Source organism: Zootoca vivipara, chromosome 6 (assembly GCF_963506605.1).
Source record: "Zootoca vivipara chromosome 6, rZooViv1.1, whole genome shotgun sequence".
Classification (NCBI taxonomy): Eukaryota; Metazoa; Chordata; class Lepidosauria; order Squamata; family Lacertidae; genus Zootoca; species Zootoca vivipara.
This window is the reverse complement of record NC_083281.1, coordinates 27,188,552-27,242,000: the sequence shown is the minus strand read 5'-3', so window position 1 is coordinate 27,242,000 and position 53,449 is coordinate 27,188,552. Positions and strand designations below refer to the sequence as shown.

Sequence of the window (53,449 nt, the reverse complement as noted above, 5' to 3'; positions counted from 1 at the left end):
ACATATTTAATTTCATGGTGGTGATGGATAGTTTCTCATGCTATGTTTTACGGGGGGGGGGGTTGACCCACGGGCAACATCTCAGTGCCTTAAGCACACCTTCATTATCTGAACTGATGCAGCTGTCTTATGTGAAGTCGGACTACTGGTCTTTCTAGCTGATAGGATTGCTTTGGGGTAAGAGTCTTTCCCAACCCTGCGACTTGAAATTCATTGAATTATGGTATAGAGCAGGAATTGAACCTGGGACTCCTCCAGAAAAGGTATATATAAACGACAGCTGCAGATAATTGAATTGGAGCATTTATTTTGTGGGTAACCAAAGAGAATTACCATAATTTAATAATATACAAGGAACATCAATTAATAAATGAGTTTAAAATTAATAAAATGTGTCATTAGACCTACTGTGAAGGTTCCTTTTCTGCAGGGAATGGAGGGGATCCTTGCATGGGTTGTCCCTCTCACTCACTCTACTAAACAGGAATATGCAAATTAGAGCTGTTCTTACCTTGCAGCAGGAAAGCGACCTCTCCAGTTGAAGGTATCCAAGCTCAAGCCTACGGAGATCAAATGTCAAAAAACAACTGATCCAGAGAACAGAATTGAGAAAACTAAAAAAAATTGCTGATTAGAGAGAAAACAAACAAGAAAAAAGCAATAAGCTTGCAGTGGAGATCAAACTCAAATCTCTTAGGGTGGGCAAGTGCCCCTTCATTCACTGCAGAAAATGAACCTTCTTGGTAGGTCCAATGTCACATTTTCCTGCAGTGAGGAGGGGAGCCTTGAATGGGATTTCCCAAAGCTTAACTGACATGGGGGATCAAGATGTGGGGCTGCTACTTTACTGATAAACTACCTGTTCTAATACCCTCCTACTGAAGGATTCCTTGGCAGAAGCATACACATCCAGCTTGTAATGTTTACCAAAGGTTGAAGCTGCCCTGCAATGTCTTCTAGCTGCAGCTAGTGCACAATGCTGCAGTACAATTGGTGACAAGAGGCCTAGTCAGCATATAACATCCATGTTCAGAGATCTACACTGGTTGCCGATTTGCTACTGGGCCAAGTTCAGAATGTTGCTACTGTATTAGCATATAAAGCCCTTAACAATTTTGGACCAGTTTACCTACAAGATCACCTTATCCCACATGCCCACTTGAACACTTTGATTGGTGGAATTGGCACTGCTGTGGGTGCCACATAATACCCATCCCACAATTGTAAGAATCATTTAGTGTGGCAGCACCTGCACTTTGAAACTCCCTGCCTATTGAGATCAAGCAAGTGCCTTCACTGTCCAGTTTTGGGCCTGCAAAAAAAAATCCTGTGTAGACAAGCCTACCTAGATGCTTAGAAAGCTGAGATAATTTTAATGTTTTAGTATTTTAACTTTCGTATGTTTTAAAGCATGGTTGCGATTTTTTCTCGATTTTACTGTTTTGCCTTTTTGCAAACCCCTTTTGAGGGTTGTTGCTTTTTTTTTAAGAACCAAGCGGTGTATAAATTTTGGGAAATAAATGAATGAAAGTACTGCAGAGGCCTTCAAGCTGCTGGGGTTGTGAGAGTGTTGAGATGGGAGGACACGCTTCCCTGACAGCTTGCCTACCACAACTGACTTCCTGTACAACACCAGCTACGTTGGAACGTCGTGGTGGGTGGGGCTGAGAATTACAGATGAGCGTCATTTCCGGGGGAAGAGGGAAAGACCGTTTAAACGGAAGTGCCGCTCTACCCGCCGAATCTCCATGATGCCCTTCCCGTCTTTCTTTGTCTGTTTCACTGAACGCTCCCATGCGAAGCTCCAACAACCACCCAGTTGTGGGTTCTGGAGCTTTCCCCGCCCCTCCTGGTCACGTCATGGATCACGTCACGCTTTTTAAAAAATGGCCAACGGCTTTCTAAGCCTGTTGTTTTCACCAGTCCAAGTAAACCCTGAATGTTCTTCACAGATGTATAGCTCTATGGCCCTTTCTCGCGTTCGGCTTCTTCGCGTAGAAAGCGTCAGTCGCAATTGGCTCTTTCTTGCTTTCTCTCTCCCGGAAGTACCTGGGGAACTTCCGGAGGCGGGGCCAGAGTGTTGGAAAGAGGCCTCGGCTGGGTGAAGGTACGCGCAGTTGCCCAGATCAAAACAAAAGGGATGCGGGGGGAGGGGGCAGTTGGCACCGGCTTCTTCCTTTCATTCCCTTTGCACATTTCCTCTTCTGGTTGCTAAAGGAACAGGGGTGGGTAAATCCGAATTAGGCTGTTCTCACTGAGGCGGAGTGAATCCGAATCGAGCAGTCCTCACCGGAGCGACGCTTCAATAAGTTTGGGCACCTGCCGCCCGTCGTGCAAAACCTACGTGGGTTCCCCATCGAGAAAGGGAATGAAAACCGCGTCGGTTTTATTTACTTTTATTTTCCCCGATTTTTTCATGCGCGAGGACGGAATCGGTTTCCTGCCTAGGTTTGGAGCGCTTCAGAATGCCGCTATTCTGAACAAGCGCCTGCTTTTGTGTGTGTTGCTTTAATGCTGCAACCCTAAGCTCCGTGGCTCATTGACCTCAGTGGAATATCTGGCTTCAGTTGTGCGTAAAAGACGCAGGGAGAAAAAGCGCAGGCAGTTCTTTGTAAGCCCCGTGAGGAAAGAAAAGGCAGGCAATGGCGCTCGTTCTCTATTTATATGCAGGACCTTAAGTCACATTAAAGGCTGAAATCGGAGTGCATTTACTTGGGAATAAGCCCCACTGGAAGACTATTAAGATTTATTTCTGAGGAAACTTACCTAGGCTGTAATGTTTTGTGCAAATGGCTTCTGAAGATGGGGTATTTTATCCATTCTATTGAGTTTGTAAGAATTATCCATCTTCCCATACGATGGTTAGAATAAATTAGGGGGAATCCAGGATCTTACTGTTGGACTGATTTTGCTGTATAATGGGATCTCACACACACTGATTAGGTCACATTATTGAAAAGGGGCGGAAATGCTTTCCCCATTTGAGGGCATGCTGGAGCAGCATTCTAGCCTATAGCACAGAACTGTTTGCCCTTCAGAGGCTTGAGCAGAGATCTTTCCATCACCTGCTACCTAATCCTTTCCATCTATAGGGGTGCTTGAAGTTGAACTTGGGAGCATCTACATGTGCACTGAGTTCTGGTACTTCCCCCATCTCCCCAATTTAACCATTTCAGGGAAGCCCTCCCTTTCCACTCATGTGTGAGTAATCAAATCTTACTTTGTTTTATTTTCTCACATGAATCAAACTGGCCAGAACTGGCCATGTGTTGAAACAGGCAAAATTACCATACAAGGAACCTCAGGACCAGGGCCTTATGCAGCCCTCCAGGAATCTCAGCCTTCCCCTCCTGGCCACACGTTCCACTGGCCTTCACACTCTCCTTGAAAGTTTTTGTCTGCATGGAAAGTGTCTTTGAATTCTGAAAACGACTCTTGCTTGCTTGGATGGAGGACAGAAAAGGATATGTGTAGAAACTAGCCTACTGTAGAAAGGTGGCATTTACACTGGTTGCTTGGCCCACTTTTGCCTCTGGTGCCCACTCACCACTGATATGGGACATGTGGCCTTCAAGCTGAAAAAGGTTCTTCATCCCTGCATTAAGTCATACTCTTAAGTAATGCCATTGGAATCAATGAATTTGACTAACTTTAAGTCCTTTGATTTCAGAATATGTCTTAGTCAGATGCTGAAGCACAGCCTGAATATCAATTGTCTGTATTGCTCTCTTTCTCTCTCTTCCTCCACCCCTTGCCCTTTGCAGAGTTTTCTTGAAGCAAAGAAAAAGCAGCACCTACCGGGTACTTTGTTCACCAAACATCCTAGCATAGCTACAGGGTTAGCAAACAGCCTTGTTGTGGAAAATGGCCACCAAGGTGAATGAGCAGAGCCTAGATGCATCCTGCAGTGATCCTGCAAAGGAGAGGGATCCAGGTAGCACCAACATGGCTGAGCACCAGGACTTGGATAGAGGCGAGGTCAAAGCAGCTGGTGAGTGTTCAGGAGGAGGAGCCGAACATTCGGAGATGACGCAGCAGCCTACTGATCAGCGTCAAGCCCCAAGATTGCAGGTAAAACAAGAAGAGAAACCAAAGACTGAAAAATCCTTGGTGCCCCCTGCTGCAGAGGCTTCTGTGTCAGTTCCAGTGCTGCCCTTGGGAGAAGGGAAAGGGGCGAAGCGGATGATGGAGGATGATGATGATGATGCTGACATCTTTAAAGAAATGCCAGATGTCTGCCAGGAGGCCAGAGAGCCAGGAAGGGCCATGCTCCTGCCAGATCTCTTTGGGGAGGCGCAGCAGGCTCATAGCAGTCTGGCTGCCGGCCGGGCTGGAGGATGTGCCAAGGTGGAGCATGCTATCCCATGCCTGCTGAACGTTGGCTCCGAGAACCAGCGCAAACGCTTCCGGGGTTTTACCTACAAAGAGACTGAAGGGCCCCAAGTGGCCTTTGAGCGACTCCAGGAACTGCTGTTCCAGTGGTTAAAACCAGAGGCCCGCAGCAAGGAGGAGATTGTGGAGCAGTTGGTGCTCGAGCAATTCCTGAACCTCCTCCCAGAGGATGCCCAGCGCTGGGTTCGGGAACGTCACCCTGAAAATGGGGATGAGGCTGTAGCCCTGGCAGAAGACTACCAGTTTCTGCACCCTGAGCCTGGGAGACGACCCTACCCTGAAAGGGCAAGGCAACGGTCTTCAGCAAGGAGTTGGCTCCGCTGAAGTCACTGAATCAGACAAGCAGGACGGGTTATTGGTAGGTAGCAGGAAGTGACCATTATCAATTCAGTACATTGCTTAAATTTTCTTCGGGTTCTGTTAGTAGTAACATTGCAGTGCACCTGCATTGGATGGGTTCTAGGCAACCCCTTTGACCTGCATGTGTGCTGAATTCTCCCCAGCACTTCACAAGATGGTAAAGAGCCAAGCTGTTAGAGCTCCTCCTATGAATGCTTGGTTGCCAGTATGAGTTCTCTATTTACTGCTTCTGCCAGTGATGAGCTGATGAAACATTAAAAACTAGATTTTTTTGCATGTGACTTTGAGATGCACAGGAATTTTGACTGACAAAGCGGGAAGTAGATACATAGGGACTACCAGGTTATTACACAGTGAAAGTAGCCAAGGAAACAGGCATCTTTTGAAGTTTCCGCTACATGCTGCTGAGGCAACCCACTTTTTAAGATGGAATATGTGAACAACTCTGTGTGCACAGGTTTGACTGACTTGTGAGTGTATAACTTCACTGACTTTCAGCCACAAGAGTAGCCATTGGATCTTTAACTGGGCATCCCATGTATGGTGGTCATAGGCTAAGAAAATATGGTTGACTGTGAAGAACAAACCAAGACAGCTATCCTCCAAGGCTGGAGGGAGGGAATTGGCAGCTGGAGAACAGATTTTGGAAGCTATCATCAGAGCCTGTTGTTGGCTGGTCTTGTATATATACGTTTTAGAATTGGGGGGGGGGGGGCAAAATTACCTGATGACAGTGTGTCACAATGGATGGAGCAGCCATCTTCCCAGATAGTGCCCTTCAGATGTTTCTGGACTACCACTCCCATCACCCGAGGCCATTGGCCATCCTGCTTGGGGCTAAGGGGACCTGGAGTCTCTTCAACATCTGGAGGGCTAAAGGTTGGGGACGGCCAGGTTTAGAGTGTTAGATTAGGGCCAGGGAGGCCCGGGTTCAATTCAGCGATGATGCTCCCTAGGTAACTTGTGCCAGGCACTATCATCATAACCTATCTTATAGGGTTGTTAGGATAAATCAGGCAGGGTGGAGTGGAGAAACACATAGATGTTACCCTGACTTAATTGAAGAAAAGGCAATAAATAAATAAATTTTGGTCCAAAGAGGCATTAGTTTGGTTTGCACATCACATCACACCAGCTCATTCACATTAAACCACAGTTTTTGCCTGTGGTTTAGTGTGACGTGAACCAGGGCATTGTAAAAAAAAGTCAAGTTTGTTGCTTTGTACCTAAGGTGCTATTCTTAGGCTAGTGTTCATTCATGTAAGTAATAGATAGATGATACCTATAATTAAGGATTAAGCTGTCCATCTCAGGTGCCAGGATTAGGAATATCATTAAAGGACAGCATGTGGTCAGCTACAGAGTATCATGGTTTTCTGTGCACACCATTTCACCTGGCTGCTTTGAACATCTGAATGTATTTGGCCAGCTCTACATTTCTGGAATTGTTTACCATTTCTGACGAGTCCTTGATTTTCCTTACAGACTGAGAGAATCAAAGACCTAGTTATCTACCAAGCCGAGCGGGAAAAACCTAAATGGGCCAGAGGAATCCGGAACTCAGACATCACAGTGCAGTTGCCGAGCATGAAAAGACCTTTACACAGCCTTTCCCTGCACGGAAACCATTAACTGGAGCAGAACCTTTCACATCATCTGACTTTTTTTGTGTGTATATACATAACGGGGAGAAGAAGGGGAAATTCAAAATCTTGCTTGGTCCTTGCTGCAGCTTAAAGAATGCCCTCTGTGCATTAATGCCATAGGGGTAAGTTGGAGAAAGGACAAAGCATGAAGGGAACTTGAGAGCTTTTCAAAAGGGATGGGGGGTGGGCATGACTTTGGAATGTATGTACATATGAGCATTCTGATAGGATGCAGAAGGGAAGGGTCTTGTGATGAAAATGATACCTGCCAGTCTGCCTCAGGTTGGTCTGAGGCATCTGAGTCACACCTCTTCCCCCACTCCTCAAACAGTCTCCCATGCCCTCCTCCCATCAGTTTATGATTGCCAAGATAATGTTTTCCCCCTGATTCCCTTCCTTGCTTTATGTTTGGAGGGGTGCCTCTTAATTTGGAGAGATGGCCTGCCCTGCTCATCCTGGGAGAATTTGTGTGGAAAATATTGAAAAGTCACTTTGTAACACTCCCCAGACATTTTGTGTGGCAGGGCAGACTTTGAACACCTTTGGGGAATTCAGGGTTCTGCCACAGGCTTACCTCCTCACTACATCCAACAGCCCTATAAACTGAAGCAAACTCTATATGTTGCAGGTGCAAGGCAGTTGCAAACACTTCCACATCATGCAAGCCCCACTGTTGTCAATGTAGTTTGCCTTGATCTTGCGGTGTGTCCCCGTGTCATTGCTCTATCTCCCTCAGAGCTGCTGGCATGGAGGTTTGCCATGCAGTCTGGCAGACCTACATGGTATTCTCATGCTGTGGTATCTCTGAAGAGTCTAGCCACTCAAAAGCTTTTTGAACAAGCCACCATGCAGCAACCTTAAATTAAGCTTGCTTAAGAGAGAGCTTGTGTTACTGGCCAAAAAAGACATGGGCTCCAAGGTCCACCATAATGACTGGCCTCATAACCCACAGAATTCTCCCTCCTCGCTTGTAACCAGCCAAAGTAGTCACGGTTTGATGAACCAGCTGTTTGCTGGATATCAAGCATTCTTCAGTGCTTCAAGCTGGGCTTTACTTCTGCAACATATTTGAGAAATGGAGTGGGAAGGGAAGGGTCTTTTCTGAAGCTCCCCCCCAGGTTTGTATTAGTGTGTTGAAATGGGAGCAAAGTGTTTTCTTGCTTGTAGAAACTAGGTTTTTGATACTCGTCCTGATGTGATGTAGCTTCCGCTTTCACCTTGTATCAGGTGAACTTTAGCCCTGCTTTCATTTGTGTAAATTTCTGGTGTGTGTGTTATGTCTGTGGATGAGCACATGTAATAAAGGAGTTACCATCCCTTCTGCTGCAGAGTTCCTATTTCGAGCTCTTCCCAGCCGCTTCACCATGTTCAGAGAATAGGGGATTTTAGTAGTCTTGAATGCTAGAGGCTACTTGATCCTGTCCAACATCGAATACCCTCTAAATAACAACTTATGCTCAAGATGCTGGTGTGTGCAGCCATAGAGGAAATTATAGCACTTGATAAACCTGGATTTACCCAGTACTTAGAAAACCTGTTTCAACTAGTTGCTGCTACTACGGTTCACAAAAGCAAATTCCATCAGTTAATTACAGATTTTATGAGAAGGTACAACTTTTGGCTGTCCTAAATTGCTTTTGAACAAGATCTGGGCAAGCAAATGACTTTTTGTTGTTGTTTAGTCGTTTAGTCGTGTCCGACTCTTCGTGACCCCATGGACCAGAGCACGCCAGGCACTCCTGTCTTCCACTGCCTCCCACAGTTTGGTCAAATTCATGTTGGTGGCTTCGAGAACACTGTCCAACCATCTCATCCTTTGTCGTCCCTTTCTCCTTGTGCCCTCCATCTTTCCCAACATCAGGGTCTTTTCCAGGGAGTCTTCTCTTCTCATGAGGTGGCCAAAGTATTGGAGCCTCAGCTTCAGGATCTGTCCTTCCAGTGAGCACTCAGGGCTGATTTCCTTAAGAATGGATAGGTTTGATCTTCTTGCAGTCCATGGGACTCTCAAGTGTCTCCTCCAGCACCATAATTCAAAAGCATCAATTCTTCAGCCTTCTTTATGGTCCAGCTCTCATTTCCATACATCACTACTGGGAAAACCATAGCTTTAACTATATGGACCTTTGTCGGCAAGGTGATGTCTCGGCTTTTTAAGATGCTGTCTAGGTTTGTCATTGCTTTTCTCCCAAGAAGCAGGCGTCTTAATTTCGTGACTGCTGTCACCATCTGCAGTGATCATGGAACCTAAGAAAGTAAAATCTCTCACTGCCTCCATTTCTTCCCCTTCTATTTGCCAGGAGGTGATGGGACCGGTGGCCATGATCTTAGTTTTTTTTATGTTGAGCTTCAGACCATATTTTGTGCTCCCCTCTTTCACCCTCATTAAAAAATTCTTTAATTCCTCATCACTTTCTGCTGTCAAGGTTGTGTCATAAGCATATCTGAGGTTGTTGATATTTCTTCCAGCAATCTTAATTCCGGCTTGGGATTCATCCAGTCCAGCCTTTCGCGTGATGAATTCTGCATATAAGTTAAATAGGCAGGGAGACACTTTTAAGTCCCATTAATTTCCATTGGAATGTTATCTGTCAGCACATTACATTCTGTGGAACTAGAAGTGCTTAATATTGGCTTGATCTTGCACAATGTGATTCATATAACCATTCCTTTAAATCTCATATAAAAATCTGCTAAATAATTTGGAAATTTGTCCGATCTCTGCATTTGGACCCCTCTGAAGATACCGTAACCACCTTTTTCGTGATGGTTCCTGAGATCAAGAAGCAGGTTTTCATCTATGGATAGAGTTGGATGCCATTTTGAATCAAGATAGTGGACTGAAAGTGCAGATTTTTCCAAACCAAATTCCACGTTATCAGCTTTCCAACTGCACACACACACACACGAAAACCCACATTTTGTGTCCAGCCACACGTTAAAAAGGTTGCAGGTTCAATCCCTGTATGGGATAGCTGCATATGCATTGCAGTGAGTTGGACTAGAATAGGTGATCCTTGGGGTCCCTTCCAAAACGCTGCACCTTCCTGCACAGACTGAAATTAGGCTTGAAAGAAGCACTGTTGTAGCCAACCTAATAGGTTGTGGGGGCAAACAGATCACAGCAGTTTCTCTGGTATGCAAGAGTGCCCATGGACCCAAAACAAGTTGGCCGCCTCTGATTTACACAAAATGATAAAACACATTCCAATTGAGGCAACGTTTCCAAACCATGAAAACTTTAAAAAGCCTTGCCATAAGTTGAGATCCCCAAAGATTTTTCAAAAGAATTAGAGCAGGACTAATTGATACATGTGTTTTGCTCCTGCCAGCTGCAGCTCACTCCCTTGCCACTGCAGCTATATCACCAACCAGCTATTTCCTCACTCTGTTTCTCTTCCTGTCCCACCCCATGGAATTTGCTCGTGATTACTTACCGGTATTTCTCCTTTTGGCTGCTGCCACCTGAGAGATCATTTCATCCCCCCCCCCCCCCCGGTTTCTAATTGTAGGCCAAAGAGGTGTGTTTTTTCATTGCCATCCTGGGATTTAAAGGCTCCCAGAGATGCTTCAGATAGAAGAGGAACAGGAAGAGTGCAGCTTAATTAGCCACCCCTTAGAGAGCTTATAGCAGGCACAAATAATTCCAATTTTTAAAGGTCTTTGTTTTTATGGCACTAGGAAGTTAAATTTGTCTAATCGGTTTTTGCTGGCATTAAGCAGAGTAACAAAACTCTGCAGGACATTGTTAACTGACCTTAATATGGCAGTCCTTGAGCGACAGGACTTCATAGGGAAGCTGCAGTGTGATTCTATTAAATTGCAATATGCCAAAAAGCTATATTGAGGATTGAATCAAAGCAATGGGTTTTTTAATCACACTACATGTGTTAACTGAGAAGAAATACCATGCTAAAACATGTTAGGCTAAGGGTGCTGAACCTTTTTTTCAGACTTGTGGGCCACGCTCCCACCTAAGCAACCTTCCAGGGGCCATAGGCTAGTAATGGGTGGGGCGCCAAGGCAAAAGTGGGCATGAATTCTATTTCCTTATAGTAGCCTGGTTTCTACACACACACTTTCTATTTTCCATGGAGGCAGGCAAGAATCATTAAAGGCAGCCATATTCCAGTCAGGCAAGGAGGATACGAAGTTGGGGCTGCTGAGGGGCGTGGCCTGGGAAGAGTCCCAGGAGCCAGACAGAGGGCTAGAGGGCCACATTTGATTTAGGCCAATGCAGGCTAAATAGTGCCTTAATTAACAAAAATCACACACGCACACAAAATCCCTAGGAGTTAAGGTCAAGTCCGTCCAGTACCAGCCAAAGACATTTTGCTGCCTGAGGCAGTCTGACACAAAGCAGCAACTTGACCAACCACCAGCAAGTCACAGTACCCATAAGAACCCAAGGCCAGTCAAGTTAATTTCATACTATATCTGAGTCAAAACAAAACAAAAAAAATCCCACAAGGACCACTTGCCCCTCCTGGGACCTGGGGGCCAGAGGATGGATTCTCTGTGGGGCCAGCCACCCGGAGCTGTGGGGCCTGGGGAAAGAGGGGCCCATGAAGGCACCTGAACAGGTGTGGCCACTGAGAAAGGGTTTGACTAGCTCCCAAACCAGGGAACCAGGTTGGCTCAGTCTATCTGTACTCTAATTGTACTGAACAAAATAAAAAGAAAATCCTTCCAGTAGCACCTTAGAGACCAACTATGTCATTGGTATGAGCTTTTGTGTGCATGCACACTTCTTCAGATAACAGTACTGAGTTAATATCTAAAGCCTGGAGGAAGGCTAGACCAAGACATTCTACTGCCGGAGAGAGAGCAGCAAATGGTCTTGCCCAAGTCAAGGTGCATATTGCCCAACGCTTGTCTGGATATTTTAGCACTGAAGGCGGAAAATCGCATGTGTGCCTCTCTCCTTCCCTGTCAGGTAATGTACAATAATAATAATAACACTGTAGCTTAAATAACAATGGGCTGCTCTTTCACAACAATCAGCTGCCTGAGGCAACTGCCTAGTGACAGACTAAGCCTACAGCCCCGTGCAAAAGTAGGAGGGTAAGTTCCACTGAACAAAGTGGCACTTACTTCTAAGTATACAGTACATGCACGGAATGGAGCTATGTATGAGTTAAGTCAGTGAGAGCTAGCATGGTGTCTTAGAAAAGTTTTGGACTACAATCCCTATCAGCTCCAGCTAGTATAGTGAATGGTCTGGGATGATGGGAGTTGTAGTCAAAAATGTCTGGAGGGCACCACATTGGGTACCGTGAGTTTAGTCCTCCCTTCATGACAACTAGCTCTTCAAGGCTTAAGAACAATTAATTGGTTCATGCTGGTTCTTTGTTCTGATACATCAAAGATGACTAATCAGACATTCTTCCTTATCAAGTTTCTGCTCTTGAGGATAAGATTAAGCCTCATGGGGATTAAGCCTCATGGGGAAGGCGCTATTTTACATCTCCTTGTCAGGGCTGTCTGTCAACCGCACTGGATCAGAAAACGAGACAGACACTTAAATTCTGCTGATTACTTTATTTTTCAGGTGTTAGCTTTCAGAGCAAGAAGATTGCATGGAAACTATGGTTGCTATGTAATCAGAAGATTCAATATTTTAGCATTGAGGGAGGTAATAATTCATGCATCACAGCAATAGGACCACCAAGCTATGCTCATTCTCCTGGGAACAGGTGTCATTCGGTTTAGTGTGACTTACTGTTAAGTAAATGTGTACCAGATCAGGATTTCAAGGTGGGGCATGGTGTTGCACAGCACCATCCTCTCCATGTTTACTTCAAAGTAAGTACCACCGTGTTCGATGAGTCTTACTCCCAGGATAAAATATGCCTAGGTCTGCAGACTTAAGACATGGCGGAAAGAAGGCAGTTGCAACTAAGTTATTCCCCCTCATGTTGCTTAAGAGCAGGCATTCCCAAACTGCGGCCCTCCAGATGTTTTGGCCTACAACTCCCATGATCCCTAGCTAAGAGGACCAGTGGTCAAGGATGATGGGAATTGTAGTCCAAAACATCTGGAGGGCTGAAGTTTGGGGATGCCTGCTTAAGAGGTTTCTACTGGTATATTCCATCCTCACAGGCACCAGACTTAAATGTATTCTCCTCTATAGTAGTACGGATCCAGTCAAGAAATTTGCAGATCTTGATGTAGATGCCAGGGTCACCAGGCTGAGCGCAAGGGAAGCCCCCCAAAGAGACCACGCCTTGGAGGCCTCCGCCAACACAGAGAAGGGGTCCCCCAGAATCGCCCTGTTGAGAGAACAAATGATGAACTATCACAAGAAATGTAAGAAGAGCACTGCAGGATCAGTTCAAAGGCCTGTCTAGCCCATCATCCCGTTTCCCACAGTGGCAGGGCCAGCCCATCCACAAGGCAAGGTGAAGCAACTACCTCAGGCAGCAGGATCCACAGGCGCAGCAGATCTTGATGTAGATCTTTATTCCCCCCACCTCTGGTTCCTGATGTAGAGCTTCACTCACCCCTTCTTCCCTGGCAGGGAGGGAGGCGCCATTTTGTGGTTCACCTCAGGTGGCAAAATGTCCTGTGCCAGCCCTGCACAGTGGAAAACCAGGTGCTTCTGGGAAGTCCACAGGTAGGGCAAGGATGCATTAGCCCTCTCCTACGCATGTTCCCGAGCAACTGGTCTTCAGAGACAAAGCTCACTTTTAGATGGCCTACTTACTGAGCACCCATCTTGATTTTTTGTTGCGCCAAACAAGGATCATCATGCACTTTCCAGTGTATTTTCCTTTCACTTTCCTTATTGCAAAAAGTCCGGTCTTCTGGGAAAGCAGCTGTGTTTTGCAAGAGTGCCAAAACAGCTTTAATTGTACGGCGGCCTGAATTTGTTGGTATGTGATTGAATCTCATGCCAAAAAAAGTGGCAGTCTGGATGCAACCATAGTGCCATTGCTAGTTGTACCCTCCGTAAACCAGCTCCACCCAGTTTGCTCTACAGTGGTACCTCGGTTTACAAACAAAATTGCTTCTGGAAGTCTGTACTTAACCTGAAGCGTACTTAACCTGAAGCGAACTTTCTCACTGAAAGTAATGGAAAGTGGATTAATCTGTTCCAGATGGGTCCGCGGAGTACTCAACCTGAAGTGTACTTAACCCGAGGTATGAGTGTAATTGGTTCTGGAAGTCCATACTTAACCTGAAGTGTACTTAACCTGAAGCGGACTTTCCCATTGAAAGTAATGGAAAGTGGATTAATCCGTTCCAGACAGGTCCGTGGAGTACTTAAACTGAAAATACTCAAACTGAGGCGTACTTAAACCGAGGTATGACTGTATTGCCCATTCACATTCCCACTTGTTTCTCCTGCTAAAAGGCTTCCAGACAACTCCACAGATGTGTGTGACAAAAGGACCTTATGGCCAGGGCTTTTATTCAGGGGGAACTCACAGGAACTCAGTTCCAGCACCTCTCAGGTGGGTGCCATTGCCATTCTAAGAGAAAAAAGGAGGTGTTCATGAGTTCTTGGACCTCTTTTTCTAGAAAAACGGCACTGCCTATGGCCACACTCAACGTGGCCATGAGGTTCACCCTAAGGAAGACTGGTTCCATAGCATGAGAAGCAACATCTCCATGTAATAATACCATACATGGAGAACGCAAGCACAGAAATGCACATTGAGGGTGAGGAAACAGATTTTAAGCCTCAGGCTCCCCCATTCCCACCCCATCGACCAGATCTGATCCTTACTTAGCAATCCTGCCCACAATTGGCATATCCTTACCCGGCATGAATCTTTGCCTCCATCAAAGTATCCTGCACAAAACATGTTGTCGTTCACTTCCCATGGGTAAGCAGCCTGACACACACGGTTGTCGAATATCGTAATGTTAACACAATAAGGGACGTTGGGATACGTCTCTGAAAACAAAATGGAAGCCAGGAAGGTCTAGTTAGATGCTTGTGAGAGATCACATTTGCAGGGGACAAGGATAGTTGCGTTTTTACAAATCTGGCTATGCGCAGTGCTACCTCGAGGATTTTGGAGACTTGGGGGCATACGAGCTCAGTGGGCCCACTTAAATGGCAAGGACAAAGAATCCAAACCAAGAATCCTTTCAGGCTGCCATCAACCTTCTCAGGTGCTCTGTGTAAAGTGAGGATAGCGTCTTGTTGAAGAAGCCGTTCCTTTGCCAGTTTTGATGCCTTGACAAATGCCTGACCTTGCTGCTCAAATCCAGGAAGTTTGTTTGGATGCTGGGAACTACACCACTGTGAGTGGTAAAACTACAGTTTCCAGGATTCTTGGGGGAACCCATGCACTTTGAATGTATGGTGTGGAGGTGCTGATCATAGCAGCATGTATGCTCCAGAAGAGGCATGAGCATCTGCACACCTCCAAAGAATTTTGTTTTTTTAATTAAGCCAAAAATGGCAGGGCCAGAGAAAGGGACTGTGTAGTCCTGATGTCTGCACGCTCGCACACGCTCGCACACGCACACACACACACACACATATATATTAGCTGTACCCAGACACGCGTTGCTGTGGCTCATCCCTGTGACTCACCCCGTCCCGTCCCGACCCATGACCCGTCCCGAACCCGTCCTGTCCCCACCCCCAACCCAGACGAGCCCCCACCTCCATTCAGCCCAGTCTGCTGTTTCGTTCTTCCCTGCAAACCCGAGCTGAGCTGTTTTGGAGAGGGAAGCTTTTCAAGCTGCAGTACCAGTGGAATCGCCGCTAGAGGGCAAAGTTTTGAAACCTCTCATGTTCCTGTTTGTATAATCTTATACAAACACTCGCCTATTTGCATATGACGTTCTGTCCAAATTTCAACGCAATTGGTCAACCGGTTTTGGAGAAAAGTGGAATATAACAAACATGGGCAGCTTATATCAGAAATTGGTTCTGCAAGAGAAATTGACCCCCCAAAACCAGCTCACAGACAGTGGCGGAGCTTCATGCTCCAGCACCAGGGGCGGAGAGGGGATGTGGTTGGCATGCGTCCCGGGGGTGTGACGTGCCGCCTATGCGGGTGTGGCGCCCAGCACGGGAGGAGGAAGCTGCAATGGCACCCCACCAGGATCGTGGTGCCAGGGACTGTGCACTCCCCCCACCCCCCTCTTCCTCCATGGTGGGGACATGTTTCCTTCCCTGCCTGTGAAAGGTAGGTCAGTGGGCGAGGCTTCTTAGCCCACCTGTGAGGTATTGATCCAAGTTGTTCACTTGTGGCACTTGATGGACCATAAGCCTGGTCCAGATTCAGGCCAAAGCTGGATTTTGCAGAGAGCAGGTATACACTGTGGCTCTTGTTAAGAACCATAGCTGCCAAGTCTCCCGTATTCCCCGGGAAATCCCTGTTTTTCCAGCTGTTCCTAGCTGAAAAAACGGATTTTTTCGTTTCCCCCCGGTTTATTCTGGCGCGGCGGCCATTTTGGAACTGGGCAGAGCATGCTCAGAAGTGACTTTTGATGCTGCTCTGCCCAGTTCCAAAATGGCTGCAGTGTGACTTCTGGCGTGGTGGCCATTTAGGAACTGGGCAAAGCAGCATCAAAAGTCACTTCTGAGCATGCTCCGCCCAGTTCCAAAATGGCGGCAGCGCTACTTCCGGTCTGCTACTTCCGCCCGGTCCCTTATTTCTCTGACAGCAACTTGGCAGGTATGTTAAGAACAGTGATTTAATTTACTGGAATTGTGAATGCTTAAGTGCATGACTGTGTGTTTGATTCCGGAACGTTCCCCAGTAACTTTCATGAGATTGGTTAACTCTGGGAAAGTATCTTATTGCATTCTCCATTTTGTTTTTGTGTGTGAGTGGACTTGATTGTCATGGCTGCATCCCCATGAATGCTGAAAAGACAGTGTTAGAACAGAGGAGAGGAGTGCTAATGTTTCTGTGTGAATACATGTGACCGAAAGAAGCACAGCAGTTGATGTTCTCCAAAGAAGCAGTCAGAAGAAGTCTGCTGGAAGAAGAAAGTGGAAACTTCTCAGAAGGAACTTTATGGCCTACCTGGGCAACGTGCAGAAGGCTGAGTGCAAAAACCAAAAAAGAAAATACATAGCTTGCTTGAACGTTTAAGGAAGAAGCTGCAATCTTCAGCTAAGAAAAAATAAGCCCATGCTTGGATAAGCATGTGAATGCAAATACTTTGCATATATTCTTCTTTAGCTATATATTCAGCAAGTAAAACCTTTTGAATATTTTAACAAGTGTTTGGACATTCTTCTAATTTCAAAAAGAGTCAGCTTCCTAACTGCAATGTTGCTACTCTGCCAACAGCACTTACCTTCAGGAGTGGTGGTTGTGCCCCAGCCCATCACAGTGCAATCTGTTCCCACCGGGGAGCAGCTGGAGGGCAAGTCAATGATAGACACACGCTCAGTCATGTCAGCAGAGCTGTTCAGTTTGATCAGCATGATGTCGTCGGTAAAGCACAAGCAATTCTCGACACCAGGGCATTTCTTCAACGTGCTGACTCTTAACTGCTCATAGTCATCTTTGTTGTGTGCTCCGAGCCTTACCTGGATGTTTCCGCTAGAAGAAAAAAAGCAAAGACCACAGGAGTTTCTCAAAACAAGGCCTGAATGGACAGGTCGGTCTCACTGTTGTTTGGAGTCGATATCTGTCATGGTCACTGGCCTGAAGCTGGTGAGATCTTCAAATAGAGGGCTGCCCACTGTAAAGCAGGGCACACGGCTACCCTAGTTCTCTACCTCTCTAGGGTTTTGTGTGCTTCTAGCCTATCACTATCTCCCTCTTGTGCATGGGTGTTTCTGAGCAATGATGCTGTCCCTACACCTAAAGAGTGGCACTGGGCAGTGGTGGCTGATGCCCATTGAGACTGGTAGGGCGGAACTCAGGGAGGCCACCACCAGGTGAAGCCAGAGTCCATGGCAGTCAGAGCCAACTAATTCTTCTTCTTTTTTTAATCAGATCTGTCTGCACCACTCACACATGTTTCTTTGAATGTGGGGTAAAACAGTAGGACTTAAATATTTTCTAAGTGAACAACAAATAAATAAACGAGTTATGGAATGGATTTATATACTGAATATTCAGAATTGTTCTGCCCGTAGCTAATCATTTGTCTGTATACTTTCTGTGTTGATTTTGTACAGTCAATAAGAAAATAGATGATAGATACAGTGGTATCTCGGTTTATGAACACAATTGGTTCCGGAAGTCTGTTCATTAACTGAAGCGTTCATAAACTGAAACGAACTTTCCCATTGAAAGTAATGGAAAGTGCATTAATCTGTTCCAGACGGTCCGCGGAGTACTCAACCTGAAGCGTACTTAACCCGAAGCATGGGTGTAATTGGATCCAGAAGTCTGTTCATAAACTGAAGCGTTCATAAACTGAAGCGAACTTTCCCATTGAAAGTAATGGAAAGTGAATTAATCCGTTCCAGGTGGGTCCGCGGCGTTCGTAAACCGAGGTGTTCATAAACCGAGGTTCCACTGTAGAAAGATAGATAGATAGATAGATAGATAGATAGATAGATAGATAGACATACAGATAGATCGGTGATAGATAGAGTAAACAAAGTAAACAAATTCTAGTTCTGTCTCACGGGAGGCTAGTGTGAGATCTGTGGGAGCTTGCACAGCACTGCAAGATCTTGCAAGAGCCCTCCAGGACCAGCATGCGGAGCATGCCTTACCCGTCAGCAAGGCAGAGACAGAGCTTCAGAGCTCTTCCCATGCTGGATAACTGCAAGCTGGCCTAGCGCAAAAATAACTTTTAAGCTCTCTCACCGACCCGCCTTCAGCCATGTATGGTTGAAACTGCACAAGCTGAATGCCCGTAAGATGTGACCATAATGCACATGGTGAATTGTTATGGTTGTCAGGAACTGGACTGAAGAGGAATGGTGGAGACCACCCCCCTTCTTCCTGCACTTCCCAGAGAAGAGGGACACAGTGTGGATTTAAAACAGTGGTCTGCAGAAGGTCATAATGGTTCGGAGGCTTCAGTGGGGAGAAGCTGGGAAATGGGAAATACTGGGAGAGCAGGAGGAGGAGGAGGAGGAGGAGGAAGAAGAAGCACTAGAGGAGAGAAAACTGACAGACTCAGTGTCTTTGGAAAGCATGCCAGACCGCCCCCCCCCCCCGCCGCCCCAGGTCCTGGCTTGCACTGAAAGTAGAACAGAAAGCTCAGAGGCAGAAAGCTCAGATCAGCTGGCTAGGCATGATGTATAATAGGAGAGATGGAGGGGGTGGGACTTTACTAGGAGCAACGCCATTATCCAAGAGGCGGCATCATGCATCTCTCTCTGTGAATACTGAATAAATTACCTTTGGTAAGAACTTATTGTTTTCCCATTTCTTGCTGCCAGCCATGAGGGAGGGGGATCGGATTCTCTGAAACCTGATAATGGTGCTATGCAAAGCTCTGCCCTTATGAGATCCCTTCAAAATGCACACTTCTGCTTGGAGCACTGTAGAAGATGGCTGAAAATACCATCTCTCCAGTTCCCACAGGGTAATTTACGAGGCTGTAAATTGGAATACGCAGCCTCCTGAAGTCTTCCCGGGGGGTACGGAAAGACGCAGTCTCATCCGCAGATGCCCACCACCAGCTTTGACTCCGGAAGGAAGGAGGGGCTGGGGGCACTAGATGGAAAGCCCCTGTGGGAGTCTGGATCTCCTGGACGCTGATTCTACGAGCGAAAACAGGCTCCATGATTTAAGAGAAAGATTGGATATAAGTCATGGACATGCTTCAGGCAAGGAAAGAAGATTTATTCTGCCAAGCTCAGCCACTGAGAAAAGAAAAGATAACAGAGGAATGTACACAAGAGCAAGAAATGGTATGTGATAGAGCGGAAGGGGGGAGCAAGAACTTTATAACTCTGCTTTACTGTGCTTTACAATTTACTTAACAAAACTGCCTCCTGAAGAGCCATAAACAACATTTACAAAGCAAGTGAGATCGGAAAGTTGGAAATTTATTGAATTAATATGGTTTCTTAAATATATAAACTGTGTGAATTGAAAACATAAATAATCAAAGTATGTGTTATTGGATTTGCCTGGAATGTGGTTAAAGATTCCCTAAAACATGGACATCAAAGAGAAGCAATCTCAATAGCAGCTGGAAACTTGTCAAGAAACTTCTGAGATATGACGCAGTTACAATTTAGATTCCGCCATATTGGAGATAAAGCTGGCTACGATATTAGTCAAAGGGGAGAGAGCCATAAATAAGACATTAGATGTGTGTTTATAGTTCTGACCTGGCAAAATCTCCCTGAAAAGGCTATATTGAGTAGCGATTTGGAGAAATCATCACAGAGGCTTAAAGATTTGATTTATTGGGACTGCTTGAAGATGGCGGCTGCTGGCAATGAGAAGGATTTCTGGATTTCTGGACGGACTTGGCAAGATACCAGCATGCGAAGAGACAGTGCCAATATACAGAGGAATCACAGGCATAATTTCACACAGAAACATATACGGTTTGGTCAAACTTGCTTGCTCGAATAACTTAGTGGCTTGAAAGCAGATAGAAGGATTTTAATAGATTATTGATAAGATCTGGACTATATTGATTAGAAATGCAGTGACTATAAGAGGACTAGGCATGGGAAGTCAAATTTAAATTTGTATAATTTTGCAGAAGATTTGGGTTAATTGTTTAATTGATATTTGCATAATTTGTATAATTATGTATAATTGTATAAAAATGTTTATTTAAACAAAAACACACACAGCTTGATCACTAAAGATCCTAAGAAGCACCTTGAAGCATAGCCAGAGACCTGACATTGGATTTTTACCATACATTTTCCTCACCGTATGTAGCAGTGAGCAGCCGTGAGCACCCAGTCGGGGTTGATCAACATTCCAGAGCACAGAAGCTGGTCAGAGTCATAGAGCAGAGTGAGCCAAGAATGATTATTGTCAGGGCACTCCTCGCCTCCAATGATCCGGTTACGGTGCGCTGACACTGCAACACAGACCAAGAAAGCTCACTGGGATGGTGACCAACATTCTTCATTAGAATACCCATCAATCAATATAGGTTGTTCTAGCCATAAGCCAGGACAAACCCACAGCAACAGTACCAATAAAACCATACAGATACATACATCCACAATATGAGCCAACATCCATGATGTGATAGAGAGGTTACCGGAGACATCAACAAACTTAAATCCAGCATGTTTTCAAATTAAACCTCCGAATCATTGCAACAATATATAGAGATTTTATCTAACTCCTCTCTCCTGATTTATTTATTTTGCAGCCAGTGGACAGAGAGCATTGTGTTAGAAAGCTATTATTGTCATTCAAAAGAAACCAGACCATTTATGCCAGGGTGTACCTGTTTGCATGTGTGAACAAAGGTTTTCAGAAAGCAATCTCTTAGGTCTCTATATAAGGGGCAGGCTACCATATAATGAGTGATATCTTCCACCTGTGGTTGACCACAAATACAAAGCCTCTCTGTGGACAGGACCTTGTTGCAGTGGGCCTCACCTGGAAAGGCAGCCCAATAAAGACACAAATTTGGAGAACGCTGGCATAGGCAATACCAACCTAGATGGACTAATGGTCCTGTGTTTCTATGATGCATCTAGACCACCACCACCCTTCCGAGGTCCACATCACATTGCCACCAGTTCTCTTACCAAAAGACAGCAGGAGGAACAGAAAGATGTGCAGCGATTTGGAGAGTTCCATAGCAGCAGATCTGTGTGGCGAAGTGTCTGTGTCTACCTTAGAAAGTAGAGAACAAGTTCTGCGATTAAGAAAATGTGATACAAGCACTTTATTTGGCTCAGCGCCCCAACTCCTTTGTTTTATCTACACCCCAAGGTCACAGCCCAGGTGTCCAGCGGGTGCCACGTTCTCATCAGTCCACACCTGGGTCAACTAGGCAGAGAGAGAGAGAGAGAGAGAGAGAGAGAGAGAGAGAGGGAGAGAATAAGCCCTGGGGTTAATCTGAACAGAAGCAAAGCCAACACTTTCCTCCTAGAATGGCAAAACAGGATGTCGTCTCATGGCAACCTCAAAGATGGGGCACTGATTTCACGAAGTTAACAAAGTACATCTTAACTGATTTAATATTGTATTTGCAACCAACCCTGGGACCTTGTGGTGAAATCACCACCAACAAAAGGTCAGTGTTTCCAGTGAACTCCAGTTCAGCCTCCAGTGTTGGAGGAACATGGAGCAGGGCCAGAGCAAGGCCTCTGAAGATGACCTCAGCCTGCAGGGAACTTTGCGTGGGCACCGGTGCTCCATACTGTTGCTTCATTCCTGCTCCCCACAGTACAGGGGCACGTCAGCATAAACATATTTGTGAAAGAAGCTAGGCCACAGGGAGCAGCAGGGAGCATCTGCCTTGGGCAGGGAGGTGGAATCTCTGCAATGAGTATGATCACAGCTAGGAGGTCCACCCAGAGGGGACTCTGGTAAGCAATAACAAGAATGAGAGTTGTTGAAAGGGTCAGGAATCTGGGTGTAAACATGCCCTTATTATGCCAGACAAGGCAAGCCAAAGATCTTCCACCTTGCTCACTGTAGACCTACTCTAGGGCTCAGAATAGAGTGGCTGTGGTGCTGGACCACATTGAACTGAACTTGCTCTCTCAGCTCCTCTGACTGTGTCCTTATGTTGTCCTTGAGCCTTATCACACTGCTTTTCCCCACCGCTGTGGCTATGAAAGAGGAAACCCTGTGTACTCCTAAGAAAAGGTACACGGAAAGCTACTCTAGAGACGGGTCCCATATTATTGGTGGTCTTTTATCCCAGAATATTTTAAGCAGTGAAGAAGAAAAATTCCGAAGTGCTCCACAGCCTTTCTCCTTTGCAACAGTCAATAAGTATTTAACACTGTTTCAGGAAACCAGAATGTATCATCTGAATTTATCAACCTCTGTGCAGCCATCTACGATGTTATCTCAGATGAGATCAGAGGTGGTTTCTCGAGCAATAAATACATACAAGTGAATGAATTAAGTCGAGGCCTAAGTGCCTAGGATATATTTCTATCACGAAGGTGTGAAAGAATGGATAAACTTTACAAAAACCAAGTCTATGGCTAGCGATCAATGGAAGGAACAATTTTATGTGGCTTCACAACACTGCAATGTAGACACAGTGTGAAATATCACATAAATATATTCTAAAATGTCTAACTGTGCTGGCTCAGTATGCCTTTCAAATGCTAAGGAAACCACAGCAACAAAATACAAAGTTATTGTTGCTCAAAACTTTGAAATCCAGAAGGTGAAGATTGTTCACAACAGACATATTTCAGAAAGCATGCCATATGTGTTTCAACCTATAAAGTCTTATTCAGTGGCATATAGTTGAAAGACATCATTTTATGTGTGGGGTCAGAGAGCCAATACACAAATCCCTAATACATGTATTTCAAATTTACTTCACTAAAATATATTATGCTACTGCAGATTCAAAGTTTTTTGTTTGTTTGTTTTTTTGTTAAATGGTGTAATGTTTTCTGCAAGCAGCAATGTCTTGGCAGCTTACTACATATATAAAAGCACAACAAAACTTCAAACTTTTAAAAACAAAATATCCTGTACAAGCAACAAACAAACAAATCAATAGAAACAAATGACAACAATAACACTGATAACAACAACAACAATCAACAGTTTACAGTTATACCCAAATTAAAATAACTGCCAAACACAGCTAAACATTTACCCAAAACCAACCCAACAAAAATGAAACAGATGAACCAAAATTAGAACCATTTAAAAGCTTTTAAAACATTTTAGCCAGTTGCTCCAACCCAAGAATTGTTCCAGCGATGTTCCTCCAGCCTCCCAGGAGCCTCTTTTAGTTGTCCAGGGTAACAGCTCCTGCAACTTCTGCAACACCTGAGGGCAGCCAGCTGGTTAGTCAAGGAGGCTGAAGGCACCACGCAGCTCTGTCCCTCCTAGAAATTGGGGAGAAATTGGATTCAGTTTGCATTTAAAGGCAAATCTGCCTAATTTCCAAAACAATACATTAACAGAAACACAGCCATCCTCCAAAATTCTCCAGCCAAGTAATGTGTATAGAAATGCATACATTACGGTGTGCTTTTTTAAAAAAAATCATATATTAGTGAAAACAACATACAACAACACATTGTTAGGGAAAATTGTATATAAAGATGTTTATATTGATCGAATTCACGCTAAAATGCTGGAGAATTCACATACTGTTTGTACAATTAGAACTGTACAAATTGAGGTTGTGCATTGCCCTGCCATTTTCCTTAACGCAGTGCCCAGTCTTTTGGGGAAGTGGGCTCATTGTGCAAGTGTACCAAATCAACAATGAGGGCACAACCTGAATCTGCCAATATGTGATTGAATGCCATAGTTTGCAAAACAGCCACTTTTTAAAAAAATGCATTTCCTCCTGCACTTCTTTAGGATCTGCGCTCCATCTGCAGCGAGAGCTGCCTCCCCGGACTTAGAAAAGTGGCTGAAAAGGGAAGGCCCAGCTGCTGCTTCAAATGTGTCCGGTGCCTACCTGGCCAAATCTCCAACCAAATTGGTAAGAATGTGGCCAAGGCATTGCTTGACTATACAAACATATATAGTTTATGTTTGTGTTCTCTGGGTATTCTGCTTTTTGTTTTGATATTCATATTTTTAATCTTGGATCAAACTCAGGAGAAAACAGTTCCCAGCATAAAACACCTGTGCACAGCACAGTCACTAGTAAGTCACTAACCCATTTCTTTATTTCAGACGAATCAGATTCCAGTGTTTTAAGAATGAACAGTATCTTTTGTCTTTGATTTTAAACTAAACTACACAGTTGTTGTTGTGGTGGTGGTTGTTAAACTATACTGCACTGTAAATAAAAATGAACATGAATATGATTGCAGCAGCAAAAATGTTGGTTTCCCCAAAGGTGAATGCGTTAATATTATAATAGTACAGTAACTTATTATTTAAGAGCAAGAAAAACAGGAATTAAAAACAGTACATTTCTATAAGTATGGACAGTTTTGTCAAAGGGTCTTTTGCCTTCCAAGTATGTACAGTTTTGGATCACCTTCGCCTTGTGAGACTTTTCCTATCGTGCTCTATGCTATTGGCCAGAGACAGGATGGGACGGAGGTATGTGGATTTGTACTTGCATGATCGAAATCATGAGGACATAAGAAGAGTTCTGTTAGATCAGCACCCTGTCCTCACAGTTAACCGAATGCCCTATCTATGGGGATCCCATAAACAGGACCTGAGTACGACAGCATTCTCCCCATTTGTGATCCCCAGTGACTATTATTCAGAGGCATACAGCATCTGGCAGTAAGATCAGCTAAGAGAACCACTTAAATTTACCATAGAATGATGAACCACATTAAGATACCAGTGACTCCTCGTCAGCTGATCAAAGTGCATAATATTTTTCCCTTGGAGACCAGCCAAAACTCAGATCAAGGCTTTTCTGTTTCACCTGGCATAGGAATGGTGGTGATGTGGGTAGATAGGTCAGTTGAGCTTTATATTTTTATTCATGTAAAGTTACACATGCTATTTAGCAGCACTGGGCTTCTGGAGTGACCAGGCTATAGCACAATTCATCTGATCAATAAGATGGATGCATGGTTCTATGTGGTCAATAGTAAGATCCAATTTGTGTTTTCCAGATATGGACCGCTGTGAGACATGCAAAGAGAACTACTATCCAAATGAAGCCAGAAACAAGTGTGTTCCCAAAAACCTAAGTTTCCTGTCCTATGACGAGCCCCTGGGGATTGCTTTAGCATCCTCCGCTCTTTCTTTCTCGCTCTTGGCTATATTTTTGCTAGGAACCTTTATTAAACACTGGGACTCTCCCATAGTCAAAGCCAACAACCGAGATCTCAGCTGCATCCTCCTCTCCTCCCTAATGCTCTGCTCCCTCTGCCCCTTGCTCTTCATTGGCCGGCCAAGGATGGAGACTTGCCTTCTCCGGCAGACAGCCTTTGGAGTCATTTTCTCAGTCTCTCTTGCTACGGTCTTGGCCAAAACCATCACTGTGGTTCTGGCCTTCAAAGCCACAAAGCCGGGGAACAGAATGCGGAAATGGCTGAGACCCAGAGCTGCACATGGTTTTGTACTGTTCTGTTCTCTCATCCAGGCTGGGATCTGTGTGGTCTGGCTGGGAACCTCTCCCCCATTCCCAGATTTTGATACCCACTCGGAGACTGGGTACATTATCCTTGAGTGCAATGAGGGCTCCGTCACTGCCTTCTACTGCATCCTAGCTTACATGGGTCTCTTGGCTTTGGTGAGCTTTACGGTTGCCTTCCTGGCCAGGAAGCTGCCTGACAGCTTCAATGAAGCCAAGTTCATCACCTTCAGTATGCTGGTTTTCTGCAGTGTCTGGGCGTCCTTCATCCCAAGCTACCTGAGCACCAAAGGGAAATATATGGTGGCTGTGGAGATCTTCTCTATTTTGGCCTCCAGTGCCGGGTTACTAGGCTGCATCTTCTTCCCCAAGTGTTATATTATTCTGCTGCGGCCAGATCAGAACAGCCGGGAGCATTTCACTCAAAAATTAAACTCTGGAGTCAAGTAGCTTTAAATATGGAGACTGAAATTCTGCATGTTGTGTGGTTGATTGCCAGCAATCGGATACCTGAAGATATGGAAAGCCGATCTCTCTTCCTTTTTATCTCATTAGCAAGGGTGTTTTCACTTGGTGACGTCTTCCTTGGCAACGGGCATGGCCTTCTGCTCCAGCCAGATAAGACCAAAAAGAGGACATCGTCAGCAAATATTTCCACAGATGATATATGTGAGGGAATCTGAAACTTTCTGATTTGGTTTGAACTTCCAAGAGGCCGATCTTCCACAGGATCCTCATTGTGATGTACTTGCTCACAAGTTCTGCTTGGAAGCAGGATAGAGAAAGGTTCAACCCCCTCACCTCAGGCACAAACTATGTGTGGTGGCTGCCAAAAGCTTCTCCCTTATTAACATTAGTGTGGGTGTGGTGTTGTGGATGCCGTTCTACCCACTACAATCCCACTTCAGTGAGTGCTTCATGTGGAGAGCTGTGAAGCCTGCCCTAATGTTTTCTTGCATTACACATAAAGGGGTGAAGCACATGTTGGGTGATATCCAACTAACACATCCTATCAATGCAAGGATTTACCCTTGCACAACGGAAATTTTCCTGCCTCTCATTCCCCTGCACCAGAGGACTGGGGAACCCCTAGTCCAGATTTAGTTGTGGGGGAGTTGGAGAAAGTTGCATTGTGCAAGTCAAAGGCCTGGAAACGATGCCTTATGAGGAACGGCTTAGGGAGCTGGGTATGTTTAGCCTGGAGAAGAGAAGGTTAAGGGGTGATATGATAGCCATGTTCAAATATATAAAAGGATGTCATATAGAGGAGGGAGAAAGGTTGTTTTCTGCTGCTCCAGAGAAGTGGACACGGAGCAATGGATTCAAACTACAAGAAAGAAGCTTCCACCTAAACATTAGGAAGAACTTCCTGACAGTAAGAGCTGTTCGGCAGTGGAATTTGCTACCAAGGAGTGTGGTGGAGTCTCCTTCTTTGGAGGTCTTTAAGCAGAGGCTTGACAGGCATATGTCAAGAATGCTTTGATGGTGTTTCCTGCTTGGCAGGGGGTTGGACTGGATGGCCCTTGTGGTCTCTTCCAACTCTACGATTCTATGATTCTATTCTATGAAGTGTAAATCCTTGCCCTGGTGGGGCATGTTAGTTGGATACCACTTAACATGTCTGAGCTTCAGACACAAACTCATGACCAAGTCACTATCCTGACCTCTAATGGAAGAAGGGAGGAAGTTGCCTTATGCTGAATCAAACCATTGGTCCATCTTTTTCATCAATGTCTACAATGACTGGTAGTGGCTTCCCATGGTTTTGGACAGTTGGGAAGGTTCCCTGGAGATGCAAGCATCCTACCTGAGGCTGACCACTAGTATTCCCACTTTGCATTTGGATGACCACATTGCTCAGTGGCAAAGCACATGCTTTACATGTAAAAGGACCCAGGTTCCATCCTCCAAATCTGCTTTTGTTCAGATTAATGTCTGGCCCCCTTATTTCTTACCACACCTGTATAGCTAAGCCATGTGTGGAATTGTGAGATCAATAAGTGTCTGGATCTATCTTCGGAAGTCAATCAAATGAGTCCAGGTGTCCCCCTTTAAATCCATATCAATGAAAAGAAAAGAACTCACCCTAAAACTCACCTACAGGTGGTACCTAACACCAAGAAAGCTAACACTAATACTCCCAGGAACCTCACCAAAATGCTGGAGAGGGTGCACTTTCGCAGGTACATACCTCCACATGTGGTGGGAATGCCCCAAAATCCAATTATTCTGGGCAACAACCATACGAGAAATATGTAAAATAACCAAACAAGTAATAGAAATTACCCCAGAATTGGCCCTACTAAACATCTTCCAAGATAATAATGCCCATTTAGACCACAAAGACCTGATAACCCACCTACTTTCAGCAACCAGAAATGTCATAACCAGACATTGGAGAGACCTGTCAGGAGTAAGCATGGACCAATGGTACCAAGTAGTATGGGAAATAGCCTTACTAGAAAAACTAACCAACAAGCTGAAACTGGCACGGGGACAAATAGAAGAGGATGACTTCACCCTGGTATGGTTCCCTTTTATCACACACACAGCCCAACAAGATAATGGCAAAAAATTACCGCCAGCATACAAATCAGTATGGCTAACCTGACCCAAAAATACCCACCCACCCCACGCACTCATGAAAACAAAGACCATCATAGCCAATCACAAATAAACAACCACACCCTTGGCCAACCCCAATCTCTCTCACCATCAAAAGAACACAAGCAAATAAAGGAGTACCAACACAAACAAAGCTGACATCAAGCCCTACATATATTAAGCAAAACATAAACATCGTCACCTACTCCCACCCCCAATCACCCTCTACCTCGTTTTCCCTCCTTCTTCTTAGTGTCTTAACAAATTAAACTGATTTGCAAAAATGATACATGTTAAAATATGAGAGACACTGCACACACCTTTGTAATTCAAGAAATCTTTAATAATAATAATAATAATAATAATAATAATAATAATAATAATAATAATAAATGAGTCCAGGTGCCAAGGCAGTTTTTTTTGGGGGGGGGGAGAATGTGTGTTTTGTTAATCAATAAACTTGTTTGCCATCACGAACCTTGCAGCACTGTTGGGATTAGGCTTGGTTTGGTGCTGACAGAGGAAGAGGAGGAGGAAAAAGAAATGCACAGAGGGGTAAATGGAGGGACCTGGGTAGGTCTCTCTTTCCAAATTAACTTCAGCCATTTTAGAAGAGGGAGCAGGGATGCTGGCTCTCCCCTCACCAATCTTCCTGCAGAGTAGAGCGCTTCAATGGAGGCTGGGGAGAGCTGTGATCAGCTGAGCCAGGAGGTTGGACAGGAGGCAGAAAGGACTCAACATGAGCCTAAACATGAGAGTGCAGTGTTGCTGCCTAGGGTCAGGCTCTGCCTTTATAGATGGGAGCAGATCCAAGTGCCCCAACAAACCATGCACTTTCAATTTTGATATTGAAATCTTGGCGGGAGAGACAGGAAACTTGTTGGGACATCTTTGGCCCTTCCATCTAGTTCTTGCCCTCCTCCTGAACTTCTGAATTGTGACTCCTGAGCCATTAATCTGCTGCTGAGCTTGTACTGTTAGGGCTCACCTACACTTCTGATTGTCCCATGCCTAGAAAACATGGGCCCGAGTGGTTTTTCGCTTGTCCCTTGCTTTCTAGGTAAGTCAGAGCAGTTTTGCCTTTGTCCGCTGCTTTCCTCTGGAAAATCTGCTTTCTAGCTCTGAATTGAAGTAAATATCAATCTGGAGATGTTCACTCCAATTCCGTGGTAAACAACAGGTTTTCCGGAGAAACACTGGGGCAAGCAGAGGTGTGGATGAGTTCTTAGTTGCTTAAACAAATAGCTGTTTCTTATCTAAAAGTAACAGCCTTTGCATGTTTTGAGGAGCTGGGACATTTGCCACTTATAAAGTATGGATGATCAAACTCCCACACAGACTTGTATCAATGGAACTTTCAAAATTATTGGTTGTCTTCTTACTGCTGCTGCCGCCTTTTAGTAACAATCTTATTTTAGGTGATGATGTGACTTTGAACCAGAGAAAATATGCATCTTCCCTGCCCCTGCCTTCTTCTTTTTGTAACATAGTTTTTATTCCTTTTCATTTTTATACTGCTTAACATACAGTTGCTTTGAGATATATCTTTGTTTATATTAGAACATATGAAAGTGATACTATTACATAAAGATAAAACAGCAATAAATACTCAAATAAAAGTTTCTGAATATATTAACGAAATTGTGTTGAAATGTATTTACCAAAATTATTCTAATTGTTATAGATATGATGTATAGGTATGTGTATTGCTTAGATTGGTGACCGTAAGTAAAATATATTTTGTATCAATAACAATTAGAATTTATAGGAACTGGGGAGGGAAATAAAATTAAATATGTACTTCATGCTCACCAGGCTGTGCCGTAAACTATGGGTATTGTTCTACCATATGCCTCCTTATTTGTGTAATCAATAAAGTAACACCAGACTGCATAAAAACTGTCAAGCTTGTTTTGGCCTCTTACTACTTTTAAATGTTGTGATTGTTTTTCCAATAATGTTGTTTGCCAAATTGCATTACATACCATTGGCCCATAGTTAATTATTGTAACGATTTCCGTGTCCTGGCAATAGTTGTTCTTGCTGCAGTTAATAGATGTTTTATGAGTTCTTTGCTTCTAATTTGCAACATACTGTGACTATTGTAATGGGGGGGGAATAGGGGGTTTGGTTTTTGCTGCCCAACTCCCTAAGGGACTGAGTCCCCTAAGTCCATGATCGGTCAGAGATGAATGGATGGGGGCAAGATCTATAGAAAGCAAGGCAGATCTTTATTTTTCTGTTGCAACAGAGTTCTCCCCTCCCCGCTTGCAAGGAGGTGGGAGAGACCCAGAACAATGGTGTGCAAGCCCCTATAAAGACTTTTGAAATTGCCCACCCTGTACCCCACGACATCCCCCCCCCAATCATACATACATCACAGGAGGAGGCAGTCCCCAGCAAAAATTGAGTGTGTTGCTTCTCTCCTGTCTGCCAGGATACCTGATAATGCCTGTCTTGACGCTTTTTCTGGGTAGCCAAGACATTCCTTTTATATTGATAGTTTGCTCAGCTTAACAGATACTTGCCAGACTGTATTTGCAGTGAGATGTAAGCTCCTACAGTCCAAAGACACTTGGAGAGCTTTTGCCATTTCTTCTTTGCAGAGAAATATTTGATGTCAATTTGGGGGAGTCAAAACGACTTCAGAATTGCTCTCCTGTACTATTTCAGACGCGTAGTTTATATACTAATGTATGTGTTTACCTTGTACATGATCATTTATTCTATATTTGAGACCTTAGAATTCATTTTTTTAAAAATTCTTTTATTAAAGTTTTGATGATACAGAAAGAAAAAATAAAATACGTAGACACACAAAAATAAACTGCTATTTACACAAACAAAAATGCTTCCCACCCCTGTGACCTTAGAATTCTTTTAACACTATACAAGTTAAGTAGAGCCAATCCTGGGGTCATGGGGACTGCCCGCTTTGTAATCAAAGAAATTTCTGTAAATACATTTCCCTAGAAATTTCTATTTTTTGGACAGAACAGTGGGACATCCCAACACTTGGGAGAGCTGTTCGGTTTTCATCCAGGAACTGTCTTCTTCCTCTATGTCCCATCCTTGCAGCCCAATGTGATGCATGTTTACTCAGAAGTAAGTCATTAAGTTGAATGCGAGCTACGTGCAGCAGAGGATCGCAGCCCTGCTGTCCCGTGATAACAATCCAAAGCCAGATTTTTCTTTTTGCTGAGCCCTAGAATTTTCAACTGACAAAAATCAAAATAAAAAATTCCTTCAGTAGCACCTTAAAGACCAACTAAGTTTTTATTTTGGTATGAGCTTTCGTGTGCATGCCCCCTCCTCAGATACACTTGAAACAGAAGAGCCAGACCCTTATGTATACAGAGGGTGGTGGGGGTGGGTGGGAATGGGTGATGGGCTGATGGGAGTGACAAACCTATAGATGGCTGTTAACGACTGCTGATGACTGCAATTGGTCCTGCGGGGGGCGGAGCAAGGGCTGAGGCGCTAAAGAAAGCTTGCTCATGCATAATGAGATAAGAATCCTATGCCTTTGTTCATCCCAGGTGGCTCCATGGTTTTAAGCTTGGTAATGAGGAACTCATTATGATATGATTTTCCGGGGGGGGGCAGGGTAAAGAGAACGCAACTGGCCGGAAGCTCGTTCTCATTGCGCAGACTCGAAAGGGGGCGTGGCTGCCGGGTCTGTCGGGGACCTGCCCTCCGCAAATCTTTCCACGAACGCCAGCGAGCGCGGGGAAGGCTTGTCCATCACGCCGTTGCGCCCGCCCTTTCCTGCGCCGCTCTACAATCCCCGCTCTCGTTTGTTCCGGCACAGCCGCCGCCGGTCTCCGGGTGAAAGTCACTTTGAGGGAAGAGCCTTGAGTGCCGCCGCTGCCGCCGCCGTCGCTGAGGTGTGAAGCGGGGAGGCCCGAGGCAGCCCGGGCCGGGAGGAGGAGCCGGAGCCCGGAGGGCTGGGCCCGGCCTTCTTTCGGAGACGGACCGGGATTTGGGTGCTGGTTGCCGCTAGGCCGGACTCCTTCCTTCCCTTCTGGGGAACCGGCCGACGGCGGCACTCAGGGCCCAGAGGCTGAAGGGCGGGCGAGGGAGGGGGGAGGAACGGGGAAGCCCGGGTTTGAATCCCGCCAAGGAGCCCTTGTACCGGCCCTCATCGCCTCCGTTCTGTAATGTTGTTGTTGTTTAGTCGTTTAGTCGTGTCCGACTCTTCGTAATACTGGGGCTTTAATCTTCCTCCGGGGTGGACAGGCTTCAGGCCTGGTGGGACCCGCTCTGCGTTTTCAATAATAATAATAATAATAATAATAATAATAATTTATACCCCGCCCATCTGGCTGGGTTTCCCCAGCCACTCTGGGAGACTTCCAGCAAAATATTAAAATACAATAATTTAAGTAGACATGCGCTTAAAAGAGTGGATTCTGAGCCCAGGAATGTGATAAATTACACACACACACACACACACGTCCACTTCAGGGTGATTACAAATCCCACCCCAACCCCCACCTTCAGAAGCCTTAAATTATTTTAGCAATATATATTGGAGGGTGGGGAGACCAGAACGTGCATGTATATATTTTGATGTTGTTGCCACTCCTGAAACATTTGGGCCAGGGCTCTTTGCTTAGGTATTTGAAATCATCCAGGGATGTGCTGCTCTTTACCCACCCTTGATCCTGCAGGTATTAGTCGGAAGGGACCTCAGAGTTCCATCTAGTCCACCCTACCTCCAGGGGCGGGTGTGCGGGGGATGACCACTACTGCAGCATCCTTGATAGGTGGCAATCTAGCCTCTTCTTAAATCTCCTTCCATGGCAGGATGCTAAACAACCTGCACCCAAATGAAGCCCCCCCCCAAATTTTTAGTCTCCAGCTCCTTACACATAATTAGAACTTAAGCTCCTACCTGCCTGAGCAACAGGAAATAGATTCGCCCTATATGACAGGTGGTCAGATAGTTGAAGGTGAGTGTTGTGCCACCTCTTAACTGTCTCTTTAACAACAGATGCTTATACCTATGTTTCAGAATTGTTGCAATGCAATAATACTCGGGTGGCTAAAATTATGATTTAAAAAATTAATCTGTTTTTAAAGATGATTTGTAAATACTACGGTATGTTTCTTTTCATTAAATTTGAACATAAAGCATGTTGGACATACAGTTAATCTCTAAACTGAATCAGAGCCCCTTATCGTTGAGCTAAAGGAGGCCTTTCCATATAAATGAACTTATGAATATAATGATCCTGTTTTGACTATCTACACCAGGCATCCCCATACTTGGCCCTCCAGATGTTTTGGGACTACAACTCCCATCATCCCTAGCTAACAGGACCAGTGCTCAGGGATGATGGGAATTGTAGTCCCAAAACATCTGGAGGGCAGAGTTTGGGAATGCCTGATCTACACTTAAGTGCTTTACGGGTCTTAAGTTTTAACTGCTGTTTAGGAAATATATGAAAAAGCCTCTGTAGGAAATTTTATTTAAATAAATAGTTTAAATTGCCCCTTTCCCTTTGCTGTCACCTTGATGTAAATCAAACGTAATTGCTATTCATGTGTGAGATACTTTTGAGTACTTTCTAATGTATCATTATTTGTTGTATAGTACATGTCTTGTTGTTGTTGGGTTGTAAGAGGCTTTTTGCAGATGTGTTGAGCTGGCTTGTCATCTTCCTCCTCCCTTTAGTCTTAGCAAGGCTGCTGTACATTTTTTACTAACGGTGTAAGAATTTTAGCAGGGAGTGCTCTTTCTGTCTGCATGCTTGGGCAAAAGCTTCCATTGCTGAATTTCTGCCTGCTGCACAACTGTTGTAGGTGCAACTGCATAGCTGAAAGAGTATTGATGGTGGCATTTTTAGTGAAGCCCCAAAGAGCTCTTTCTCTATCCCACTGACCAGGTAAGGTGACCAGGTGGAATGGAAGGCTTCTGAAGCTTTAATCAAACTTGCTGCAGAACTGACAGGTTGCACCTGCTGGAAGCCTTTCTTTCTACAGTTACTGAAGGTACAGGAATACAGTACTATTCTTGAATGCTTCTCGTCATCCTACCAAGAACTAACTCTTGCTACTTTGGTGCATCTGAGATCAGGGAGCAAGACTTTAGGTATGCTTGATACACATGTTTCAGGTATGCAGGCATCAGGAGTGGGAGCAGGGTGTTTGATTGCATTAATTTCTTGTGCTGCAGATGTAATACTGGGAGCTGGGAGCAAACTAAGGCTTGGGGCCGGATCCGGCCCAATAACCTTCTAAGTTCTGCCCGCGGACGGTCCAGGAATCAGTATGTTTTTACATGAGTATAATGTGTCCTTTTATTTAAAATGCACCTCTGGGTTATTTGTGGGGCATAGGAATTCATTCCCCCCCTCCAATATAGTCCGCCGCCCCCCAAGGTCTGAGGGATAGTGGAGCGGCCCCCTGCTGAAAACGTTTGCCGACCCCTGATACATGATTAAGACAAACTACAAATGTAGTAATAAACAGTAAATAAAACGCATCAAATAGTACACAACCAAACTGAACAATTGCCACATAAATAATAAGATCTAAAAATAAAGATACAAGAAAATTTGTATCAGCAATAGCAATAAAACCCACTAAACAATACCCCAAACCAAGAGTCTGTTCAGCAACCTCAGCTTTTGTAGCTGGAGTCAGACGGGACCCCACCCTCCCAGGCCAGGTGGAAAAAAGCTAGCAGAGCAGGGAACAGGACTTGCAGCAGTACAGGTGCAAAGAAATTTTGCCCCTTCAGATGTTGCTGAACCTCAACTCCCATCAGCCCCAGCAAGCATCACCATTTGCCAGGGATGCAGTTCAACATCTGGAGGGCCAGAGGTTCTCTTATACCTGCCCTGCATACTACTCCTCTTCCAGCATGTCCACAGCAGTGTTGGGACTTGAAGCAATATCTTTCTGGCCTCTTATCAGGCAGATTTCGGGTGATGGGGTTTTAATGTTGTAGATTTGTTGGGGGTGTATAGAGATAATTCTGTGTTAATGTATTTCTTTGCTGCATGGATTGATAGGTATACATGTGTGCTTGGTGGACTGCGGTTAGATAGCTAACAGTGCAAGTAGATAAATAGGTACAACTGCAGCAGGAAGGTAAATGGTGTTTGTGTGCAATCTGGTTTCGGCTCTTGTTCCGTTGCACCAGAAGCAGTTTAGTCATGCTGGCCAAATGACCTGGAAAGCTGTCTGTGGACAAACGCCAGCTCCCTCAGTCTGAAAGCGAGATGAGTGCCCCAACCCCATAGTCACCTTTGACTGGACTTAACTGTCCAGGGGTCCTTTACCTTTACCTTTTAAGCAGTGTTCTGCTCCCATGATCTGATTGTGCTGCTCCTTGAAGATATAAATACCTTTGGGACACATAATCCCTTAACATGGGATATGGCTTCTGAGCATTACTGCTGTGAAGCTTCTGGGTCTTTTCACATTGTTGATTTTATATATTCTTTCAGGGAAGAGAACATGTCTGAAACCATAAAGGAAAAGCTGGAAAATTACAGAACGGCTCCATTTGACAGCCGGTTCCCCAATCAAAACCAAACCCGGAACTGCTGGCAGAATTACCTTGGTGAATATAATTTATTTGTGTGAATTTTTGCATCCTTGGGTGTGTAATGAGAAACTAGGACTATTCATCACCTGACCTCTGAGTTGCCAGAGGAGTATAAAAAAATGTAGTTGTCCTATTGTACCATGTCTGAACTTCTAAACTGTTGACTTTCACTATTGCAAGCATGGTCCATAGTGTACTGTGCAAGTCTTCCTAAAAGTTTCAGGCTGCAGCACTTCTAGATCTGTGCATAAAATGAGGCAGTACAGTTAGTGGAAAGAATAGGAAAATGCAACAGGTCAGACCATAATATTATCACTATAATATCCTCATTATGAGAATGTGCAAGTGTTATGTATTCTTTTTTGTAAGTTGATCTGGGTACTTTCTATAGCAGAGGAGGAAAGAAAGATTAAATAACAATAAAATAAGCAGAGATAGGCAAAAATAATTTCTAATGCCACCTTGTACAGAATACATCAGCAGAGTCTTGCGAACAGTTTGGGATTTAAAAAGCTGTCCCCTGGGCTCTGTACTAGAGGAACTGCAGTGGTCATCTTCATAAGTCTGAAACATTTCTCTGTCCACAGATTTCCACCGCTGTGAGAAAGCCATGAATGCCAAGGGAGGAGACCCTTATGTCTGCCAGTGGTACAAAAGAGTGTACACGTCCCTTTGCCCCGTTTCTTGGGTATGTGAATGGAACTGAGCAGGGCTAAGGAATGTGTATGTGAAAGAGAAATGGGTGTCAGGGTAAAATCTGGGCTTGATGGGTGGTGTTTGGCTCATTTCAGTGCTCTGTTATTTGACTGGAGGCGAGGTTTTGTGGACCATGAGCTGTGTTGGCTGAAGCCTCGGAGATAGACAGATGTTTAATTTGTGTCAGAAAACTTCAATGTGCTCAAAAGGATAACCACTAAAACCTATTATTTTGCATAAAATTAGTAATGTGAGCCTGATGTGGTCCCATATTTTTAGCTGTATGTGGCAAAAGAACAAGGAGGATATGTATTGATAAGTGATGGGTAATAAAAGAACATAACTGGAACTACTACTATTTTTATTGTATTGCCTTGGGGACCTTTTCATGGACAAATTGCAAGGTCAAAATTTAGGATAAGCTAGATAGCTATGCAGGAAACATAAATATCACCTTGCGAACATTGCAACCTTTTGCAGGCAACTCCCACAAAACCCACAAAAGAAGACTATTCTATAGTTATGAGGATTAGAAAAGTGATTTAATTTTCTATAAAGAAAGCTGCAGAATTCCATGTGCAGGAGGAGAGATGTAGTCTTAGTCACTTTGCCTCTGTACTAGCCCAGAAGATATAACTAATCAAAGAAGCCTATTGGTCTTTTGCAGGTCACTAGCTGGGATGAACGCATAGAAGAGGGGACTTTTCCTGGCAAGATCTGATTGTCTTGCCCCTGCCAGTTGCTCCATTTCTCATGACACGGCTGTGCTGCTGAGGTCCCCCCACCGAAATGCGGTGATTGAAGGATAGTCTGAAATGACGCCTTTTCTTGGTCATGCTGACTTGAGCGTCCAACATCATGTGACAATGCAAATTCTAATAAAAGGCATAAAAAACTGTGGCTATGGTTTGTGTTAAGATCGGCTGATTATGTGTGAATTTGTGGTAATGTTGTCAATGACTGGGGTGCTTCTTATAATGTGTAGGATACACAACTCACATAATTTCCCACAGCACCCCTCCTTGCTTTCCCATAAACCACCACCCCTCCACTTCCACTTGATAAGCAGTCTGGAATACTTTTGCACTTGGAATTTCCTACTTGTGTGTTAGATTGGAGGCTGATCTGGCTACATCAGAGTCAGCCTTCTCTTGCAGCTGGCCAGTTCCCACTTGGTGCTCATGATAAAGGAATGTTCCACAGGTTGTTTGGATATGTTGAAATGAGTTACCTAAGCAGATGACAAAAGTCCCTGAATTCTATGCTTATGCAAGAGGCGGGAGCCTAGATAACACATTTTACAGAAGGGAGTTTTTTCCTTGCTGGGCTTAAGGTCTGACTTCATCACTGCTGCTTTGGCACTGTAGCATAGGAGTCAACTCCTAGGGGCTGACGTCCCTTCAGGCCCTCAATAAAATATTTGAGGGGGCCCCAGCCCCCCAAAGTTAATGGTCATTGCCAATTAAATGGTGCACTTGTGCCACATCTTGTTATTGATTTATGTGGGGAGAGGATTACCTGCTCCCCCCCCTATTTTATTCAAGTTGGCATTCTTGCACTAAAGTGATGTTTTTCTCACACTGTGAGAAGCCCTTCACCTGGACAAAAAAACATCCAGAAATGCTTGGAACTAGTGTTCAGCTAGGAAGCAAGTCCTACTCAGGGTGATTCAGATTGCTGTGTAAATATCTGTAGGGCTGCATTGTAAAGTGACAGACTTATGTACATTTACTATTGAACTCTGGGGATTTTGCTTCTGAATAAACACACAAGGTAAGAATGAAAGCCTTGGCCTTCAGGGCTGATAGTGGCCCTCCACACCTCTCTTATCTGGCCCTTGGGATTCCTCAAGCCATTCTCCCTTTCCCTAGGTTGCATTTTCACCATCGCTGTTCTGAACTTCCTCTGTGCTTCTCCCTAGCTGTGAGGTACCCCTTCACCTCTTGCTTCCCTGGATGGAGAGATGGACGGCAAAATTACAGCGCGATCCTCTATATACCTCCTAAGAAGGAAGTCCCACAGATAAATCGGGCAGGTTCCCCCTCTTCAGTTTCTTCCAACTAGGGGGCACCCAAGCCCCGCCCCTCCTGCTGAGACCGCCTCTTCTGCTTAGCCCCGCCCAGCATTCTGTGGGGAAAGGAACGCGACGTGTCCATAGAGTTAGCAATTACTGTACGCAGTCACACTGCTGCAGTTCTTAGCAATACTTCTGGTCTTGATCTTTTTTCCTCACTCCTAGCAACAACAAAAATAGAGTCATACCTCGGTTTAAGTACACTTCGGTTTGAGTATTTTCAGTTTAAGTACTCTGCGGACCCATCTGGAACGGATTAATCCACTTTCCATTACTTTCAATGGGAAAGTTCGCTTCAGGTTAAGTACAGACTTCCAGAACCAATTACACTCATACTTCGGGTTAAGTACACTTCAGGTTGAGTACTCCGCGGACCCGTCTGGAACGGATTAATCCACTTTCCATTACTTTCAATGGGAAAGTTCGCTTCAGGTTAAGTACAGACTTCCAGAACCAATTACACTCATACTTCGGGTTAAGTACACTTCAGGTTGAGTACTCCGCGGACCCGTCTGGAACGGATTAATCCACTTTCCATTACTTTCAATGGGAAAGTTCGCTTCAGGTTAAGTACAGACTTTCAGAACCAATTGTGTAGTTAAACCGAGGTACTGTAGGTTGCCGCCGAGTTTTCACCAGAGAGAATGACAAGGAAAGAGCTACACCGTCCTGCAACCGTAGAGAGACACAGCCTATGACAGCTCTCTGCTTGTATCGGAAGTTCTATTTATCCTCCCACAGTCGGTGGGGATAAATTGGCGCGCCGGAAGTTCCGGGGATATCGTCATCATCGCTGCGCCGGAGGTAGTCTCGGTGAACGGTGGTCCATCCAGCTGTAGGAGTGGTTGCTACCGACTTCGAAGAGCTCTTGAGCCATGGCGTCTCCGGCGATTCCGCCCCCTCCGCCGCCGGGAGGGCCCCCCGGGGTGCCTGGAGGGGTGCCCGGGAAAGGGCCACCGGCGGCGGCGGCAGCAGGAGGCGGCGGCGCGAAGAGTGGAGAGGAGAGACTGAAGGAAATGGAAGCCGAGATGGCCCTGTGAGTGAAGCGGGGAGGGCGCCCGTGGAGGCTCCCATTGCGGGGCCCTGTGTTTGGGGGGGAGGGGCAGCGGAGAGCAGCCAAAATGGTTTCATGGCCTGAGGTGATGGGAGCGGATGGGATATTTCAGGGGCTCCCTCCATCCATCCATGTCTTACAGCGACAGTCAACATTGACAGTGAAGACGCTGGAAAGAAAAGCGTTGCAGGTGCCAGGAAACGGGGCTGTGGAACCCAGGGCAGTGTTGGTAATGGGAGCTCCGAGTCTCCCTTGCGAGCTAAGATGCTTCCAGTTCAGAGCCAACCTTAGCCTTGTTCTGAAGTGAATATTTCTCCAAACAGCCTGCTTTACAACTCTTGGTGTGATTTGTCAATACACTTTAAAACATTTCATGTTTTAAGCAGAGGCTTGACAGGCATATGTCAAGAATGCTTTGATGGTGTTTCCTGCTTGGCAGGGGGTTGGACTGGATGACCCTTGTGGTCTCTTCCAACTCTATGATTCTTGTCTAGATTATTATTAATATTACTATTTGGTATTTATATCATGCCTTAATAGAAGTTAAAGTAGTGTCCATGGCCCCCTTTCCCCTTGTTTTATCTCCTCAACAAATCTGCGAAATTGATTAGGATGAAAGGTGTTGCAGATTCCAGAGTGAGCTTCATTGCTGGCTGGGGGCAGGGCAGGATTTGAACTTGGCCCTTTGTGGTCCTCAGCAAGGATATAATAAAAACAATCAAAATATCAAGCGAATTTGTTCAGATTAATAATGGAATGGTGTATGTGGAGCATTTGTATGGCAAAAGAATCATATAAATGCTAAGGGTTCTTGTTTACAGGTTTGAGCAGGAGGTGCTGGGAGCTCCAGTATCCTTGCCTCCTGTTGCCCCTATGGTAGAAGCTGTCCCAGTTGCCCTGGCAGTGCCAGCTGTGTCTGCAGTCCCCCCGGTCCCTGTCATGCGACCCATCATTGCCACCAACACCTACCAACAGGTGAGGAGTCTGCTTGAGATTTACTTTTTGCACTGCAGGATGCTTGTTTGACAGCTTTGAGGGGCAGGGCTGTAGCTCAACGGTAGAAAACATACTTTGCATGCAAAAGGTCCTAGGTTGAAATCCAAGCATCTCCATTTGGGAAGGGTGGGGGAGAACCCCTGCCTGAAACCCCTAAGAGCTGCTGCTCATGATTACTGTATAATGCTGAGCTAAATGGACCAGTGGTCTCACTCTATATAAAACAGCTTCTGGCTTTCAGTAGAAGCCTTGAAATCTGGTGCAGATGAGGAAGGCTGGGCTTTGGGATTAGAGGTTCAGATCACACATTTGTAATTTTCAAAATATATTGGTGCTGTCACTTTTCCACTTTGGCCAAAGCAGTAGGTGTTGATTTAGGTTTTTTATTTTTTTAAGCAAAGTAATAATAAAAAATTAGAATTAAAAATGTGCACTCCCTCCCCAGACCATTCCATTATAACTATCCAACCTCCCAAAATTTCAACACCTCTTGCGATAGTTTGACCCCTTTTCGTTTTAAAACTACAAATTCTACAAATATCTTCCATATCTCCTCAAAATCATTTCTCCTGCATATTCCCCGTCTTACCTTAATAGCATATGCTAATTTATCATTAATAGCTATACCCCACACCTCTTTATACTATTTTTCCATTTTATATTCACCTTGCCCCTTGTTTATTTGTAGAATTTATTTTTGTTTTTCCCTTTCAAGTTCTTTTGCTTCAATTAAATCTAGTCTCCAACCCAGTATCAGACTTCAGGCTCGGAGACCGGAAGTAAGAGTAATTAATTGTATTCAATTATTTACTCCAAGATTTTCAAATATTTTACTGTCCTGGGTATTGATCCATTCCTTTTTACTTTTCCTATTTAAATGTAAGAGGTCCAATAATTTCTAATTGTCCATTTTTTTGTCTTCACAAGCTCTTTGTTTTAGATTCTTTTCCAGCCAATAAGTTTGACGTCTGGCCCTGGGCTTGGGTCCAGAAATTAAGTAGTAATGTTTATTATTTTATTACTCCAAATTACATTCCTCCTTGGAAAGTTATTAAGGACTGACCCGTATTCTTTGCTTCATAATACTTGTTCTTCAGAGTGAGAAATTCATCCTTTAAAATATTTTCTCTCTGAGCTCTCAGTTTCTGCTGCTTAAATCCATGGCCAGCAGAGCCTGCTCCCCCCACCCCGATTTAGGTTTTGAACAGTGTTTTGAAACAGTAGAATATTTCTTTTTAGCACATAGGTAATACAGTGTGGTGTAATTCTACAACAAACCATTCTTATAGCACTAACACTGTGTTTTTCTCTTCATTGTTACCTCTACCTCACCCATTAGGTTGTGATGTGCAAGTCCTCTTTCAATCATACCACTGCAAGTTAGATAGGCGTTTGATGTTCAGGAAGCAAGGAGTACAGATAGTGTAGGGTTTTGGTCTGATGCAGCAGAGCTGCCCTACAGAAGCTGGGGTGAGGAGGATAAATGTGTGAATACTAAACTTTTGTACTTGACTGTTCATCTTACTTTGCTGACGTCTTTTCTTGCCATTTGTTTCATTTTTTCTTCCAGGTCCAGCAGAGCCTGGAAGCCCGAGCAGCAGCAGCAGCCACTGTGGTGGCCCCCATCGTGGCTCCTCCAGTGCCATTTGTGGGCCCAGGTATATAGCCAGTGCCTTTGTAATTCTATGCAAAGCCTGTGTCCCTCCAGTTGTTGGGCTCCCAGCTTTCATCAGCCTCAGCCACCATGGTTGGGGCTGGTGAAAGTTGTAATCCAGTGACCTCTGTAGGGTCACAGGTTCCCTACCGCAACTGCAGTTATGTCAGATACTAAGTTGTGTCCCACCCAAAGTGCTTAAGAAAATAACCAAGCAATTAAAACAGATTAATAAATTGTTAAGGCACTAAGATCACATCAGCATAGGAATGAGAAAGCTGTGGCCCTCCAGCTATTGCTGGACTACATTTACCATCATTCCTGGCCTTTGACCGTGTTGATTGGTGATGGGAGTTGAAAGTCCAGCATCTGGAGAGCCATAGGCTCCCCATTTCAACTAAACCAAAAGAGCTAAGAATAAAACATTCAGGAACCTACAGGTCGTAGACCTGAAAGAACAAATAAGTTTTCAGCTAGCTTCAGAACAGCAAGAGGGAAGTGTTCAAACAGAAATTCACATTTTGTTGACCCTGCAATAGAGAAAGTTATTTTAAGTGTTTCCTCCAATCACACCTCATAAGGAGGAAGGGCATGCAGAAAGGAACTCTCCAGCTGACCTAAGTGGCCAGGCAGGCTCATATTGGAGGAGATGATCCCTTCAAGTATACTTGATTGTCAGTAATTTAGGGTTTTAAAGGCTAATTGCCAGCACTGTGAATTTAGCCTGGAAACAGCAAAGTTGATATAAAAGAGCAGAGATTGCAAAGATTGTGAAATGGGATTCGTATGTCCAAGGGCCATGAAATCCATTCTCTGTTTCCTCCAGCTGTCCCCCCACAACGGCCCCCCATCCTCCGGCCGACCTTTGTGCCTCATGTTCTGCAGAGATCTGGTAAGCTGTATCTTTTCATTATTTGTTGGTTATGTTCACCGTTTTGCAAGGAACCTGGAGTGGGAGGTTTGGTGGGATTCTGTGGAGGCAGATATGAAGCCACGATTCAGTGGGAGTGCATATGATTTGTATGGGTGAAGGCTCAGGTTCAGTCCCTAGGTTGAGGATATTGAGTAGCTGGGAATAGCCTCTGCTTTGAAGATAATGGCAAGGTGCTGGTGGTCAGGATTAGTCTGGTTCACTATAGGTCTCCTCATTAAGAGTAGGGATGGGGAATCTTTGTGCTTCCTGAAGTTGTTGGACTGCAGCTCATGTCATCCTTTACCATTGACCATACTGGCTGGGTTGTTGGGAGTTGGAGTCCAACAGCATCTGGAGGGCCAGTTTCCCCATCCTTGATGTAATGTATCTTCTTCCTATTCAGCACAGACATAGGTTTTCTTTCACCGATCCTCTTCCGGTGACTCTTCGTGATAAGCAGGTTTATCTTAAAAAGAAAAATCCATTGGGTGTCTAGCCATGTTTCCATATAGCATAAGGCATGGGTGGTTTTAAAGAGTGTTAGCCTTCTTCCCCATGGATTTTCTATCAATAGCTGCTAGTAACGATGGCCATGTTTAACACCCACTGTTTGAGACAGTATGCCTATGAATGCCAGTTGCTGGGGATAAGAAATTTGGAGAGTGCTGTCACTCTTAGGTCCTGCTTGTGGGCTTCTCATAGATTTCTGGTTGGCCACCAGGAGAACAGAATGTTGGACTAGATGGGCCTTTGGCGTGATGTCCCTATTGTGCTTCATGGCATTTGCACAGAAGTTGGAGAGAGATCTGAATGCACATCACTGCATAGCCTGATGTCTCTGGGGCTCTCAGGGAATCCAGAGGCTTTTTGGGGTTCAGCTGAAGGAAAAACCAATAATTCCTTCCCCTTTGATCCACAGCATATAAACCAGTCAATGAATGGAAAGTATGTTTTCTGAATGCAAAGCTCTTTAATTACACTTCTAAGCTGCCCAGCCAAGAATATAGAAACTGAAGGTTGGGTGGGCAGAAAACACCAGTGTAAGGGACAAAAGGTACAGAGACCCCCCTTCCATCCTGAGGAGTAGTAGTTCCTCCTCCAGCACCAGCGTCAGCGGCGAGGGGGAAGAATCCAGTGGGGAAGGAGGAAGTAGGGGACAGGGCTCCGGCAGGATGGCAGAGCCTCTGCTGCAAGGTAGACAGGAAGGGAGAGAGAGGGAAGAGGGGGAGAAGGAAAACATGGAAAGGAGAGCCTGCCTCCCTCCGGTTCCGGAATTACGCCGGCGGAAACGGGGGAGGAGATTTGGAATGCCTCGTCTCTTATGTTGGAAGAAAACATGGGAACCCCCATTCCAGGGTTCTGTGTGAGACTGAAAACATGTATCCTGTACAGCTCTAGCACTGTAAATAGCCTGCACATAATAAAAGCATGAAAAGGCAACGGTGTGGAGAATCGTTACTCTAGAGTAGTCACAACGCTCCCTCTGTGACAACCAGAAATATTTTAGATGCCTTTATTGGTCAGTGTGCTGAGTGCTGCCTAACACTGCTTTCTAATTATTATTGCATTTTCTTTTTGCAGGTGGCCCTCGTCCTCTGCCAATGCGGCCTCCTCATCACCAGTCTATGGTGGGGCCCCCCATGTCAGGCCCCCAGGGCCCCCCAATGCTTATGGGCCCCCCAATGCAGAGAGCACCTGGCCCGCCCCTAGGGGGAATAGGGCCCATGAGATCTGGTCCCCCGGTGAGTTTCTTTTTCTTTGGCGAGAGGGTGGGGGTGGTATCTGTTTTTCCGATTTTTGAGGCTGCTCTCTGCTTCTGTGCCAGAGTTCACTCAGAGGGGATTAGATTGGGACATGCCAGTGTAGACCAAAGGGGAATACATGGGGCTACTGGGAAAGAAGCAGGAGAGAACTGCCTTCTCTTTAGCCCAGTGTTTCTCAAACTTGGGTCCCCAGCTGTTATTGGTCTACAGCTCCCATCATTCCTAGCTAGCAGGACCAGCATTCAGGGATGATGGGTGTTGTAATCCAACAACAATTGGGGACCCAGGTTTGAGAAACCCTACTTTTCTAGAAGTCTGATTCAGAACTATTATCAAGCAACAGGATGTGCCCAACGGGGGCAGGTGACCGGGGCTGAGAGCTGGGGAACATCCTTTATTATGTTGCCAGGCTGGAAATGAACAGCTTGAGTATTTGGCACTATGTGACTTAGCTGTCTCTGTGCTGTAAAACCCATGACTTGCCTTACTCCTACCGAACCTTCACAAACATGTACAAGGGGAAAGCTTTATGGGAGTGGCTGGTGTTCGGTTTTATTTACGTGTGGTCCCCCCCCCCTCCAGCCAAAAAAGGCTCCCAGATCACTAGTATAACAGGGTAGTCCCTATCCTTAAGTTTGAAGTCTAAAGTTACAAGGTATGAAAGAAAAATGCATTAGGAAGTGGAATGAAATAAATAAACTTTGGCGCAAGCTCTCCAGCAACGAGACTTGCAGGGTCAAAGTGGGATGGGGACTTGATTAGCCTCATACTTCAGATATTAGCATTGAACTTGCAAAACTGACACTGATTGCTGTCTGCTTTTTGGCTAGGTTGGGCCAGGGATCCCCGTTGGTCCTCTGGCGCCGCTGGTGCCTGTTCCTCGACCTGTGGTGGTGCCCCCCAAAGTGAACCCCACTGTCATCCAGGCCGCTCCGACGGTGTATTCTGCCCCGCCAGTGAAGAAGCAAGAGGTTAGTAGTGAGCAAGCCGAATGAAGGCCACGTTATTTTGTATTATTACTATTTATTGCATTTGTTTCCCATCTTTTTTCCCCAAGGAGCTCAAGCACATGGTTCACAACCCTGCATGGTAGGTTGGGCTGAGACTTGGCAGTGACTGACCAAGGTCACCCAGTGAGCATCATGGCTGAGGGGGGATTTGCTTCCTGGGCCCTAGTCTGATGCTCTAGCCATTACACACACGGTTTAATTCCCCGAGTGTCCCAATGGGTGAATCCTTTCTGACACCGTGCGGGAAGTTGCTGAACTGCACCACTTAAGATTACCTTTGCCAGGCAGTTCCGGCAAGGTGGAGGCGTCTGAAAAAAGGCCTCCGATGTGTACTACACCGGAGACATCACAGCCCTTTCCCTTTCTATCTGCAGGAAGAGCATCGGGAGCCCCCACCCCCCGTGGTGGAGGAGAAAGAGCCAGTTGGGATGGAGGAGCCTGTGATAGGTCCAAGTATGCCGGAGGCGGAGCCTGCTCCAATGGTGGATGTGAGGAGCCTGCAGCCACTACGTGGGCATGAGCAGCCACCTGTGCGGGGTGGGAAGCGATCCCGGGGGCCCGATGTTGGATTTGTACCTGTCGAGGTAAGGAGCAGTGGTGGCTTCCCACTAGGAATGGGCAGAAACTGGTGGGGAAGTGAGGTGAGATATCTCTGCGGCAGAAGTTGCTCCCACTTACAGTCACCACACAGAGACAGCTTAAGGTCCAAAACAGTTTACTGCTGCAGAAGATAAGGCTTCAGTAAAGCAGCTCCAGACGTTGATATATACATACAGCTTGTATGTAGACTTTTTACAAAATACAAGTACACAGACTCCCAACTCATGGACAGACTCACGGACTGACACACTACAGCAAAAGACCTGGCCACCATGAGCTGGCATGCCTTAACACTGGGCTGTAACCATAGCAACAGGCTTGACTGACTTTGTACCTGTTGGCTTATCTCATACATGGGAGATTTATGCTCATGAAGGAAATTAGCTCCTTCCTCCAAGTCCAGTTCCCCCAACAGGGTAAATGAGAATGTGAGGGGAAAGAGAGTCTGGTTCAGTCAACCTACCTACTCGGAGGTCACCAGGCTAGAAACAAATTTTCCATTTGAAACAAATTCTTGAAGTTGTCTGTTGCCTCATCAGCACATTCTCTCTCTTCCCATCCCTGGCCAGCCTGTTGTAGAGAGCACACCAGAGGACAAGAAGAAAATGAAGCAGGAAAAGCTCAAGCGCTGCATCCGCACAGCTGCTGGGACGTGCTGGGAGGACCCCAGCCTACTTGAATGGGATTCCGGTGAGTGACCATCTGCAGGTGGGTTGGTGAACAGTCGAAAATACTGGCAAGAATCCTCATTGCAAGGGACTGTTCCCTCAAGCCTGGGGTTAGTTGACATCAGTGGTTGTCAATAAATGCTTTCATATTTAAACTTCTGTTTGAAATAAATGTTAATTCCAGGTTAACAACTTCATCAACTTGACTTTTGAGACTTGGATAATAAACTCTTAAAATTAGACAGGTTTGGGGGAAATAACACACACTTTTACTGCTGTTTGAAGGCCGAGGAGTCATAGAAGACACCGAGGACTAGTACCTTGATTGCTGCAAATCATCCTGCTTTCCTTTTGCCCACGTACTTCGCCATCTTGAGGCCCAGAAACTTGTTATGCCAGGAAAGGGTTCAACAAATTGTCAAAAGCGCAAATTGTCCAGCCTCATGTCTTGTGCTCTTCCTCCCTTCCTCTCCGCCCCCCAGATGATTTCCGGATCTTCTGTGGCGACCTGGGCAATGAAGTGAACGATGACATCCTTGCACGTGCTTTCAGCCGCTACCCCTCCTTCCTGAAGGCCAAGGTTATCCGGGACAAGCGCACCGGCAAGACTAAAGGCTATGGCTTTGTCAGCTTCAAGGACCCAAACGACTATGTCCGTGCCATGCGGGAGATGAATGGTGAGACGCTACCTGAGCTGCGGACCCAGGTCATGGAAGCAGAATCCTAGAATTCTGAGGGTTGGGGTACCTGATCCCTATTGGGCAGGGGGTGGGGAGAGCTAGGAGCTGTACAGGGCCTAGAATTGCTCCCTCCCAGGGGAGCCCCTGCTCTGCTGAAGTGGGGGAAAGATCATGGGTCAGTGGCAGAGCATGCACTTCGCATGGAGACAGTCCCAAGTTCAGTTCCTGGCATTTCCAGGATCAAGTAGCAGGCAATGAGAAGAACCTTTGCTTGAGATCGTGGAGCACTGCTGCCAGGCAGAGTAGACAAACCCAGTACAGTGGTACCTTGGTTCTCAAACTTAATCCGTTCCGGAAGTCTGTTCCAAAACCAAAGCGTTCCAAAACCAAGGTGCGCTTTCCCATAGAAAGTAATGCAAAATGGATTAATCCGTTCCAGACTTTTAAAAACAACCTCTAAAACAGCAATTTAACATGAATTTTACTATCTAACGAGACCATTGATGAAAGCAATAAACAATGGACTGCAGTCACAATCAATCAATCAGTAGCTGAACTGGGTTCCACATAGTCACAAAAACAAAACAAAAAAGCCGCAAAATAAATAGCAAAAACAGACAGACCTCAGCTTAACACTCAAAACGGAAGTGTGGCACTCAAAACGGAACATGTTTGGCTTCCAAAAAAAGTTCACAAACCAGAACACTTACTTCCAGGTTTGCAGTGTTTGGGTTCTAAGTTGTTTGAGTACCAAAGCGTTTGAGAACCAAGGTACCGCTGTAGTCTGTATCAGGCAGCTTCCTGTATTTAAGGCAGCAATATGTCTACTTGTTTTCTGAATCTTTCCAAGGTTCAATACTACAGGGAAATGGCCAGCTCCTCACCTGCCAGCACTGTTGTGTTAGGTCTTGAAGGCCCTCGTGGCATCTCCAAAGCTGCTGCCTATTACTATTACTAATACTAATACTATTACTGTTTACTGCCTAAGGTCCCAGGGCCGGTCATAACAATTTAAAGTGCAACATTAAAAAAAGATTATAATCACAAGTGTAGGGTGGGTCCTAAAATACTGCACCTCGGGTGTCAAAGGACAAGGTGTGTCTCCAGCATGTGATGGAACTGTAGAGGAAGGTGTCAGATGCACCTCTCTGGGGAGGGAGTTCCGCAGACTAAGAGCTGCCACAAAGAATGCCTTTTCCTGGGTGGCAGCCACTGAGCTTCTGGAAGTGATGGAACTACTGTATCAAGAGGGCTCACTCTGCTGATGTTCAACACCTAATAGGATCAGTAATATGACATATATCTTGAGGAGGGAGCTGGCCACCAAGGCTTTCTGGATACTTGTGTACCTCTAATCTGGTGTATATTTTGAGGACTATGACTGACTTCAGATGCTCCTGCTTGGGGAAGTCTCTAGGGTTGCTCAATTCCCACATTAGTTGTCTTGTTTGATGGCGTAACCAGAGGCTATTGGCACAACGTATTAAGTTGAAGCCCTGGGGTGTCAGCCAGTGAATTAACCGAGGGCGTCTTGGGAAACAGCTCCACATTTCTCCAGCTGCACAAGGTGAGCTGGCTTGGACAGGACAGTCTTACTGAACCTTCATTCCTCTCTCTCTGCCTTCTCCCCCAACCTCCCCACTGCACTTTCCTGTGTCTGCGGCAGGAAAGTACGTCGGCAGCCGGCCCATCAAGCTGCGCAAAAGCATGTGGAAAGATCGCAATATTGACGTGGTGCGCAAGAAACAGAAGGAGAAGAAGAAGTTGGGGCTGAGGTAACGAGGTGTAGGATGCCATTGTCTGCTATTCACCCATTGAAGCAAGGAATTGAGTGTCTGTAGGCCTGTTCGATCCTGCCCTCTGCTGGAGAAGAAGCAGACCGCAGGAAGAAGCTGCCGGCAGGAGATCGGAAGTGCTTTGTTACTCCATCAGTCCAAGGCCTCTTCCGTGTAGAAGATACGTGCGTGTTCTCTCTTTCTCAAACACAGACAAACCCTTCCCTATGAGCTCTGCAGTCTAATAGCAGCTTCGTGGGTTCAGTGCTGAGGAGTCGCAACTTGCAAACTCAGTTGGGGGATAGTTTGTGCATAATGACAACTTCCCTGGACAAAAGTCTTCTTACCCAATAAAGTTGTGTGTATCTCTTTTTTTCTTACTACATCCATTCAGCTTGTCTTCTGTGTAGTTATTCCCTCGCTAGTTTCCCTCTGACCAATATGGCCTATTGTGGGTCCCTCACTATTTTTAAAGAAAGATGCTGGAGCTTGTGTCCCTCCAGGCTACTGGACTGCATCTTCCCTGGCTATTGCCCAGGGCTGGTACAAGTTGGAGGCCAACTGGTTCCCCATCCCTGGGCTAATTGGCCATCTGCCACATTTTTTGCTCTAGACAATTCCTTTTGTTGTGGTGCCCCTTCTGGAAGGAGAGTGCCTTCCTTTCCTGGTTGATAAAGCTTCTTCCTGTTCCATAAAGCTCTAACCCCATGTTGGTTCTAGATAGGACATAGCAGCCCCCAAGAGATTGCCTTGAGTCTGTGATGCCAGTGGCTGAATCTTGTAGCCAGACTGGGCCTCGTGAGGCCCTGAAAAGCCACATGTAGGGTTAGCGTGATTCCTTTGATACGATTGTGCAAAAGGAACCATTTTGGTCCTAGAAAGCAGGTTGTTGTTGTTTCGTTTAGATTTTATCCAAAAGGGTCGACTTACAAGCAAAGTGTTTAGAGGTTAATATCCCCCTCTTATTTGATTTAACATTTAACTTTCCATCCCTATTCTTCTCCACGTCCCCAAGGTTCCCCCTCTCCCCTCCAAGCAGAGCCCTCGTCAAAGTCCTAGGAAAGCAGCCTTCTTCCAGGTAAACCTGTTTGCCTTTACTCTGACTGGCAGCGTCTCTCCTTTTTAAGAAAATTATTTTTGAGCTGTTCTAGGAAATGCTGAGGTTTCTTGGAAGCTTATCAGAGGAAATTGGGGTGGGAGGGGCGTGGAACTATCCTTTAGTGTCAGAGTGCATGCTTTGCATAGGAACCTAATCAAGCCCTGCTGGGTTGTCTAGTCCAGCAATCTGTTCTCACAGTGACCAACCAGTTGCCCAGTGGAAAACTGCATTGGAGAGCCTGATCTCAATGGCAACCTGGTCTCATTCCTAGTAGCTACTATTCAGAAGCATATGGCCCCCAGCAGTAGAGTTAGAACAGACCTATCTGGTTTAGTGGTCACCAGAAGGCTTATCCTCCAATAATTTGTCTGGTTTTCTAAGGCTACCCAAATCGGTGGCCATCACTGGCTCTTAAATTGGTATGCAGAAAGTCGCAAGATCAAACTCTGGCATCTCATTAAAAAGATGGGGTGCAGTGAGGCTGCTGCCAGTCAGAGTTGTCATTACTGGGTTAGATGGCCAAATAGCCCGACCTCTTCCTAAGACCAGCCTTCTACTCATTGGTGCTATGGGTGTGCCAAGTTCTGTAAACCAGGAAAAGGGAACCTGTTAAGTCAGCTTCTTTTCCTCAGGGTTGACCAGTTGGGCTGTGCACCTGTGGTGGGGGCCAGAGATAAAAGCGGGTCACGTTGCCTACCTCTTATCTTCTCTCGCACACCCCAGACATAAATGGTGCTTCTACCGTTCCCTTCATGCTTCTGGGGAAATTGTGCAAGGGTTTCATATGAGAGTGTATTCCTGGCTTCTTAAAAGACTTAGGGCTGGGCACTGTAGAGAAAAGGAATTGCCCTCCCCACAAGCAACAGCAAGAGGAGGGTACCTGTAGAGGCACTTGCATTTCCCACTTGGAGTTAGGAATAGCTGCTCCCCCCCCTTCTTCTTTTTTACAAGCAGAGGGGAGCAGAACCAGGGAAGCGAAGGAGCCTCTTCTCTCATCTACCCCCCCCCGCCCCCTTGTGTTATTGCCTGGCCCATCTGCTTCGTAACCCACATTGTTCTGGCCGTGCATGTCCTAGACAAGCTGTCTGCATTGTCCTGGGGCTGGACAAACAGGAAAAGCAGCCGTGGATTTGGGCACGAGAGCAGGAAGCAGATGGGAGAAGTGGAGGAAGGTGGGTGCTTTGACCCCTGCCAGGGGTGGAAGCTGTCGGACAGACAGCAGCTGTAGAGCTTGGACAAGGCTCTGCTCTGCTCCCTTGATTAAATAAGAGAAATGGGGGGAGGGAGAGAAAGAGAAGAGAGGGGGAGATGCTGACGGGCCTCTGTTGGGAAAAGGATCTGGAACTCCTGCAGGGAACCCTGGGATTTAGGGGGAGTCCATGTCAGGGGGAGAAAGTGGGGGATATAAATGTATAATAGCAACTCTGGAATGGGTAAACTGCAGGCTTTGGGGGTTTACATTGCTGTTTTTCAAACCAGACTACCAACATGGCCTTTGGGGTTTTTGTAGAGCCATGTGCAAATACCAGTTCAGCTCTACAGCTCAGGAATTACACGCACCTGGCTCTAAAAGTGGACAACAGAGCTCCACAGAGGTAATCTTATTTCAGAATGGAGGAAAACTGAACTCCAAAGCATAGTTCAAGGTTTTTGTGTGAATTTCTTTTCACATGCAACTGTTAAACTATTGAGAGTCAGAACCACTTAAGAGATCACTTGGAAATGACTTGAGAGATCCACTAGGTGGGTCAGGGATGGGGAACCTGTAGACCTTCAGCTGTTGGGATTCAATCAGTCCCAACCAGCATGATGGGAGACAAGATCCCAGGAACATCTGGGTGGCTGCAGGTTCCCTGTCCCTTTGCTAGTAGATTCCAGTCTGTGTCCTGCTAGCTGATTCAGAGCACATGCTTGGCATGCAAAAGGCCCCCCAGATTTCATCCCTGGCAATTCCAGCTAGATCTAGGGAAGACCCACCTGAAACCTTGGAGAGCTGCTATAGGTCAATGTAGACCACAGTTGAGTAAGGTGTGCCAGTGGTCAGTCTGGGAATAAGGTGCCATATTATAATTTTCCATATGTTTCTTGGGCTGTTGTCAGGTTCCTTGGGGAGGTGGCAGCTAAGTCTCGAAAGGCAGCTTTGACCCTCAGTGCCACAATACTGTGCTATAAAGGGAGATGACAAGGATTTGAGGAGTTGCAGGCCATGCAAAGCCTGGGCAGATCATGCAAGGCTTGTTTGAAACGTGTGCCTCCACGCACCCGGCTTGCACAGCAAAGAACCAAGTCCTTTGGCATTGATGGGGAGCTTCTGGCCTTTTGGCCTAGGCGTGGGTCCCAGTTTAGCCTACGAGTCTGTTTCCTCCCCCCCCCCCAAACCACACTGCAGGGGTTCCTACTATAAGGTTACCAGATGTCCCCGTTTCCCGGGGACAGTCCCCGGATTTAAAAATCAGTCCCCGTACAAAATCCATTGAAGTTGAAAAGTGTCCCCGGATTCATTGAAAAAAATCTGGTAACCTTATCCTAGCAGAAGTTTGAGTGTACTTTCCTTTTCCCCCATTTTGGCATCCTGACTTCTTGTGTGGTGGTAGTGAATCTGTGGCTCTCCAAACATTAGACCACAGGTGAAGGCAGTAATGCTTCTGCATACTAGTTGCTGGAAAACGCGGGAGGGGAAAGAGCTCTTCCTGTGTGTTCATATTCCAGCTCTCATCAGTTGCAGCCAGCATAATCCACAGCCAGATGGGGGTTGTAGTCTATTGGCAGCCATAGACCTGCTGCAAGGATTATGACAGATTGCATGTGTTCTGCTGTGAAA

General features: G+C 45.5%; 5 protein-coding genes across 7 annotated transcripts; 4 read left to right on the top strand and 1 right to left on the bottom strand.

The window, feature by feature from the left end:
• The first annotated feature begins 2,012 nt into the window (after window positions 1-2,012).
• On the top strand, window positions 2,013-7,715 carry LOC118087660 (SCAN domain-containing protein 1). Of its 3 annotated transcripts, none has more exons than XM_035120533.2 (3): window positions 2,013-2,107; window positions 3,765-4,750; window positions 6,238-7,715. In XM_035120533.2, the coding sequence occupies exon 2, from the start codon at window positions 3,865-3,867 to the stop codon at window positions 4,714-4,716; it is 852 nt and encodes a 283-aa protein (XP_034976424.2). In that variant the 5' UTR covers window positions 2,013-2,107; window positions 3,765-3,864; the 3' UTR covers window positions 4,717-4,750; window positions 6,238-7,715. The 3 variants fall into 3 exon arrangements, with proteins under 3 accessions (XP_034976424.2, XP_034976426.2, XP_034976425.2); XM_035120535.2 differs by lacking the exon at window positions 2,013-2,107 and adding an exon at window positions 2,147-2,225; XM_035120534.2 differs by lacking the exon at window positions 2,013-2,107 and adding an exon at window positions 2,321-2,344.
• A 4,177-nt stretch (window positions 7,716-11,892) lies between these two features.
• On the bottom strand, window positions 11,893-21,146 carry LOC118087390 (gilatoxin-like). The gene is made up of 5 exons (XM_035119981.2): window positions 21,022-21,146; window positions 20,183-20,336; window positions 16,671-16,918; window positions 14,162-14,298; window positions 11,893-12,667 (listed from the first exon to the last, which is right to left on the bottom strand). Exons 1-5 carry the CDS (start codon window positions 21,071-21,073, stop codon window positions 12,473-12,475), a joined length of 786 nt encoding a protein of 261 aa, XP_034975872.2. The 5' UTR covers window positions 21,074-21,146; the 3' UTR covers window positions 11,893-12,472.
• A 3,873-nt stretch (window positions 21,147-25,019) lies between these two features.
• Window positions 25,020-25,931, top strand: LOC118086733 (vomeronasal type-2 receptor 26-like). Its single transcript, XM_060276441.1, has one exon. It carries the CDS (start codon window positions 25,020-25,022, stop codon window positions 25,929-25,931), a length of 912 nt encoding a protein of 303 aa, XP_060132424.1.
• Window positions 25,932-31,846: 5,915 nt separating this feature from the next.
• Window positions 31,847-37,239, top strand: LOC118087230 (cytochrome c oxidase subunit 6B1). Its single transcript, XM_035119678.2, has 4 exons — window positions 31,847-31,972; window positions 35,546-35,661; window positions 36,234-36,334; window positions 37,010-37,239. The coding sequence occupies exons 2-4, from the start codon at window positions 35,556-35,558 to the stop codon at window positions 37,061-37,063; spliced, it is 261 nt and encodes an 86-aa protein (XP_034975569.1). The 5' UTR covers window positions 31,847-31,972; window positions 35,546-35,555; the 3' UTR covers window positions 37,064-37,239.
• Window positions 37,240-37,373: 134 nt separating this feature from the next.
• On the top strand, window positions 37,374-49,918 carry RBM42 (RNA binding motif protein 42). Its single transcript, XM_035119676.2, has 10 exons — window positions 37,374-39,452; window positions 40,292-40,445; window positions 42,037-42,124; window positions 42,947-43,012; window positions 44,615-44,775; window positions 45,627-45,767; window positions 46,181-46,390; window positions 46,976-47,096; window positions 47,557-47,751; window positions 49,421-49,918. Exons 1-10 carry the CDS (start codon window positions 39,292-39,294, stop codon window positions 49,531-49,533), a joined length of 1,410 nt encoding a protein of 469 aa, XP_034975567.2. The 5' UTR covers window positions 37,374-39,291; the 3' UTR covers window positions 49,534-49,918.
• Window positions 49,919-53,449: the final 3,531 nt, after the last annotated feature.

Bases quoted from the DNA above. Each gene is read 5' to 3' on its own strand.
- LOC118087390 (XM_035119981.2), bottom strand. From the start codon at position 21,073: ATGGAACTCTCCAAATCGCTGCACATCTTTCTGTTCCTCCTGCTGTCT. The intron at 16,919-20,182 runs GTGAGGAAAATG...TTTTTCTTCTAG, and splicing joins GCTGCTCACTGCTACATACG to CGGAAACATCCAGGTAAGGC. The intron at 14,299-16,670 runs GTAAGTGCTGTT...TTTTGTTTTCAG, and splicing joins CACAACCACCACTCCTGAAG to AGACGTATCCCAACGTCCCT.
- RBM42 (XM_035119676.2), top strand. From the start codon at position 39,292: ATGGCGTCTCCGGCGATTCCGCCCCCTCCGCCGCCGGGAGGGCCCCCC. The intron at 44,776-45,626 runs GTGAGTTTCTTT...CTTTTTGGCTAG, and splicing joins CCATGAGATCTGGTCCCCCG to GTTGGGCCAGGGATCCCCGT. The intron at 46,391-46,975 runs GTAAGGAGCAGT...ATCCCTGGCCAG, and splicing joins TTGGATTTGTACCTGTCGAG to CCTGTTGTAGAGAGCACACC.
- LOC118086733 (XM_060276441.1), top strand. From the start codon at position 25,020: ATGGACCGCTGTGAGACATGCAAAGAGAACTACTATCCAAATGAAGCC.
- LOC118087660 (XM_035120533.2), top strand. From the start codon at position 3,865: ATGGCCACCAAGGTGAATGAGCAGAGCCTAGATGCATCCTGCAGTGAT.
- LOC118087230 (XM_035119678.2), top strand. From the start codon at position 35,556: ATGTCTGAAACCATAAAGGAAAAGCTGGAAAATTACAGAACGGCTCCA. The intron at 35,662-36,233 runs GTGAATATAATT...CTCTGTCCACAG, and splicing joins CTGCTGGCAGAATTACCTTG to ATTTCCACCGCTGTGAGAAA. The intron at 36,335-37,009 runs GTATGTGAATGG...GGTCTTTTGCAG, and splicing joins CCCTTTGCCCCGTTTCTTGG to GTCACTAGCTGGGATGAACG.